The sequence below is a fragment of the Lemur catta genome, chromosome 2 (assembly GCF_020740605.2).
Source record: "Lemur catta isolate mLemCat1 chromosome 2, mLemCat1.pri, whole genome shotgun sequence".
Taxonomy (NCBI): Eukaryota; Metazoa; Chordata; class Mammalia; order Primates; family Lemuridae; genus Lemur; species Lemur catta.
This window is the reverse complement of record NC_059129.1, coordinates 131,462,424-131,534,512: the sequence shown is the minus strand read 5'-3', so window position 1 is coordinate 131,534,512 and position 72,089 is coordinate 131,462,424. Positions and strand designations below refer to the sequence as shown.

Sequence of the window (72,089 nt, the reverse complement as noted above, 5' to 3'; positions counted from 1 at the left end):
CTCAGAGGCCAGGCTAGTCCCGTAAGACACATGTAAATAAGCTTTTAAAGGAGTGATTAAAAGAAACAGCCCAGGACCGGTCTGATCAGTCTGATCTATGTGGTGGGGTCTTTAGCTTTACTGAGCAGGCAGGCAAAGCCGTGCTCGTTTTTATAAACCTCCTGTGACAAGAAACGGACCTGAAATGGGAACTGACAACGGTGCTGGTTCTCTTTGTTTCTAACTCAGGAAAGAGACATCTGAGTCGAATGCTGAGGCTTCAGAGATGGTCACAGAGAAATATTTGGACTGACTTTTTTTCCCCTAGAGTATTTCACTAGTCACAGTCTCAGGTTTAATCTGGAAAAAGAGAATTAAAACGATAAAATAATACATTTCCCCTCCAATTCTGACAAATGCTATAGCTAGATTAGATTAGAATTGATATGTTAATAATTAAAATTGAGGTCATAGATTCATTGCCATTTCTTTTTAAATTTTAGAAACCTTATTTCATCGCAAACTTTAAATTGTTGTGGCTAGCAAGTGATAAGCCGGAACTTATCACATGTCCGGTCTGCTCCTTCTGAGAATACGGCCCTCTCTTAACCCTGCGTGCCCCTCTGCTGCCTTCTTCCCTTCACGGTCGTGCTTCTTTCAGCAAGTCTGTACTTTCTCCTTCCTGTTCGCTTCTCAACCTATGGCAATTTGTCACGCTTTGCCAGCACTCCAGCAAGATCACCAAAGTCCTACCCTTGGCCAATCAAAGCGACACTTGGAACAATGGCTCCCACTGGCTCCATGGACCTCTCCCTCGTCTTCTGTGACTCCAGCCACTGTGGTTCTCTGTCCTCTCTTGGTTCTCCTCCTACTCCCCTGACCACACCTGGTCAGCATTCACTGCTGACAACTCTCCTTCCGCCCTCCCTTGAAATGTCTTTGTTCCCCAGAGGTCCATTCTCAGCCCTTGTCTTTTTAATTTGTGCACATCCATGCCAGGGAGTTCAAATGAATCCACAGCCTCAACTGCCACCCAGGGTTTTGCTTCCCTCCTGTCCTCTTTCCCACCCTTATGCACCTGGGACATACCTTCAGGACATAAATCAACACAGTGCTGAATGAAAGATACACAGAAGGTGCAGAGTGACGAATGAATGTCTGATGTACAGAAGGGGGTGTACTTAGCTCTGCAGGAGGATCCAGGGGCCCTATTCCAGAAAGAGGAGGATGAGATGCCTGGATTATGTTCAGTCTTTCCAATGCAAGCTCTCACAGCTACCCTGTAAAGTCAGTATCATTACAATCCTCTTTTTACACTATGCAGACACTGGATCAATGAATACTTCAATGAATGCTTCAAGTCAGAATGCTTTCCGACTCTAAAATCTATGTTGCTTTTTGCTACACTATTTTGTTTACGAAAAAGGCAGCGGACAGAGGGAGAACCATTCTTTTCCACTTTTAAAAACATTATCCTGTAGCTTTGTCATCTCCAGGACTGCACAGCATCAATGTTGTGGTGAGGCTATGCCTGGAGGGCCTGGCATGATCCAGCCAAAGTAGTATGGCGCCAGGAAGGAGACAGTCATGCAGCAGAAGGAGCAACTGTGCAGGGCCGGGGTGCTCTGGGTGGCATGGCCTGCAGGGGAGTGGAGAAAAAGTGGCCCTATCTGGGCAGTATTTAGGTGACCAGAGGACAGGGCAGTTCAGCCACGCCCAGCGGAGGAAGTGACCCTACAAGCCACTAGGCAATGACTCCTGGGGATTCCCAGAAATAGTCACAAAAGGACTGTTCAGGGGACCCGGAGCTCACATGAGTTGGAAGCAAAAATCAGGAGAAAGTTGGTTGCCACATGAAAGTTTTGCTTTGGAAAACAATGGCTCTCAAAGAGATCATGAAATTTATATGACTCAAAATATCGACATAATTTTCTTGCTTTATTGAAATAAATAAATCATGTTTTAGAACATGATGACTCTTCTCTTTTCAGCTGCAATGTTTAATTTTGTAAGTACACTTTCTGGTATGGTGAGAGGAAATACATCTGAAAAGCTATTAAGATTTTATCAAACGTTATCAATTCACAACACAGAAGTATGTCACATACGTGAGTGAGAAGGATAACCTGAAATAATTACAAATAGATTTTTGCTCACAGCAAACCCACAACAGGGCTCTCTTAATAAATAGTCTTCTTTTACTGTAGAGTTGAGTAAGTGAAAGGGATTAATTCATGGTCTGAAAACACATCCCAGTAGTGCTCAAGGGACAGTATCTCAACAGACATCTGGAGAAGCCACTGATTAATTAATAGATTAATTAATCAGACAGCTGTACTCTTAGGAGAGAATTTAATTGTTTGGATTAATAACCCTACTAATTAATCCTAAAAATCATCAACCTTACAGTTGAGAAAATGCTGATTTTTTTAAAGACCCATTTGTATGATAAATATCCTTCTAACATACTCACTGGCTAACTAGACCAAGGCATCCGGGATGCCCAGTGCTATCGTGCATGCAGGTGATTTCTCAGCTGGGTCACCACTCCCTGCCCCCCTGCCACCCCATCATGACCCAGACATAAACATTTATGGCATCAAGGGGAAAGTCCTCAAATGGTGTGTATCTGAAATGTGAAGCATGTGGCACCGAAAAGTAAGCCATTTCCTCTGAAATGCAAAGGCTCTGAATAAATTTAAAGAAAAATCACTATCAGTTGCTGAGATTGGTCCATACAGAGTTTTTCAAAATGAAATCAAAGCAGACATAGACCCTTCCTCCATAGCACCTATCTAATAAATGAAGTAGGTAAATAAGTACAGATGTTGGGATACAGGCATAATTGGTAAGTAAATTTTAAAAAATAATTTTAAAAGAAATGTTTCTTTATGAAATGTGACTATAGTAAATCTAAATGATGTTTCTCATTCCTATAACTTTTTAGAGTTTTGGCTAACAGCTTATTAATAATTGGGGAAAGAGAAAAACTAGAGTGTTTGATCACTCATTATTCAAATGGAATTTTGAAAATGACATTCTTAGAGCAAATGATAATCCCACTTTCTCTGGAAAACATATGTTAGAGAATGAACATTAGTGTCCATTCATTGTTCACAAATACATACAAACTAAAATTTTGCCAGAGTAGCAATTATGGCCATAACCACAAACTAGCAGGTTTAATAAATATGCAACTGGAAATATACTTTTTAATCAATTTTTAAGAATCAGACTAAGTTAAAAACTTGAGAATATTGTGTGAGAAGGTTTACAGTATCCAATGTACTGAGACAAAGACTCAGTCATGGGCCAATAAATCTGTCTACACTGTGACTTGTTGTTTGGTAAAAGTCAAAGAAGCCATTAAAAAAACCTACCGAGAAAGAAACAAACAAATACATAATCCTGGCAAAGAGGAAAAAATTAATGAGGATAAAAGAAATACTAAAATAATCTGGTTTTCCAGACAATTTTGTTTCTTTTACTTGGTCTTGAGTATCTTACTTAAGTGGAAACCTGGCAAACACAGAATAGGTTATAACTAAACTCAGAATGTAAACAGGATGTGTCTCAAACACATTTCACATTGACAGCCCTGGCCAGCAAAGTCCATGCTGCTAAAAGCCTATCCCACATTCACCTGTATCTTAAAATTAAAATAATAAGAATAATATTGGGCTGTATATAGGGTACCTGTTATCATTATTTTCCAGATAAGAAAGTTGAAGCATGAGGAATATGGATGACTTACCTACTAATTAAAATTTAGTAGTTCAGTCGCTTCTAGCCCAGAGCACAGTTATTCTAGGGGAGGCATAATAGCAAGTCACCAAAGGCTGGGTTGAAGACCTGAGTTAAAATTAAAATGTAGGCTTCACTGGCTAACTCCTGGGAAAGTTATTCTAAGCTTCAGACTATTAAATGGGAGAAATAAAGCATCTACCTTAGAGTTTGATGTGAATACTAAGTGGTATATTGCATATAAAGCTTTTTACACAGTGTTAAAAATAGCAATGCTTATTATTGTCATTATTATGAGAAACATGTCACAGTGTGTGCAAACATTCCAAATATATTGGGAATTTCTAAAGCAGCTGCTCAAGGTGAAGTGAGTGTCAGAGCCGGGTCAGTTCTCAAGATGACATAATGTGCAGCGGTCTTAACACGTAGAGCAAGTTTGTGAAAATTATTCTACCATCTAAATTAATAGCTTCAGCAGGCTTTTCATTTGTAGTTTTAGTCAAGGAGGATAATTTTTGTTCCTCAGTTAAGGTTGGAGAAGGGATGTGGTCGTTGAATAAATATTCTGGCAAAGAGAACTGTTACATTTTAAGATGCACGCATCATCAATTTCTGAGGAATGTATACACTAATACGTAACAAAACAACACTGCAGTTACTTCGCTTTTCATAGGAGGCTTCAGAGGGTGCTTCAGGCTCTTGAATTACCTGAAGACCACCAAGCTGGACCCCAATTTCCCTCATATGGCCAAAGTTCTGAGAGACACCTGTTGGTGACAATTTCTGATTAACTGATCGCTAATAAAGAGTGTCTACAGTCATCTTCCCCAGATCCGGGTGTAGTTTGGGTGGGCTCTGAACATCCCCCTGCTCCATCTTCCTGCCTCATATCTTTCCCCTTTCACTATTAAAAGGAATCTGCTGTCATAATAACTCTACTGAGTCTGTTTAATAATATACCTTCACGTGGAAACAGCTATTTACCAATACCTGCCTTTGTAACATAATGGATTAGATAAAAACTTGTAGAACAAACTCAGTCTCAATTGTCTCTGCTGCTCAGAACTTGGCATAATTAAAATCAGTGGCATTATCCATGAACTTCATTATAATCTCATTTTACCTTCAATCTTCTCTGCCACCAAAACCTTTTACAAGAGCTGTTAATAAAAAAGGAACGGCGACTATTGCATTTTCCTCTTTCTGCTCTTACCTAACCTCTGATCGAGTCTTAACAAGCAAAGAAATGAGCAAAAGATGAGTGAGGAAGGGGAAAAAAGAATCAAAGTGCTGAGATAATTCACAAACAGTCTAATTAAGGATAAGAAATGGAAGTGCTCATTGTTGCACTTTACTCTCGTGCTCCTGTTGCTTCTTATTTTACGTTCACAAGCATGCATCTGCAAAAAGACTAAGTGGACTGTCTGTCTATGATGGATGTGTCCTCTAAGCCTTCAGACGTGGAGAAGGAATGATCATAGAGAAGGGAACACAATGTAGTCAAATGCTGATGCATGCTTTTGCGGTTTTAATTCTTTTGAAATCCATGTTCAAGTTATGTCAGTCTCTGAAAAACCTTCAGATACAGGCAGTCTGAAAAGCACTGTATTCAGCCAACTGCAAATGACTAATACCTGACGCTTCTATACACACCTGGGCCATCAGTTACTATTTCAAACACATTCGCTGTAAAGAATATACCAAATTCATCGACCAAACATTTTATGGCACTTACATCAACTCTATTAAATTGGTAACTTTGTGTCAGCTCTGTTAGGTTCGGAAGCCAGGTCTGATTCATGTGGCACTATAAATCCATATATTTTCCCAGTGCATGATGCAGAATAGGATCTCAATGTTCAATAAAATGAATGAATAAGTGAGTGAATGAATGAATGAGCAAATGCATGAGTGCTGCATTCCAGTCCCAGCCACTAACTTCCGGTGTGATCTAACGAAGTCACTGCCCTCTACCACACCTTTCCCTCACCACATGAACCCAACACATACACAACCTTAATTACCTCTGCAGTATCCCAAGATTCTACTACATAGCTTTTAAAAAATCACCTCCCCAGACTACATGATACTGAAGGCTCTTCTAGCCTAGAAGTCTGGGATCTACCTCTGGTTGAAGGAGGTTCAAGGTCTCAACAGTGGCAGGATGTGATGGATCCTGAATCCAGTGTAAGGAAAGCACAGTGGTAACACCTGTGCATGACTTCTACTAATTCCCGCTCCATGCCAGACACCAGGCTGGACATTTAATACACGTTCTCTCACTTTTTCCTCATGCAACCTTTCAGTATGGGGATTATTAGTGCTGTTTTACTATGAGCAGATTGATGGACAGAAATGTTAAGCATCTTTTTGCTCAGTGCTTCACAGCTATTGTGTTCATAATCATCACCATTGTCTAGTTGCTGGGTATTATTAACACATGCACCCAGGCTTTTAGGAGCTTAGAGTCTATTTGAGAAGAGAGAACAAAGGAGATGACTTCTGTTTGGTCTATTCATTGCAAGAACGATGCAGATTGCAACCCCGGACCTAAAAGAGGGTGAGAACGATATGCATCAGAGAAGAGGGAAAGCAGACACCAAGAGGGCATGGTGATGGGTGTGGAAGGTTGGACAGGGGCAGAGCGAGAAAGAATGGAAGGGAAATGAATTGATTAAAGCTTTAAATATCTGGACGTCATTACTTAAATCATCAGGAACCAAGCTCCTGTTTGGGCTGAGCTGGCCACTTACCTTGCATGCCTCCTCTTCCTCTGGGAGCCTTCCCTGAACACCTGAGAGCACAGCAGGTGTCACTCCCCTGGCGTCCTGTGCCCACCTCCTTCCTAGCACTAGCCCAACCCCATTATAGCTGCCTCTTCTTTTGTATGGTGGGAGGGAAACCTCTTCCCTCTAAACAAGAACCAAACAGCCACCGGGGCGTGGAACAACTCATATCAGCAGAGGTGGGGCTTTGTTCAGGAAATACCTGGACTAGGGAAAGAGCAGAACTCTCTACTACGCTACTTTCCAGGGCTAACGCTGATCTGTTTTTCCCAGTGCCCCTGCAGCTGCCCTCCCACCAGGCTGGAGGAAGTGGAAAGACTTCTGTAGACAGAGAGCTGTTTGCTGAGGGGCCCAATCCCCCTGAGCCCTCCTCCGAGGGGGCCCAGGGACTCCGAGTTTCATGCTCCCGGAGCAGGTGCTGCCTTGGCAGGTGGGGGGCCTGTATGTGTGGGTGCTGCATGCTTGTTGTAGCTTAAGTCATTTTCCAAAAATGTCACAGTGATTTTTATATCCTTATTCTAAGCACAGTAAGTCAAATCGGTGAACATTTCTAAATTAATAAAATCCTCACTATAATGGAAAGCTTAGCAGCACATTATCCAGATATATGTATCAAATTTGAGCTAGAATGCCCATCTTTATGTTACAAGCTGTAAGATGTAAACAGGTAACAAAGAAATGTTCGAAACTATGCACAGAATGTCACTTACTCAGGGATGTCAAGTAGACTTATTTTTACTGAACTCTGTTCCTAGGAGACAAGTGGGAAGAAAGCAACAAGACTGGGACACCAAGCAGCGACTGCCCCTCCCATGGGACGCAACCGCCTTCAATTCGGCAAACACTCCCTGAGCCCCACCTGGGGCAGGTCCCGTGCTGGGTGCAGGAGGGACACATGGACAGCGAGGTGCCTCACTCCCTGAAGGGGCTTACGTTCCACTGCACTTACGTCTTCCTTCAGAAATGTTAAATAAATAAAATTTCTCGCAGTTCATATGTGGAGATAGATATGGGCCTTTTAAAAGATAAATACAATCTCTCTTTCTCTCCCTCCCCCCAGAAAAACCCAACAAAATATTTAATACTCTTAAACCATCTTGATTCTGGCTCTCACTTGAATTAAACGGGATAAATAAACCCTCCTTTCCCTGCATTTCTAATTTAGCAAAACCTTTATACATCCTCGAAGAGTAAGTGAATTTCATATTTGCATCTTATTCAAAATGTTCTGGCATTTTTTGCTAGGTTTTTAACAGCAGTTTGGCAGCCCTGAACAGTCTGTTCAGAGACATAAAGCAATAGCTGCTCAGAATTTCTAATTCCGGGCTTACATACACATAAAATGTATGCACATGTTTAGGATATCTACAATGAATACATTCTTGCTGGGATTAGGCAGGGATAGAAACCAGAGATGTGCCAGGTAAGTATCCAGTAATATTGATATTACTGGATCTCATTTATTGAGCGGTGACTATGTTAGGCACTCACATTTATACCATACTTAATTCTCAGAGCACTGATAACAATTGCTAACATATACCGAACACTTTCCATGTGTCAAGCTTTATTCTGAGAACTTTTATATATGCAACTCATTTAATGCTTGTCACAGCCCTAAGTTAGGGTGGAGCTGGGATTTATGCCCAAGCATTTGGGCACCACAGTGTAGGTTTGTAACTGCCTTTCCAAGAAGTGCTACCTTCACCCCAATGTACAGATGAGGACACTGGGGCTGGGAGAGGCTGGCTAGCTCACCCAAGGTCACACGACCAGCAAATGGCCATGCTGGCTTTGGAGCCAGACACTCAGGCTCCAGCTCCCAATCCTCCAGGTCTCATAATGGCCATGCCAGCTCTGTCTCTGTGGCATGCATGACAAAGACAAGCTTGGGCTGTGAGAGACAAAGGTAGAGAAAAGTGGGGAAACGTGGGTAAAGTTCAAAATATGTAAAAGATGTTCTAAAAGCCCTTTATCGATGGACTGACATATAAATTTCTGTACAAACTTTGGAAGTGAAAGGGGGTGCTGTTAATAATAATGCCAGAACGATAGGCACAAACCAGTAAGGCTCTGACATAAAACCCTGCTCATATTCCCATGACTTTCAGTATTAACAGAAATGAGTAAAAAGATGTATGGGGGAAAAACAACCCACTACCACTGTCTCTAAGGTAAATGAACCTTGTAAGTAACACAAGTATAATATTATAATATCTTGATGAGCTAACTGTTATAGTCCTCTAAAAGCTATTTCAAAGTCATATCACAGGGTAAGAAAACACAACATTTTATTAAGGGAACAGAAATGATTTATTGAAACCAGGCAATATTACCCATATTGTAGATATATCTAAAATATTTGAAACCCAATTAGATACCTATGTTTCATTTGTTAAACAGCTTAGCGTGATTCCACTTCAGAACAAATCAGGGAGATTTAAAGCAACTAAATCCTGCACTTTGTTCCTCAGGCTTCCATGGCCTCAGATTATTGCCTATTTTACCTTAATTTCTTTGCTTCCATTGTGTAAATATAGGGGTAAGTAGCTCTCATTCTAAGAAGTCTATGTACAGAGGTCTAAACTTAAAAGAGTTGAAACAGTAGATTCCCAATTTGTTTTGAAAAGTGCAAAGCTTCCAACATTGAAAGTCTCCAGGTTGGAGGACATCCCTCAGAAAAATGAATCTTCACAGTCCAGCACTATTTGCTATTATAAACTTAGACATGAAATGGAGGAAGGAGGCTAAGTTCTAGGAACTTGACAAAATGAGTAATTGTTCCAGTAGACGGGGAAAGGCAAACTGTGTCAGACCGTCAAAGGGAGACCCTAGCAGAGGGGAAGTCCTATCAAGTTTTGAAAATCCTGCAGAAGGAAAAGTAACTCTATGGTAAATCCAGTGGCCAGAAAGCATATCCGTGTTGGCATATTAATATATTCATTATAACATGAGAGTAGATATATTTAAGTAGCTCTTAACTGTATTTATTTATTTAATAAAATTTTAGATTTATTATACTAGATGATGATATTTTTCTAGAACAGCACATCATCAACAGTCATTGAAAAAATATTTTTAGCGGGAATTACAATTGTAGAAGCTGGGAGTACAGCGATGAAAAAGACAGGGTCCTTACCCTCCTGAAGCTTAGTCAAGCAGGGAAGACAAGAATAAAACAAACAAACGCACAAACAAATAAATGCTCTAAAATTCCATAACTCAATCTAATAGGAAAATGACATTCATTTTGTAGGACCTCACTTTACAATCAATTTTGCAAGGAAACAGCTATCTTTTCAAAGATTAAAATAATGTATATAAAGCTGTAGATGAGAAGCAACAGAGTTAATGTTAGTACAATTCATACTAATAATTGTTTATTAGTTCCCACAATTCTTAAAATTTTTCTTACCGAAAGGCAAGGAGCAGGGAAAATGGAAGAATGCTAATGTATTTCTTCATTTTGGCTTTTCTTTCATTAATTGGCCTTTATTTTATTTTTGATGCCATAGGCTCTTTTCCACACTCTGTATATCTTTATATTTATCTTTATATCATTTATATCTTTGTATTATTTATAATATAAACTGTAATAGCTAATATTTTAGCCCCCATGATTATCAAAGAATATGGAGAATGGAGAAAATAATGATTAAAAAACTTCAGGCAATGTGGACTTAAAGACAGACCATGGTAATGTTGATTAGCTTAAGTGTGAAGTTCAGGTAGAAATATTATACAGCCTCTTCATTCCGCGATTTCTCTGTAAACACACAAATAAATGCTCTAAATAGTCATAAAACTATTTCACACTAACATTAACACAGATATTTCCTCTTTAGTTTTTTACCTTTGTGGAAGGCACAGCAATTTTTATTAAATATATGTAAGAGTGAACTTTTATAAGATTTGGTATTTTTTTGAATATATTTGCAGTAGGGTTTCTCTCCACCCTTTTAAAATAAGTAAAATATTTCTGTTTCGCAGCTTTCCAAATACACACATCCTGACAAATTGGTTTGTGATGATATGAGAAGAGGCAGTTTGCCCGTAATTGAAGACATTTTGCCAACAAGTCACAGGCTGCCAAGAGAAGCAGCGACAGTGCTCTGAATATGAGTGTATGATCCCTATGTAAATATTGAGGCTTTCTGCCCTTTCCAAAGCAACAATTCCAGCCCAGATGACTGGCAGATACCTTAATTAATCATGGCACCATGCGATGGTCATCCTTCAGAGTGACTGTTAGCTCAGCTCCAAGCTAATACTCACTCTCCCCACCCCTTTCTTTGATGTGACCCATTTCTTTTTGTGATGACCATATTGTTCTGAACTGGGACATGAAGAAACTTTGATTTAAATTACAACCTTATTCTTTTGTTACGATCCTTTCAACAGTATTTATATCAACACTGAATTTTCACTTTTTCACTGTTTTTATCATTTTACAGCATGAACGCGTGTATATATTTTCTCTCTCAAAAGTGAGACAGCGCCGGGCGCAGTGGCTCACGCCTGTAATCCTAGCACTCTGGGAGGCCAAGGTGGGTGGATCGCTCGAGGTCAGGAGTTCGAGACCAGCCTGAGTGAGACCCCGTCTCTACTAAAAATAGAAAGAAATTATCTGGACAACTAAAAAATATATGTAGAAAAAATTAGCCGGGCGTGGTGGCGCATCCCTGTAGTCCCAGCTACTCGGGAGGCTGAGGCAGGAGGATCGCTTAAGCCCGGGAGTTTGAGGTTGCTGTGAGCTAGGCTGACGCCACAGCATTCACTGTAGCCTGGGTAACAGAGTGAGACTCTGCCTCAAAAAAAAAAAAAAAAAAAAAGTGAGACAGCATTAGGACTTATGAAAATCAAAGTTCTTTAGAAATTCATTAAATGTAATTTGTGCGCAAGCAATTAAAGACCAAAACTAATAATCCTTTTTTAAATGATGAAGAAATGGCAGGTTCTTAATGCTGTATTTGGGGCTTGTTCCTCCTGCCAGGAAGGGAGTAAATTGCTACTCTTTTGAAACACTTTTTTGAAGCCATTAAGGAGTGATTTCTTACGCTAGAGTAGCAATTTATTAAATAAATTCCTAGTGGCCTGAGAGAGTTAATACACCTACTAAACAGCACTTTGTCGCCTTCTCATTAATAGTTCTCACCCTCGTTGCACGAGGTTCATAAGAGGCAGTAGTGAGTCCATCACAGCTCTTCAGAGCCAAATCTTATCCTCTTTGGTGAGATTAATTATTGACTTTGGGGACATGTTTTCTGACTTAAGCACTAGAAAAGGGTTCATGCTGTAACTCTACCAGCCTCATCCTTTCCCACCTCCATCCCCTCTAATAATATTTACAGTGGCATTTGGAGTTATCGCTATAGCTTTTCATTTGAACCTGTCAATGTTTAAAGTCCTCCACTGGCCTCCACCCCTCTCCACAACAGATCTTCTATCTGGATGCCAGGACATGCTCCAGCTTCTTGTATCACTGTTCATGATATAATCTCAATCTTTTGTCTACCCCAACACACCCCCTATAAATAAGAGTGGCTCACTCAGCTGGCTGTGGAGGTTGGGAGCAAAGCATACAGGGTCAACATGAATGGGTACAATTTTCAGAAGCCCTTCCCATCCTCCAAATGCTTCTAACATACTCATACATTTAGACAACTTGAAGTATTAACAACCATTGACATTTTACATTTATTTTTACCAGCTATTTTTTGCAGCTACTTTCATGAAATCAGTGATTATTTTTCTCCCATGTTCCTTCTTTTCTTTCTGTCACATTTTCTAATAAAAGTTCTACAGCTGGTATCATATCTGCCAAGGATAACACACAAGTTATATTTTGCTAGACACTCATGGAGCTAATCTAATTAGGGGCCTGAAATACTCTAAAGAAAAAATACATGTCCTCATTTACTTATTCCAAGAAGGTACATATTTAACAAAATATGTATATAACTGTAATGTATCTATTAATTCATCAGCGATAAGACGTTGTATAGAATCAGGGAACAAATGCCACCCAAAGCTGGCATGGTCCCTGAGCTTCATCAGCTGGTAATAAGGAGTGTCGGCCAATGCCCTGGCAGTGAGGCCTGGCAGCCCTGGCTGGTCCCGGCCTCTAGGGACGCAGGGAGGACATGGCCTGGGCCAGCTACAGACTGAGTGGTCACAGTCCAGGACTCCAGCACTGTGGTCTTTGGCATCTTAGGATAAGGAGCGTGGATGGCGAAGAGTTACAGAACTAGCTGATAAATCACAGAGATTAAAGAATTCCCTATCAATATAATATAGTATAAAGGCAAAAAACAGTTCTTTGGGAAAGAAAATGCAAGTCCTTGGTTAACAACGTCTGAACGATGGCTACAGACTGTGTGCAATGCTCAGGGGGCTGTTTGTTCAGTGGGTTGCATTTCAGCAATCATGGAAATAATACATGCTTGGTGCTGACATTCACTAACATAGGGAAAAATACTAAAAATGCCTATAATCATACCAATCAGAGATAAAAATGGCTAACACACTGCCATTTAACTTTCTACTATTTTTCCTACATGTGAAACGACTATATATAATTTTGCTAGAATCATATACTCTTGTATGTATTTTAGAGCATTTTGAAGCCTTTTTAAAAACTTGGCAATATAAATGAACACTTTTATTTATATATATTTTAGATATGAAAGGATACACAAGAGATTTATCTGTTATTTGTCAAAGAGAATCAACTAGGCTTATGTCAATTTTTTGTATTTTTTTTTTTGAAAATTCCAGTTTTTTATTTCATTATCAGGTAACTCATTCTAGACCAGTGGAATCCTTCCATAAATTTCTTCTGCTCTTCATTTCACCTTCTATGGGACAGACGGCAAGAAGTTACAAACTAGTTGATGAGAAGGTTTTCATTTCAGTATGGGGCGGATGGTTCCTGGATAAAAATTACCTGCAACTCTCTGGATCTATCTTTCCAGTAGTTATACATATAATTTAATGTGTTGGCCCAGGAATATTAGAGTCAGCTAAATATATGGATTATGTGTGTCAGCCCTTCCTCATAAATAATAATGTTGTACTTTCTCTCTCAAAACAGTTGGCTGCCACAATGACAACTGATTGTAGAAAAAAACAAAGGGTTCCTTGTGATGGATCCTTAATAGGTTTTAAATAATAAAAATTAGAATGTGGTAGACTCAAAGCATAGCAATTACATTTCCCTTGTTTAGAATGTAATCCAAATTCTCTTATCAATTCCATGCTGTGTGTTTAAATTTTAGTTCACTGAGGCTCACTGATTAGATCAGATACATCTTGTAGTATTTCTTTCACTATCTAGCTAACTATGGTATTGGATTTAGCAACAATTCCCTTCAGAGCCCTGATGTGGCATCTGGAGAAACAGCTGCTCAGTTTCATATTGGAGAAATATTCATGGAATGAAATGTCTATGTTTAAAACTAGATATGGATTTTATACGTCCTGCTTTTATTTAATAAAAGGGTATGCTGCTTTAAGAAATCATTAAGTATTTTAATGTCTAGTTATATTTTCACTTTGCATAACGAGATTTTCTCAGAAGCTGATGCCACGCAGATCCTGACACATCCCCCGTGCCTGGAGCACATGTGTTTTCTAGCACCTGCGGAGATCGCACCTGAGTGGCACACTGTGGCAGGCACACATCATGTGCCATCGGCCCAGTTCCCTGCAAGCAGGGGCCACTGACCGTAAAACACTGGGCCTCTGAACACAAGCGCTGATCCAACCTGAAGCCTCGCTCGCTGCTTAGGGCTCTGCCCCTTAGACATTCAAGGATGTGTTTTCCTAGATTTGTAAAACTTAAAACAATGCGTTTCCAATACAAACTGCAGAGAGGAAAAGCCAACACGAGTACTGTGCTTGCTTCCTGCTTTTAGTTTAGTCAAGGGGAAATACCTAAAGCCGCTCTTTGTTTTAGAGCCTCAAAACTGACTTCTGCTAAGAAGTCCTTCTGCAGATGGTACGGACAAGTCCGGTTTCCTAAAGCTCTCTACCAACTTCAGATGAGACGACTCATTTGCACTGGGACACATTTTATGAGGATGTTTGTATTAATATTAGTTCCATTCAAATATAAAAGTCACTTGAGGAATATCCATAAAACTGGTTTTGGCAAAACCAGCATGCAGACAGGACCGCTCTTAACCACCATCTCCTAAGCCCATTAACTTACCTGTGTCACACCCCTCCTTCCACCTTAAACTCATCCCTCTCTTTGCCTAAGGTCCATGTCTCTCCTGCCACCTGCTCTCCAGACCGCAACCTTCCTCCCCTCTCAAGGGCCAGCTCCTTAAGGATCTACTCACTTCCTTCCTGCATCTTCAGCCATTTCTACAGACCTCTCCCCTCGCCATCAGCATTGAAACATATTCTACTCTAACCTACAGTCAAAACAAATCCCGCCACCCACCCTCACTGCCCCACACCTACAGCTATTGCAGCTCCCTCCCCTTGACAGCCAAAACGTTTTTGCTAAGAACGGTCTGTACTTGCTGTCTTTGTTTCCACACCTTCCACCTATTCCTCAAAGCCTCGTTATCTGTTTTCACTGAGAGCTCTGATTTCTATGTCGTGGGTCTCAATCTAATGGATGCTTTTCAGTCCTTACATTACCTTGACCTTTCCAGAGCACGTGACACTGTTGAATGTTCTTTGTCTTGGAATTGTCTTTGGTGACTGCCTTCTCCTGGTTTTGTCCTCCTGCCTGGCTCGAAGTTCCTATTTCTCCAACCATCACGTAAAGGTTGGTGCTAAGTCTATGTTTCATTGCTCATCCTTTCATCTTCTCATGCTACATGCTGTCCCTGGGCCAGACTGTGCACTCCTGTGGCTTTAATTAGCACATGACAACGACCCCCACACATTCATCTCCAGGACCGATCTTTCTCCAGAGGTGCAGACATATAGGCCACCCCCAAGGGCACATCTCACCATAAGGACCTCAAACTCAATGTGTGCAAAATGGAGCTTATTATCCCCCTTGCCCCACAAACATATTCCTTCTCTTCTGCAGCATTTTTTAGTGAATGGCGCCATCCATGGAGTTGCCTATCGAGTCATATGGGTCCGCTCCTTCCCCTTCACCCCCACACCCATTAACAGCCAAGAGCCAGAGAGGCGGAATCACATCACCATTCAAGGTACACTGGTGTCCAAACAGAGCTACCTCATCCCCCTGGCACTTCTTACCCTAGGCAGCCTGTTTGGAGAAGAGAGGGAGACAACAATAGGAAAAACTCTTTTTTTCCCCAGCTAGAGGATGTCAAGAGGTAGATTAAAATAAAAAGCCAGAGTGGGGCTTTAGCCCCAACGCAGCAGCTCTCTCAGGCTGCTGCTGCTACGACTCTAAGGTCAAGTGTAGTCAAAGAGAAAACAGCACTGCCACCTCCCTGCTCCAACAACTAGGCGAGAATTAAAAAAAAAAAAAAAAAATCATTGTTTAGCTGCAAAAAGAATTCCAGATACTTTAAAAACTAGAAAAATTGAATGTAAGAATTGTCCAGATGTATCATTGTCAAGGAAATAGAATGCTGAATTGGACATTTTTTATGAACATCTAGACCTGTGCTGTCTGACACGTGACAACTGGCCATACGTGACTAATTAATTAAAATTAAATAAAACTTTAAATTACATTCCTCAGTCACACTAACCACATTGCAAGTGCTCAGTAGCCACACATGGCTCACGGCTACCACAGTGAATGGTGCCAAATTGGACATTTCCATTATTGCAGACAGTTCTAGTCTAGACAAACACAATCACAGAAATGAGAATGGCAGATAAAAGAAAGAAAGGTAGGATATGATGAGAGAGGAAAAGGCCAAGGGTGGTTTCGCAGTGGAAAGAGCTGTGTCTTCGGCCTTTATGGTATATGAGGAGGTCTGACAGATGAGCAGGAGAAGGTCTCAGGGGACATTCAGGGAAAGGTTGCCCTTGAACTGCTGGGATGATATTGTTCAGAGGAAACTGAGTGAGACTAGCTTCATTATTAGCATCCTCTGGTTCCTTCTCAGATCATACTACCTCCCTCCTCAAAGACCTGGGCAGCAGTGGTCAGTGCTGGGGTCCAGACACTTGGAAGAGTTGGCATGGTTTTGAGTGCACTAATAATCTGCTAACAAGTATATGTAAAGCAACAGTTTGTACAAGATTTGCATTTTTATGCAGCAGGCACTTCCTATCATAACCAGATGAGTATGAACTTGCATCTGATATTCCCTTTTGAGTGGAGAGAGAGCAGTAGCCAGCATTCAATCACCCACACCTACATTTTTCTAGAAAGATAATCTCCACGATGGCTGGAGTTCTGTCTAGTTTATATCTAGTTTTTCCTAGCATTTAGAACAGTGCCTGGCACAGAGTAAGGATTCCATACATGTTTGTGACATGAAAATATGTTGGGCATCATTCATAAGCCTCAAGAAAGTTTGAAAATATCCAGCCTATAAAATAAAATGTCTTCCTAGTATAACATTTCAGAATCCGAGGCCTGCTTCCAAGCTACGCCAGACACATCTTCCCTTTTCTCCACCCCCTCATCCTTGGCAGAGCCTCTGGCCAATCTCCTTTCCTCCACAAAACCCCTGCACTCCTATCCCTTTATGACTCAGCTCATGCGGCTCCCCCATCTGGGAATCTGTCCTTCCTTCGTTCTACCCCCACCTCCCAGTAAACAAAACCCCACCCATCTTTTTAAGACTGTTCATCTCAATTACATACATCTTCTCTTTCCTTCCTCAAGAATGTATTTGACACTGGTACCATTTTGTTCTGATGGCGATTAGGTTCTCTGCATGGCTGTCTCCTCCTACACATGGTAAATTCTTTGCTCATTCCTCCTTTGTTTCCTCAGAGCCCAATTCAGTACTGCGGGACCTGCTGCTCAGTAAATTCTCAAACTGGATTGTTTAGGATTTTGTCTGGCCTTGGTTCATCACACAGTCTTAATACCATATTCCTCAAATACAAAAATGAATTATGATGATGATAGCTAACACTTATTGAGCACTTACTATATGCACAGAGCTATGTAAATAGTTTATATAATCCTGAGACAGGTGAGGTAACTTGCCCAAGGCCACATGGATTTAGGCGGTGGGAAGGAATTCAAACCTATGCCTAACTCTTCTTTTCTTTCCCCTGATGCACTGTGTTTCCTCATCTGTAATAAATGTGCACTGGGTTTTTTTTTCACTTTGCAGATATTAATTTTGATGCTCTGTATAAAATATAAATGATTATTACCCACAAATAACTTTCAACCTCTGCCATATGTTTTCCTATTATTAGGAACTCAAATTGTTTTGGAAGCATTTTAGTACCTAATATGGGCTACAATCTATTGATATTTGTCATTCTCCATGTCTACCATAACCAACTTTACCATCAAAGGGAAAATTAATGGTTTTCTACAAATAGATGATGCATCAGCATTATTTTTGAATCACACAAAGAATAAACTCCTTTATTACAAAGACATATTCTCATGGAATTTTTATAATTGATGTGACTTAAAAGTTCCCTCACTACCTACACAGGTAAACAGAGAAGGGCATCACGCAGAGCAGGTTACTGTCACAACTTAGGGCAGGCACTCCTCCTTGAGGATGTGGGAATGGAAATGTGTATTATATGTTAGTTGCTCAACATTATCTCCTGCTTATGAATCCAGGTGAAATATTGATGTTTACACACAGAACACTCTACTGACAACACAACTAAGCAGCATGGTATCAAAATAAACCTTAAGCAACTAATAATTAGAGTCAAAAAATTCAAAGGCAAGATTCAAAGATTTATAAAGTAGAGAAACCTCTCTTCTGGTAGGTAGTAAACTAAATGCAAGGCTCTTTCCTGTCCTTCTTTATTCTCCCTGCTATATGCAAGCCCACAAAGCAGGCTTTGTACATGTGTCTCAACTTCTCTCCATTGTATAGCATAGTAAGAAGCTTTGCCTTATTCCTAAAATTGCATTTAACAGATCTATTATTTTGATAGATTGGACTTTAGGAATATTGTTCTCGATGCTAGAATATAGCCCTTATCTGTTTATTTTTTCCAATTATTGGTTGAGATTACACTTTGTGTTGTGGATATATCATATACTAGATGTACATATGTATTCAGTTGCTATATGCTTTTTTTAAAACTCAATCATCAAAATCACACACAATCTGGCTATTTTCCTTACTGCAAATGGCTACTTTGGTTTATATCAATGATGTCTCCGGGGATTTTAAATGTAAGTGTAGACTTAACTTTTCATTCAAAAATCACTTTTTTGCCAACCCTGTCCTCACACCTCCAAGACCAGGAAATGTTCCAAGATTTTTAGAAAATATGTTTACTTATTCTTCAAATGTACTTGGAAGGAGATCAAAGCATGGAAAAATAAAAGCAGATGAATGGGATTTGTGGGATAAAAGAGATATATTCAATTCATTTAGTTGTCAGTTCCAAGAAAGAAAGAGAGAAAAAAGAAAGGAAGGAAGGAATGGCAGAAGGAAGGAAGGAAGGCAGGCAGGCAGACAGACTCAAAACTGTGAGGCAATAATTTTAATATTTTTCAAACTATGCCTTAATTACATCTAACAAGTTATAGAATTAGCTTTTTTAAAAAAAATGCCTATAAATATTGCTTCCTCTTTGGTGGTACAATGAAAAAAGTTTTCTAAAAGGAATATTTTTAATATGGACATTGAGATTTTATAAAGATAAGAACTACCAGAAGTTATAGTTTATGTATCCAACTGGATGGTCATTGATTCACTAAAAATACAGATGATGTTAGGTTGCTTCACCCAAAGGTCTACTGAGAGAATATTTGATCATGATAAAGTACAAATTCCTTCCATGTAGGCGTCATGGAGAATACCTGCAGGCACTAGGAAATCCTGGACATTAGTATGAAGCTGCCTACTGGTTTTCCTAATTAAAAAACAAAAATTAAGATTATCCATTACTTCAGACAAAACAGGGAGAATCAAATTGTGTAATAGAAAATTATTTTTGTTTAGGTTTAAACATTCTAAAATGTGTATTTTCCTCTCAGAATCCTTAAGGCAATTTCAAATGGCAATTAAGTACTGCTTAGGAGATGGATGAGGAGAAAAGTAAACACCAGTAAAATACAATTTGTTTCCATTTCAATCACCAAGTATGTGCAATGTGCTTCATACATGTTATGGCCAATACAGTCAGTGTGTCTTTTAGAATTCTAAGGACATCACGGATAACACAAGTGAATATTCTAAAGGAATAAAACTCTGCACCTCAGTTTTCTTACCTGTGAAATGGATCAGTAGCAGCAGTTACTTTATTGGATGGTTATAAAGACTGAATAAAATTCAATCTAGTGAAATCACTTGGCATTTTTTTTTTTTTATGAAGTTCACACAGCAGTGAAGAGTTTGGAGCCCCTTCTCCCTGGCACCAAGGCCCCGGTCCCTCTCCACTGCACCACACATATTCTGAACACAGGGAATGGAAGCCTAACAGCTCCTGAAGACATTTTAAAACTTCAAAATACTTTCACAGAGTTCTAGTACATAAAGGCCAAATAGCAAATTTTGAGCTGCCACTTAGAATTCTAATGAAAATATAGAATAGTATTTCTCACCCTAAACCTCAAGTGAGAGCAAACTCTTGCTTCCAACACTAGGCAGGTATATTGGCAGTACGACAGATAACCCTATAATCAGGCATCATTATTAAAAATTAAAATACCAAAATGAAAAATTATCATTCCATGGGGTAAGGTGCTAAATTCTATAAAACAATAATTAAATCATCATTAAAGATTTTCCATGAGCCAGGGATCTCCACAGCATACAGAACAATGGCAGGAAGCCAAACAGAACCAGTATGTGCTGTCTATGGCGGACCTCGTATCAGAGACCCACCGAAGAGTAATGTCAGCACAGATTCAACTACAAACCAAGCAAAAGAAATTCTTACTCCAAATCCAGGGCAGTTACATGCAAAATGACTAGTATATCATTATCAACAAAGTGGAGGGACAGGAGGTAAAATGAAATGGGTGGTCAAAATTTCCTTGTAACTGGACAGGTAAGCGTATCTCATTGATTCGAATGCACATATTTTCACTTTTAAATATGCCTGAAACCAGGGTGAAGAACAAGAGACGGAGAACTACAGTCAGTTTTGTCCGGCAGCCAGTGACACAGCTGCCACCCCATGCACAGGCAGGTTCGGGGCTGCCTTTCCAGGTGGCACAGTTGCAGAGCTGCAAGCCCGTGGCATTTCAGCCAGCAAACCATTTAACGGCCATCTAAGGAAAGAATGAGTTGCTGTCTTAAACTTTTTGCAGACAATTTTGGGTAAGATCAAGAAAGTTCCAGCATCTAAGCGTGTAGAGGGTTTGGATGAAATCCAGAGAGCAGACCTCACCTAGGACCTGTGAGGACAGCAGGGCACAGACTGACGGGAGTTAGAAAGTGATTCAGAGGAGGGTGCCTACAAAGATGTTGTAGGATGACCTTACCTTTCTTAGCTTTGTTTTTATTTTTTTGTGTGTGTTTGAGTGGTAAATTGTAAATATCTATGCATAAATAAGTCTAAGATAGCTCTGTCAATAAGTTGAAACTAAAAATCTTAACGGAAAAAATATTGTGAACTTTGAATGTAGTCAAACTGGTAGCATTCTCCTTTCTCAGCGGTGCTCATTGGTGGGCTTTCCCTCAGTGGCATCTTAGACTAATGCAATATATTTGATATGAAATGCTAGGGTTTGAATATGTCCCCTTGAAAATACAGGTGTTGCCAGAGGATAGCACTAAGGGGTGGGGCTTTAAAAGGAGATTAGGCCATGAGGGCTGCTCCCTCAGATATAGGATTAACGTCCTTAGAAGGGAGGCTTCAGGAAACATTCGGTCTCTTACCCTTCTGCTCCCTGCCACGTGAGGACACCGTGGACATTCCCCAAAGGGTGAAGCCCTCATCAGACAACCCAACCTGCTTGCTCCTTGATCTTGGACTTCCCAGCCTCCAGAAGGGTGAGAAAATAAATAGCTGTTCTTTATAAATGACCCAGTCTTCAGGCATTCTGTGACAGCAGCCGAGAAGCCATTTTCACCTGATCTCATCCCTCAGGCACCTCCTCGTTCTAACTCTTGCCAATCCACTCTCTCCTATTTCTTGATATACTGTTCTTGTAGTTGATTCTACATTAAGTTTGGTCCCCATAAACCACAAATAAAGGTTAAGAGGACAGGTCTACAGTCACACTATTGAGATTCAAATCCCAGCTTTCTTGGTTACTGGTTGTGTGGCCCTGGGTAAATTACCAAAACTCACCTTTACCTCAGTTTCCTCATCTGTAGAATGGGAATAATCTATAAAATGGGAACAATCTCATAGGACCGTTATGAAAATTAAATGCGATAAGACATGTAAAATGCTTTCAATTGTCCCAGACACAGATTAAATGTCCTTTTAAGTGTTGGCAACTATATTTTTTAATCTTGTCTTGTAACTGATCCATGAATGTAAGTTTTTTCTAACATATCTTGAAAACAATTTTTATTCATGAGTCACAAAACTCTTCTGTTCCCACCCCTCCACTTTCTACCTGCCAATACTGCCTAGGTGGTACTTAGTGAGGATTTGTGTTCCTCCAATACCCTCTATTGGTTGCCTTACATGATGTTTTGTTAAGTTTCCACAAGAACCGTCTGAAGGGGTATTATTAACCTCGTTTTTCAGATGATGAAACAGACTGGAAAGGATTTAGTAACTTGCGTGAGCTCACAAAGCCAGGTGTGGGGAGCTGGGGTTTGTATTCAGGTTTTTGTGACTTCAAAACCTTAATGTTCTTCCCTCCCTTCCACATACCATACATATCAGAGAAAGAAAAGAAAGACAAGGCACAGAATCACTGCAGAGTTGCAAGGTCTCTCTTAGGGCAAGCAGTCCTATTTCTCAGCTGCTCTATGAGAGTCAAACTCAGGTCTGAACAACCCTGGCCTGTTCCTAAATATTCCACGCTTTAGGGAAAAAATAATTATTTCCAGGGACAAAATCATAAGTCATAAATTTATATTAAATAGATCTAAAAGTGAGTGTGTCCAAAATGCAATCTAAGAGGGAAGTTAGGGTTTGTGTACAAGAGACTATCAAAATTTCTTTGTTTTTTGTCTAACAGCATACTGCATGCTCACATATGTAATAAGTACATTAACCACAGTTGGATTCGCTTTAATTGTAGGAATAGATTGATACTTATTAGTTTTAATTGCACATATATGATGATATTCCTCTCACCAAAAGAAAATCTTAATTCAAAGTGTGTCATTTTAGTATTTTCATGCCTTCATAAATTACAATGTTTGATACATCTCTGCAAAAGAAAACCTAATTGAGTAAATAAAATGTTCTTTTACAAATTATTTTCATTTACGGTTTTATACGAAAAAAACAGGAAAGTTGGAAGACCTGAATAACAACAAAATTATACCCCAAGGTGAGGTTCTGATACAGGGAAACTTGGTTTCCCGGGTTTGGGGGTGAAAGGCACGCATCCTTCACACAGAAGGGCCTTGGAATTCCCTGCGAATAGGAAATGCCCCAAGTAGAACCACTCACACAACCTCCGGTTTCAGTTTCTTCAGGCATGTGAGAAAGTCCATTTTGCCCTTCATTCATTCAATAATACTGCTGAGCACCTCCAACGTGCCAGATGACACACCAGGAACTGAGGAAGTACCAAGTGAGGAACAACCCCAGTGGGGACAAACCGGACGTGCGCATGGCCTGGTGGAGGTCATCAAAAAGAAGAAAACGTGAGGTTACTTACAGATATCATCTGTTTTTCAAACCTTTCACAGGGCATGTTTGGCAATGCTGCTCACTGAAAACTTTTACAGATGGGAGAGCGAAGGTGTCAAAGGAAGTGACTTAGACAGCTCTGCTCACCAGGAAAACCAGACATTGGATTCAGGACTTCTGATTTATAGGCAAGGATTTCTTTAAAAAATTGCATGGATATTCTTCACTCAAAATAGCCATTTTTGTAATGCTGCTATGTAGATTAATTAACTTCCAAAATGAAGTTGAAGCTAAATTGATTAAGCTAAGGGGATATAAAACAATGCACACTGAATATATACTGTGACATAACACAATCAGTGCTCATTATTCAACCAAGAAACAGATGAGATTCCACAGACATCCTGTTACTGTACATGAATGTACTTTAAAGTAGAGAAGGTTGGCCAAAAAAGCGTCCATAATTACATGAATGTACTCTGTCCTCAGGGTAACTCGGGGGGTGGGGGGAAGTTTTTCATTTAAAATTATTCAAGATTCCTCTTTTAAATTGAAAAAAAATCCTCAGTGGGGCAACGGACAGCCTGGAATGAGACTAGAAGGTATTCATCATCCAGCTCCAGATGAAAGACTTTTTAAAAACTGCCTCATGTGACGTGATTTCATTAATGATATAAACCACACTATTTAACAAACACTTATTTATGAGCTTTGTTGTGTGCATGGATTTCCCTACTTTTAAAAAATACATTTTAGTGCTGCCCACCAATAACAGGAACTTCCCTAAATATGCTTATCGGATCGAGGAGGACATGAAGTATAAGATTTTAAGGCTGAAAGGTCAGCTTGTCATACCGTGATGCAAGTCCCTGCAGAGACCTGGGCTGCTTGGAGCTTTAGTTTACGAACACAGTGCTAAGGCTACGTCTTGAAAACGATGGATCAAGGTTCAAACTTAGTCTCATCTAAAAAGGTCTTTTTTGAAGATGCCACAGAACCATTTAGGTATAATTTCCAAGATCTCACATCAGACAAAAGCCAGGAGTAGAGAATCTACTGGCAGAACCATCCGCCACCAACCCAGGGTGTCATCATGGGTGTGCCACGAACTCCTGGCTCCTCGGGTCCCTTTTCAGGTCTAAAATTCAAATTTTTACATGTTCCTCCTAATATTTACCCTACCTGTTTCTTACTTTAAACTTCCTTTCCTCTTATCCTATATTCAGTGGGCATAGAAAAACAGTCATTCATCATCATCAAAGCACACCACACGCTGACATTTACATAAAACTCGAAACACTATTATAAAACTTCTTCAAATTAATGTTTTGGGGCTAGTTACTGTGCTAAGAATGTACGATAATTATTGCATTTGCCCAAGGTCCCAAAGCCAGAAAGTAGTAAGGCTGGGATTCAAATCCAGTACTCTGGGTCTAATGACCACTGACCTTCTGCCTATCTGTAGCTAAATCACAACACGCTCAGTTGATAGAGATTCAGGGCTGCGGGAGCCACAGCAGGGTCATATATGGACAAATTCCACACGTGACCTGCCTACCACCTAGTACCCACCCACCGACCTGGCCACTGTGGCAAGCCACTGTCACCAGCACATATCACACAAGAGAAGGCCACAACATATTCATATATAACAACCATAAAAAATAAAAGGATCCAAGCACGTACGATGGATTTATCTGAATTTTGCATGCAGTGTGAGGAAGCCTGTTTTTTCCTTTCTTTCCAGTTAGAACTCTGATTTCCCACGCTGACCATAATGCTATAGTACCATAAACATTTACATATCATCAGTTTAAACAACCTACAATCTCTACCATATTCATCAAAATGTGAAAGATTACAAAAGAGGCCAAGGCGGAACCGCTGTGAAAGCCATAACATTTATTGAAGAGCAGACATATGTTTGCAAATCACAGTGCTGCGTGGGCATACATTACATGGTTCAAAATGCTGTTCCAATTAGGCTTTTCCTAGGGCCTTCTCATGTAGTCCCTTTTAAAAAAATAATGGAAAGGAAAAATAAAGTGTCAATTGCAATTACGTTTACAAAACCAAACTCCAGCTCTCAGTTAGAAGGAATCTGTGCTTGGCTATTTGGATATACACACGTCTCTAAAAGTTCTGTATGGACATCATCAAGTTTAGGGAACAGGGCAACAACTGCAACAAACAATAGAATTTCTAACATTTGTCCTAGTCAATATAGCACTTTGCCCAGAGATATTTAAGACAGTGTTTCATTTTCTTGGAATAATAAGGGAAAATTCATCTACTTAAGGGCATGTTAAAGTAGAGAAGGTTGTACAAAATATATACACAAAATACATTTCCCGTCTTATATATAACGTCTAGAAGTTGACTTATTTCCTTTTGGTCCAGTGGAAGAAATTTTGGCAAAATTATAAAAAAAAAAAAAAAAATTCTGCCCAGCTCTTAACATAGAATCTAACCTTTCATTTTCCTCTAAAAAGCTATCTTTTAACGGCAACAATAAAAAATAAAACTTCATTTCCAGGAATTTAAACAACTTTAAAGAAAATATTCATATCTATTTTGATAAATAACAAAGAAAAGTTATGTTGTTTATTTTTCTGAAGTACGTACTTCTTTTTCGATTTTGCCTTTTATGGAAATATATAAAATAGTGATTAATGATCATGGATTAGAAAGTTATTTGATTTTATCTCACTGGAGATTAATAATGGGAAGCTGAAGAGGATTTTTAATCAAATAATCTGATCGTGTAAAATATGCGATGTAGGAATACGTAATTGATGACTACTGAGAGCTAATAAGAGTAAAATTATAACACTCTAAAAGAGAAAGTCTAACTGATTTGCTTTGCTCTGCACAACTTATTTTACTTAATAATGCAGCTATGTGTGCATCCATACAGCTTTAATTCCAAGCAGAGGTTGTCAGCTGATCTCTTCAAAGAATTTCCCTATAGTTGGCACTTGGTCGGAACTGAGAATTGGCAATTTAGGGTCAGGCTCTCAAGTATTTCTCTTATATATCCCTGAATACAATATTCTACTCTTTATCTCTCATTGACTTCAAAATTCAGAAATCTTCTACTTGCCTGAACATATTTTGATACCTAATTAAATATGACCTGTAAGAATCTGTATAAACAAAACATTTTGTCCAAGAATTTCACTTCCATTAACTTTTCTGTTTGTTATTCTTCAACCTCCATGCAAGGGACCTATTTATAATACTCAGGCTCTTAACAGAGAAAAATTCAGACATGTTCATCTCAGTTTTCAGGCAGGTGCTTCCCAGTCCCTGGCACATCTGGTTTCTCTTCATATAGAAAAAGTTTGCCGATCCACCATCATCTGCTTCGTGTCTTGGCTGGATTCATCCCAGAAGAAGCTATCGGGGAAAGGCCCATTTGTACTCGTAATTTGTAAATCACAGTCATAAAATCAGAGGAAAATGCACATATGCCACTCACTCACACACCAAATTTATAAGTGTGAAGCTGTCATAAAAAATAAAAGAAAGGTAACAAAATACCTTTATAAGTGTCTATGTTATTATTTTCCCAGGCTTGAAAAGTTCTGGCCTTTTTGAAGTTGCTCATTGTTTTTTATTAATGAAATTACGTCCTTTTCATTCAACCAATAAATATTTACTGAACTCCCACTATGAGAGGGACTGCAGCCTTTTCCCAGCCTTTCTAAAATAAAGAAAAGGGGTTTTATTCAGTGGGTTGAAGGCAACAATCAGGGCATGTCAATTTATGCTTGAGTTTTCTAGCCAGTTTTAAAGTAATCTAAAAAAGGAACAGAGAGGGGCAGTCAGCACCTGCTACATGTCAAGCACTGGACAAAAGAACCGTGTGTGGTGTGTAAGTTGTACAACAATTAAGCCTCTTAAGAACTGTAGGAGCTATTTATTGTTCCCATTTTATGGATAAGGAAAAAGAAGCTTTAACGAGTTTCATAATTATTCAAGACCATTTCCCCAAGCTATACTACAGCGTACGTCCTTAACAGATTCACCACAGGGTAATTCTAGAAAAAACTACTAGGATAATTCTAGAATTTGAACTATATGAGTAAACCCCAAAGTCAATACTCAAACGCTTGTTGTTGTCATTGTTTATTGCACACCACCAAGATGTAAATATCTCTGACCTGAGAAACTGCTTGAGTTCTCTAGATTGAGAAACGACTATACTTTGTTGCCATAAATTTAGTTTTTTCCCCAAGATTTTTGGTTCAGCTCCCACTTTGTAAGGAAGGAGCCCTTAAAACTCTGCCTTCCTTATGCCAAGAAATATTTTATGTGAATAAGTTCTTTTTTCACTCCCAAAAGTTTGTTTTAAGATGAAATAAAGAAAATTTTGCCTCGATATTATGATGTAAAAGTCTGTAATTAATCTCTCTTGATGTTCTAGGAAACACAAATCAAGATAATCCCCTAGTTTTAATAACATATTTGTTCTTTAGTTAATTGCTATTCCTTTAAAGTCAAAAATTAAGAATATCATTACTGTTTAGATAAAAGGAAAAAACACTGAAAAATTACTTTTCATAAGAGTCATTATCACCAGATACAATTCATGGTAAGAATAATTCCTTTTTCTTATATTCTATCTTTCTCACTTCATCTCGATTTAATGCAAAGGAATTAATGAGCTTCCTTAAATACTTCTCTGTTTAAAGTTCTCTTCCTCTAGCTTTCGCTAAAAGTCTTTAAAATCCATTGGCTTTTTCACTGTTCTAGATTGTGACTCTTAATTTAGGTAGAGCATTGCTATCTTCAAATTCCAATAGTAGACATAAACAGAAAATTTAAATGTGACAAAAGAATGGAAGGTAGATATTACTCAAATAGAAAATAAAATTTGAAATGACCAAAGAACCTGTTTTTTCTTGCAATAGGTCGCATCATAATGCCCATAATGAAAATAACAGATTTTTCAGAAACGGGGTCCTTTCTAGCAACAGTTCAACAAATGCATGCAAATGTACATCTGTGAAATAAATCTGCCACAGATGTTACACCTGGAAATGAGGTCTCAAACAGGAAGCCATTTGTTATCACAATAAATCACATCTGTAATCCATATAGACTCCTCCACCCCTTAAAAAAATCTAGCTCAGAAATTTTAAAGACTCTAGTTCATTTGAAAAAATGATGAAAGGTTGATTGGAGTATAATCCTTATGAAACTACAAGCTATGTATAGGTTAAAAGACAACTTATACGTGCTTTGAGAACTTACTTTCCTTACGTTAGTATTTTAAGAGTGAGACTGATTTTACTCAGTACCTAAATTAATCTATAAAAGTAGATAAACTATTTAAACCTTAGATGTTTAAAGCAGTATTATGTTAAAATTGCCCTTGGAGACCTACTACCCTTCTTAACTATCTATTCCTAGGCACCAGCATGCACCAGAAAAAAGTGAATGTCAATTTCTTTTCCATTGAGAGTTTCCTATTTTTGTTCATGTTGCAACGCTGATGTGAACTTACATCTTCTATGGACTTCTATGTGGTGAAGGAAGATTCTCAGGGGCTCTCAAAAGTTGCCAGCCCCGAGAGCTTGTTGCATATCTAGATCTTTTTCCACGGCCTCCTTTCAACTAAGTTTTTGGTCTCATCAACATGGTTGCATTTTCTCAGCAGAAAATAAAACTACCAACATTAAAATGCAAGAACAATAAGAATTTTTAAAAAATGCCAGATTCATCTTAATTTCCTCCCTGCCCACCTCAATCACCTCAATCTACTCTCCTTTCTGGCTGCAGTTATATAGGGATCCTCACACCTGCTGCCACTGCCCACCTCTGCACCCCACCCCCCACAGGCCTGAAGTCAGAAGCCCGGGAAGGAGGTGGGATCAAGTTTTGCAACCAGAAGGCGCTGTAGGCTGGGCCATGGCAGTCTCCACGGAGTGAGCAAAACTAGCTAGCAAGTAAAACAGCTCAATACACATCAGAGCAAGGCATTCTTATCAGTTCAAACACTAAACCTCAACCAGATTCAATTTATAAAGAAAAGTTAGAAGAAATTTTCTTCCTTTGCTGATGTTCCTTAATTCATCAGCTTTATGAGTTTACCTACATATGAAGTAACTATATAAAACACCTTAAAATAAGAACTCCTTCACCAATTTATATGAAATTACATGAAATATCTCATCTTATGAAAACACGGTCCTATATGAACTGAAATAAAATGTATGCTAAAATATAAAAGTAAAGCTACTATCCTCAAGTTAAAAGCTCACTTGGAAATAACACAATTACTAGTTAATGCCAGAAACCTACTTTTTTGTTATACGAGACTTAAAATAAGTTATTGCTCGAATGCCTTAGCCAACATCATCTATTTTCAGCAAGAATGGAGGGGAGAATCCGAGATATGCATAAGACTGTGTCTCATCATGGTGTCTTCTTAGAAATGAACTCAGTACTTCTTTATGTGTGATATTTCACTGCCTCGTTTCTAGCTATTATAAATCAGTTACCCAGTTTACTAAGTTGATTATTCCAGAATTTGTCCAAGCAAAAAGTTAAGCTGATGAGTATTTCCAGGGTCATCATCCATTTCCCTTTTTGGAAGAAGGTTCTAAATATGCCCTTTTCCAGTCTTCAGGCACCTCATCAGTCCTCCACGAGTTCTCAAAAATGATATCTAGCGGTTCTGTGATGACTTCGGCCAATTCATTAAGTACTCTAGGATGCCAGCCATTGGGACCTGTGGATTTGAACATATCTGGGTTATTGAAGTTCTCCTTTACCCATTCTTCCCGATTCCGTCACAGATTCCTGCTCCTTTTTAAGTCATATTTGTCCCTTTCTAGTTACCAAATGGACTTTTGAAAAACAGCTTTAAGAGTCTCTGCTCATTATCTATCCATTTTCTCTTTCAAGTTAGTAAATGAAGAGTGTATTTTATTCTTGTCAAGCCTATATTTTGTTTAAAAAGGTCTACTTCATTTTCCTTTTATGTTCCGTGTAAGAAAAGGAAAGTTTAAAAAAAAGATTGGATAAAATTATGCCTTGTAATACTTTGCATTCCTCACTCACATTACTCCATACTACACTCTAGCAACCTGAGTACTAGAGCAACTGTCAACACACTGTGAGACGTTAAGAAGGCTACCTATCTCATGCTGGAAGGGTATGTATCTATTCAACTTACAGCTGCAAGTGCTAATTCAAAATGCGTCTTCCAAAGTAAAAAAGATTCCCAGTCATACTGAAGCATCATCATTTATATGCACAAACAGTAGTACCATTTTCACATAGGCATTTAAAAAGCATAGTTGGACATGAGCTGGAACGAGATTAATAAGGAATTCGTACAAAGCAGCAACCGAGTGGAATTCATTTGTTGCACGGTCATCAGCATCGAGGCTCTGGTTCTCTGGTTTATATGACACTAATTATCTCCAAGCTCTGATAGGTGTTGACAGTTTTAACCCCTTCATTGTCACAATGATCCCTCTGAAACTGAAAGGCGGCGGCAGCAGATGACAGTGCACTGCCCATCTGTCACTGCCATACTGTGTGCCGAGGGTCCCTTGCAGATCCAGAATGGAAAAAGGACAGGGAGAAAAGGAGAGTGAAAAGGAAGAAGAAGGATCCCTGAGTCTTTCCTGGGATTTCTGTGCTGCTTAGATTCAACTGTTTGGGTTTGTTTTTTTTTTTAATTGGGAAAAGCTTTTGGAAAAAGTTGAATCGATTTTGTTCCTTTTTGTTTTTCTAGCTTCCATCTCTCCAACCTCCACCCAGTTTTATCCGTTGAAGTTTTATAAGTGACAAAAAAATAAAAATCCTATTGCAGACATCATTAAGACTCTTAAAAAAAACAATGCTGCACATTTCTCTAGGGTACAGCAATTTGTTTTAGCACAAGCCATTTTCACCCCTGCGCAAACAGCCACCTGCTGATGGCAATATGTTAGTTAATATGTCATTATTAATTAGTTTGGGCGACACCATCAGGCAATCGCATCTAAATGGATGGAAAGTATTACTATTCATGCTCATGAAATTTCTTTCTCCAGAGAACCAAGCGAGTTTCAGGTCTCCTTTTTCTTTTGTTGTTATAGTAAGTAATAATACTGTACTACTAATTAGTATATTCAAATAGTCATCCAAATAAACCCATATCTTAGGCAATGCCTCTATGAAACATCATCTTCTATTATAAACTTTGGAGAAGTAATGTTCAATTTATCTGGACAAACTAAGTTGTTGAGTTTTGGGGGGGGCAGCGTGGAGAGGGAAGTGAAGGGAAGTTCTGTACAGAAGGGAAGTTACCTCTTAATATCAAGAAGGTAAAATTGGTTTTTAATGCTCTAACAAGTGAATAAATGAAAGGCATTAATACCAAAAATTATATTTACTATAGAGTGCAAGATAACTAGCTATTTGTATCAGAAAAAAGTCCCAAAAGAGCCTTAGGTTACAGCACTGGAATCACTAAGAGGGCAGTAAGGCCGGCACTAGGAAAACACAAAGGCCAAAAAGGGAGGAAGGTGCATCTCGAGGATGTTCTCATTAAAACAAAAGACTCTTCCATCTGCCCCATGTGAGACAGAGTTCTGCCCGATGCAGAGACATGGTCTCGCCTATCTTCAAAGGTCACTGTGCTCTAGGAACACATAAAAATAAAGCAAATGCCTTCGGACAGGTTATTATCTAGCAAGCGCAGACACCTCCACATTAAACTCATCTAAAGATGCATGCGGGCCATGGAGTCATCGCACAAATCCAGCGTCAAGCTAACAGCCTCCGCAACCTCTCGTGCCTTTGGTTCCACAAAAACAAATCACATTCATTAAGCAAGCCCAGCCTTGCAATTTGCTGGTTTTCATTCTTTAGGGGAGGGGGTGGGAGGCAGACAAACAGGATTTCCACACTGGGTCATGGAGAGTTTCAAGACGTGAGAGCAGTCGCCGAGAACGGTAATTAGCCGGGCACATGTTGCTTCATGACCACAGGAGACGTCAGCGGTTTCCGTGCCCGACGCTCCTTCTTGCTCTGCTGGCTGATCCCATGGTGACATCCCACAGCCTGGGCCTGATAGATCCCACTCTTCAAGCGGAATAGAAATGAACAGTTTTAAAATTCTGACAAGCTCCAAGGAGATAACGGCTGAAAATAACTCTTACAGGCAAACGTGCATTTCAGAGCTGCTCCCGTACCACACACTTCTCATATTCCATTTTCCCCCTAAATTATCTGGCACATTCCTACAAAGGAAAAAAGAGCTCTTTCTTCACTCCACACCGCACACGTGAACAGAAAAATCCTCCTCCTTGGTTATATACAGTACTAGATTGACTTAAAAATCATGAAAGAAATTGCCTCAGATCGGTTCCCTTCTCGGAATTCATGAAAGCCAACCTCTGGAAGAATAAATACCAACTTATATTTTTAATTCTTAATATCCAGAAGTTTTTCAATGTTTAGAGACAAGGTTCATTAAAGACAATAATGATAATTGCCAACAGTTTGTTGATAATGTGCCAAGTTATTATGCACCTATTGCTAGGAAAATATTGTTAGAAGGTCTATACCTCGGTTGGTCTATTACTCCAACTTTGAGACCACTCACAATCAGAGAGATCTTACATTGGGCCACCCTAACCTCATTCTTGGGCTGAACTATGACTTTCTCAGTTTCATCTGTTCTAGGATTTTATGTAGTTGGGGGCGCCTCTCATGTCACAGAGATTTGGCAGTCAAAGTTAGAATTTCAATCTGAGAAACGGGGGTTGGGGCAGAAAAGTTATTCAATGAATAAAGAAACTATTATCCTGTGGTTAACGATTAAGATTCATGAGATTACATTTTTTTCTCAGTTGATTACTCTGATTTTTAACTGACTTCAAGTCTGTTACCCTTCTTAGCTTGTGATTTTCCCCTAATTAAAGGCAATCAGAGTTACATGCAGCCTAAACCATTTAGAAGTTATTTCTCTATTGTGACACTGTTGTAAAGGATGTAGTTCAATTGCAGATGTAGAACCAGTTGACACAAATTGCCCACATTTGGTTCCTGGAATAAAAAAAAATACAACTGGCAACTATATACTAATAGACTGTGCAATTTCCATACAATTTGGGGGACAAGTGTCTAACAGAAAAAAACTAAGGATGATGCTATAGATGTCGCCTTCTGTCCTCCTGGATGAGCAAAGGGCACAAAGCTGAACTTCTGGGCAGCTGTGACACACATAGGGTTTTGTTTTTTTGCCTCATGACACACTCAAGCTAAGTTTTTCAACATTCAGCCATATCACCCGGGCTATTATTATGGGACTAAGAAAGGGGGAGTTTGCTTGGAGAGAGGGACTTAAATACAACCTCACTGTACTTATAAACTTCTGTAAGGGCAAAAATCCCATATTTTACTTTTCATTATATTTAATGTCAATCACTGCCAGTGCTGGTCGATTGAATCATTAGTGCTATAATTTTTACAAAATTTTCTCACTAAACTAAGATCTATTGGAAAATTTTAGTCTAGAAAGTCAGATGGAGGTCTATTTTCCTTTGCCTATACATTACAGAAAAAAATGATCAATATATGTTCACGAAGCCCACCTTTTTTTTTTGAGACAGAGTCTTGCTCTGTTGCCCAGGCTACAGCAAGAGTGCTGTGGTGTCAACCTAGCTCACAGCAACCTCAAACTCCTGGGCTCAAGTGATCCTCTTGCCTCAGCCTCCCGAGTAGCTGGGACTACAAGCATGTGCTGCCCAGCTAATTTTTTTATATTTTTAGTAGAGACAGGGTCTCACTCTTGCCAAGGCTGGTCTCAAACTCCTGACCTCAAGCGATCCTTCCACCCCGGCCTCCCAGAGTGTTAGGAGTACAGGCGTGAGCCACCACACCCTGGCCATCTGTGTCTTAATGGTCATCTTTCCTCTAAGGGTCTCCTCCTCAGCTTCTGCACTGGGGAAGGCCCAGGCCAGCTCCCAGACCCCCAAGGGCTGGAGGATGCAATGTTATGCTATACAAATAGCCGGCCTAGACCCATGTCCTGGCAGGGCCTGTTCCAACTTGGGGAGTCTTCTAGGATAGATTTCCTAGGATTCTACAGACTAGAAAAATGTTTAGCCTATTCCAGAATGATCTACATAATGATTTACACAATGATCTACACATATTTTCTTTTTTTGACTTTAGAAACACATACCCAAATGCTGTCCAATTTAAACTGCTCTGTTCAGCTATCCTATCTGTCTTGGTTGTGGTATGTCCTTGGTAAGTGCTGATGTACTATTCTAGTTTCTGGAACAAATTAAGAGGATTATCATAAACAGCACACTCCAGACCCACACGGGTTCTCAACTTCACTCAGGACTACTCTGCATCTTTTCAAGCAAATGGAAAGTGCACTGCAGAGGCTGGCTGGAAATTTTCCTACCCACTTCTTCTTCAGAAAACTCTCAGGAACAAATTCAAAGGTTAAAAAACAAAAGCCTCTTTGTTTATGCAATCCTCAGGGCATTAACCGATTTTGTAATTTTCCCAACTGAATAGCTATGCAAATCCCCCACTTTGGTAAAAGCACTTTGTTGTACTCATCACTGACTCCTGGGAACATGCTAACTTCCCACACAGTGTGGTCTACACTTGGTATCCTGTGCTCCGGGAGACGCCGGTTCAGAGGCCAGGGCCTCCTTACTGGCCGGAGTCAGAGCCATGTCTTACCTCAGTCGGGAATGTAACTGTTCAGAGTCTGTACTGTACTTTCAATAATTTTATACTTATCAGCTGGTTATAACAAGAAGTGGTGCTAGGTCACCACTCTTCCAAGAAGTTTAACAGTGCAGTTAAGAAGATAAAGTGGTAGTTGGAGGGGTCAGTGATTTTAAGAACAAAGAGGGGGCTTGGGCATATTTACAGACCAAGTAGAAGGATTCCATGGAGAGAGACTAAATGCCAGAAACAAAGGGATTATCACGGACCACAATTATTACTTGAGTCAGGAGTAAATACCCAGGGTAGGGATTAGTCCGAGAGGGAAGAGGGGCGATTCCTCATCAGCAATAGAGGGAAGGAAGACCAGATGGGTAAAGAGGCCCACACATTTGGGGGTGAAGGAGAGAGGGAGGAGGGAGCTGTATGCGATGGGCTACTACTTCTCAGTCATGACTACACCGATGCACCATGAGACGGCCAAGGCCAAAGTTTTAAGGAGAAGGGGGTAAAATCGAAAATAGCCACCAAGAGAACTGATAGGAAATCTGTTTGACAGCTGTGGGAGGGCAGGTTTAGACTGGACTGCATGGACAGGATAGGACAGTGATAGGGGCCTTTAGACTTTCTCTCTGATACAGAGAGAAAGTCTAAAGGTCCCTATCACTCCAAATACCACCCAAAATGTGATCAAGACACAGGCTTTGGGCAACACAAGCCCAGAACAGAAACAACCATGAATGCTGGAGTGTGCTGGATACCAGTGCTTTACTCTAGTGCGGCTCTTTAACACACAGGCGGTGGGTTTGGGGTTGAAACGCTTCTGTGATGTTTGGCTCTCACCACTCTCCTGGTCCCAGCTGCTCACTTGGGGTTCTCCCTCTCCCTCTCCCTCTGTCTGTCTCTCATCCACATACTCCAGTAAAATCATCTATTATTATAAACTAATGGTCTTTGAAATCACCATTAACATTAATCTGCTATTACTCTGATTAACACCAATATAATTGCCATTAACAATATGCTTATAGTGCATACTGTGATTATTATTACCTGGCTGTCCCAGCAACAGGGGCAAACAACTGCTTAATACTTACTGAGTGAACTCTGTCTGCAGCAGGCGCTGTGCTATGGATGCATACTTTTACCTAATTGCCTTTACTTCTTACCACAGTCAATCTGATGGTGACCCTGGACCCCACTTTATAAAGGAAGAATCTGAGGTTTAAAAGTGTAGACCACCTGGCAGGGTCAAACTGCTAATCAGTGGCAGAGCAGTTCTGTTGAATAGCAAAACCCACTTTATCAAAACTACTTCTGCACTCGGCAATCAGTTTGGATTGGGAACCTGTAGCGGTTGAATAGTGTGTCCTCCCCAAATTCACATCCACCTGGAACCTCAGAATGTGGTCTTATTTGGAAATAGTGTCTTTGCAGATGTAATTAGTTAAGGATCTTGAGATGAAATCATCCTTGATTTAGGGTGGGCCCTGAATCCAATCCCTGGTGTCCCCATAAGAAGAGAAAACAGAGAGACACACAGAGAAGAAAGCCATGTGAAGACGGAAGCAGAGATTGGAGAGGTGCAGCCACAAGCCAAGGAATGCCAGGAGCCACCAGAAGCTGGAAGGGACAAGGAAGGACTCTCCCCTAGAGCCTTTGGAGGGAGCATGGCCTTGCTGACACTTGATTGCAGATTTCTGGTCTTAAGAATTATGAGAAAACACATTTCTGTTGTTTTAAACCACCCACTTTGGGGTATTTTATAACCACGGCCCTAGGAAACTAAGACAGAACCTTTTCAAAAAAGTACATAATTTCTCAAATGCTCTTAGAATATTTTAATCACTTCATTGTTTTTTGGCAGTACATGCACATATGATTTTAGGCAAAAGTTTATTTTATTTTTATTAAGAATATAAAATATGCATAATGTTTGCTTAGATATTATATTTAATGTCATAATGAAAAATTTGACTTCTTCCTATTCAATAAATGATGCAAACTATTTAATTATGTATGAAAAAACACGATTTACAAAAATGTTAAAACCATATACTCTGTTTATATATGGACTCCATGTATATTAAAATACAGATTGAGATTTAACTATTTACTACAGCATCAAAAACAAAAAATAATCAACATACGGAACTATTATTTTTATTTTGCTTAGATTTATCCATTGGTATATTTATTATTTACTTGAATATTTGTGATTTGCTTTAAATTGCAAGACAAGAAAGGTTTCAGTGGGTATTTCCAAGCATTGCTCCACGAATAACACACAATAGTTGCAGATATAATTTATTTCTGATAAATTAAAATTGAATATAATTGCCAATATTTTTGTTTTGATATCTATTATTGAAGAATGAAGAGTTTAATGTGTGATGTAAGCATATTTGAGCTTTATAAGACTTTTATTTTAAGGGAGAAAATATTTAAATAATTGTCATTAATATATTTAAAGATATGTAATGAAACAGTCACTACTCCCAACCTGGAAAACCTTTTTGAATTTGCTGACAGCTCAGAAAACTCTAGTTGGGAAACACTGTGATATTCTATACCAGCAGTTCTCCAACATTTTGGTCTTAAAAACCCATTTACATTCTTCAAAAATGTCAAGGATACCAAAGAGCTTTTGTTTATATGGGGATATTTACTACATTTGAAATTATAATAAATACTTAAAATATGTATTCAATTCATTTAAAAATAACACTAGTAAATGCATTATATGTTAACATAAATAACATATTTCTATGAAAAATAAACATATATTCATTAATTATAAATTAAGAAGAGTGGCATTATTTTACATTTTTGCATATCTCTATCTGGCCTGACAGGCTACTGGACTGCTCACCTCTCTATATTTGATTTGTGGCAATATAGTTTTCAGTTAAAGTATATAAAGAAAATCTGGCCTCATACACATGTGTCATTGGAAAAGAGATGAGTATTTGAATTGTCTTCAGATAAATAATTGTAAATATTCTTTTTGATACATGCCAAAACTTGACAACAGGTGTTTTCTTAAAAGTTGCACTGTGAAATCTGAAACCGTATCAATGAACTTTTTGGACTGCCTACTACATTAAAATCATTGGTCTATCTTTTACTTTTAATGGATTTTTTCCCATACATGATTTTATAACATCATGTATTGGTCATATGGAAAACAATCAGTTCCTGGGTTATGCAGCTCTTCCAAATGTTGACACACATATTATTGTTCAGTATAAAAAAATAAATCACATTTGTTAACATCTCCACCCAAAGTAGCCTGACCAAAAAAATCTTCAGACACTAGGAAACTGTCAAGCTCACCATAGCAGATATAAGTTTTCTAAAATTCTAACTTTCATTTGAACATTCAAATTTTAACATTAACAACAAATATTGTCAATTGTTTTTCTTGAAATGTTAGGTTCACTTTAATTATTTTTAAGAAATCTGCCAAATATCCAAGTCTAAACAACCATGGTTTGTCCTTCAGTTGTTCTTCCAAGTGAAAATGGTGTTACACAGAAAAAGCAGCTAGTTCAGCCAGCAACTCAAACAAGAACCTAAGTGGTTTACAAGGAGTCAAGCTTCATACACGCTTGCATTTGCAACACAAGTGCTTTGGGAGTACCTCCCATTTTGTCACACAGAATATTCAAAATCATGTACACAAAGGTTGAGATTTAATAAACTTATGAATTTCTACTGTTCATCAAGCTATTTAAGGGAAAATTGCTTGGGTGTGTGTGGGAGTGAAGAATACAGTAAGTACTAACAGATTGGCATTAGCGTGCTAGCATTTTTATCCACCATTGTATTGTGCTACCAGTATAAATGTCCTCAAAGTGAAGAAGGCAAATAATGTCATGGTATCATTATGAAGCAATTACCCCCTCACAGGCCCCCTGAAAGAGTCTTGGGGACCCCCAGGAGTCTGTAGACCACACTTTGAAAACCACTGCTCTATACCAATTTTAAATACAAGAGTCAAGGTAGACGTCCAAAAATCAGCATCAACAAGTATCAGACCTTATGTTTACCATGGAGTACTACTCAACCATAAAAAAATGGTGAACTAATATTAATACCTGTTGTATTAACCTGGACGGAACTGGAGACCATTCTTTTAAGTGAAGTATCACAAGAATGGAAAAACAAACACCACATGTACTCACCATTAAATTGGAACTAATCGATCAGCACTTACGTGCACATATGGAAATAACATTCATTGGAAATCAAGCAGGTGGGAGGGGGAGGAGGATGGAGGGATGGGTAAATTCACACCTAACGGGTACAATGCACACTACCTGGAGGATGGGCAACTTTGACTCAAACGGTACAAAAGCAATTTATGTAACCAAAATGTTTGTAACCCCATAATATTATGAAATTTTTAAAAAAAGTATCAGACCAAGTCATTAGTCTGAAATATAATTCTGCACTTACAAATGATTGCTCCTGCCTAACAACTGCTCCACAATTTACCCTTTTGCCTCTCAACTGGCTCAGCCCCAAGGCACTACAAAGTCTGGAACCTTCTTGCCATGAAGATGAGATGACCTTTCTCTCCTGTCTGGTGAGAAAGGTTGCCAAGATGGCTGGTCTGCCTGGAAAAAGATGCTTCTCTGAGGGACCGTGCTTGCCAGCCTTGACAATAACGAGAGCTTTTGAAGCAACTGGCAGTTCTGAGCACGGCCAGCCCGCCCCCCAAAACAACCCGCAGTCTCCAGACATCCAGGCTCAGTTCCCCAAACACTGAAGCAACGGTCTCCACTGGGGCTGGACTACACCTGCCAAATTGGATGAGTAGAGAAGCAACCACCACCCCTCTCATCAGCCATTTCGTCCAAGGCACATGTGTGTGTTTCGTGGCAGCCAGAGTGAAGGGCTCTCCAGAGAGTCTGTGCTGTTTTCCATCCCTCCACCTTGTCTCCAATTTTGGCAGGAGACAAGAGGGGCACTTTCAGATGTCTCAGGAAAACAACACGCGCTGCTGTGGGCTTCAAGTTAGACCACTGGCAACTGCTTTAAAGGAACTGCATGTATAACGTCATCTGAATAACCCTTAAGATGCTGACCTTGTCCAAATGAACTTTGAGGAAGTGTAAATCGGTTACCTGAAGCAGCAAACATGGAAATAGGACTGAGCTCAGTCATGTCCTGGAGACCTTACCCATGCACACTTGCTGTTAGGGAGGAATAATTTTTAGGAGAAGATTTGGGGGCAAAGCCCAGATGGAAGGGCCTCTAGGCTATAGTCCAATGTCATTGTGTCACAGTGGGCCCAGGGTGGCTGTGTGTGTGTGTGTGTGTGTGTGTGTGTGTGTGTGAGAGAGAGAGAGAGAGAGAGAGAGAGGTGAGAATTTCTGGGCTCTGGGGTGGGGGATGGAGAACACTTGGGGCTACCTGAAACCGAAGCAGCCAGCCTCCAGGCATTCATTCCTCAGCCATCATTCTGTCCATTCCTGCAAGGAAGACATGAAATCCCCTGGAAGGAGCAGGTCTGGGCAAGTAATCTGCTAAGATTCTGGATTCAAACCCCAGCTCTGCCACATCCTGAGTGAGCAGCTCCGGGCACATTACCTAACCTAACCTAATCACTTTCTGCTTCTGTTCCGCATTCATAAAATGGGAACAATAGTAGTACCTGTATCTCAGAGGGCTGTTGTGAAGATTAAATGAGCTGATATCTGTAAGACTGTTAGGAACAATATCTGGCACACTGTACGCCTATGTAACCATCTGGATGTTTTCCCAGTACCTGTCCTATACAAAGACATGGAATTACATATCTTGGTTCCATCACAGAGTGATATAAATCCACCCCTAAGGAGGCATAGACATTTAGGCACATCTTCAGAACAAAAACATAATGGATGTGTGGCAGCATTATTAAGTTAGTCATCCACAAATGTTATTAGAATAAATCATGAATAATGTGTATGCTTTAAGCATTGTTTTGCCATTAACTTTAAAAATTTTCATTTAGCTTGGTGAACCATGCCCTATAGAACATAACTACCATAGTAGTAGTTCTCAGCTTGTTCAAGAAAAAGACCTCTTTAATTATTTTAAAAGTAGACACTCCCTCCACCACCACCACCACCATTGCCCCACTGCCAGGCATACTGGTGTGTGCATACATGTGCACAAACACACACAGACCACACACACACAGAGTAACCCTACTGTTATGCTCTTCTTCCTTTCCTACCGCCCTTTGATTGAGAAAAATTATTGCTTTGAAAGTGAGCAAGAATGCAAGAATACCTTCAAATATATTTGTACAAAACAAATTATTTATGTAGTGGCTCCCTGGCAACAGTTGGTACCGAAATAGGTTCCAGAACTCTTATATTAATTCCTCAAGGATCTGTGTGCCTTGGATTAGGAGCCACTTTCCCAGAGGAATGTAATCTTCAGAAGTTAAAATTGGATGCATAAAGAAATTCAATTACATTAAAATAAAAATTAGTTAACTGAGTAAAAGTCAAACCCCAGAATTCCAACTTTAAATACAACACAGAAAGATCGCCCCATGCTTACGTGATTAGGGTACTACAGGGGGACTTTATAGCAGTATCTCCAAAATCTAAAAGCCAAAATTTTTGTGTCTTGTATCAGAATAGCTGGATTTCCTCTCTGCATGATCTTCCACAGTTGGTCTTAAAGTATTTCATTATTTACTCCTTTGGGAATCTGACCCACTGCAGCAAAGACATTAAACAGCGAAGAACACAGAAAATTCCATGTAGTTTCTGCAGGAACCATGATTTCAGAAATAAAATAGAAAGGACCCAAATTTCCTGGAACTAATACTGAGTCATTAAAGCATCCCTGATCAAAAATGCAGAAAGGAGCTCACTGGGTTGGATATTTTTCAGAAAATTTAAACTAGGATAATGAGGATTTTAGAACCTCCCTTCTGCTGATGGGAGCTTCCTCTGCATGCACTGAGCACAATCCCCAATACTAACTTTCATCCTTTAGATACATATTTTAAATATATATGTATACATGCTTAAATCACATTTAAGAACAAGTTCTCCATTTCTTTTCTTCTGTGCTTTTCATTCCCTTTGAGATCAAATATAAAAGAACTTTTCATATTATTGCATTTTACTATCACTTTAAAGTTGTTTTTATTTTAGGATATAATGTGCAAAATCATGCTATTTAACGCGACACTATATTCACAGATCATGCAAGTTAAATAAAGACACCTTGCTGATTTCTTAATATAGATTCTGCTAAGATTAGTTATGCATCTGCCACCTTAACATTCAGATTGGGGGTTGGTAAAAAAAGGCTTAGTTAAAAATCACACTTGCATGGTAAGTGCTTAGAATTTCATGGTTCATTTAAGAGCATCACAATCAAGAATTTAATTATGTTTAAAAAGAATGGTATCTTCTTCACAGCCAAAATTACATCCCCCTTCACTTCTCTCTCCCACCGCACAAAGTGGATCATTTTCCTTCACCTCCATGGACTTGTTTTTTGACCTATGAAATAAAGAGGTCAGCTAGAAGATTTTTAAGATATCCTTCGGTTCTGTTATGCTGTGACTTCTCGATTTCTAGGGAATAGACTGACAAGGAGGCAGAGAGGGACCAGAGCCAAAGCACTGTGGAAATCCGGCCAATTCACTTCCCAAGCAAAACAGTATTTCCCATGGTACCAAACAACTGTCCCACAGGGCGCTGTCAGTGGACTGGTGACTCAGAGCTGAAGGGCGACAAGATGCTGTAGAATGACAGTTCTGCCAAAACCTCATCTAAACATTTGCCTAACAACATGCTATTCAACACATCACTGGACCTCAAAAAACACATGTGCCTCCCAACCAAGACCTGTTTCCCATGGCATCAGGATGGACTGAGAACTAATGATGGGAGATGAAAATGGGGGTGGCGGCTTATTCTGGAAGCAGCAAATCTAACAATAACTTCCAGTAGCAAAGTGTTTATGCTTTGCAAGTTACTATAAATGTGCAGTCCTCTACTATGGAATTATTTAGATAATGTTCAGACTGGTTCAATTAAATGAAAGTCTAACCGGTGATGAGTCATGTTCCCCCAGCAAACAGAGCCTGAGAAGAAGGCTCCCATGTAGGTGGTTTATTTGGGAATGCGATCCCACAGAGCAAAACGAAGGGGAGAGTGGAACAAAGGTGGGAAAGTCAACACATGACGCATGATGACCACTGGGTGATGTGCTGCTCGATTATGCAAGACCTTCCCAGGAGCCTTAGGGAATGCATCTCAGAACTGTGCGTGGAAGAGAACAAAGAGGCAAATATTTATCCAACATCTTTCATTACCCATTTCGTAAGGTTTGCCTCATGGGTGTTAATTTCCCTGCACTTCCTGTTCACTCCCACAGGAGTGCATGACAAAGTCAGAAGAGCTTCTGGATAGGAAGCAAGAAGCACAGGCCCAAACCAATGCGCTGTCCAGTTGCACCCACATGATGCTAGTTGAAGCCTGTGCAGAACTGTTTGCTCAGCAGTGTTTGGAATAAGAATTAAGGATAGTTGATATAAATCGGTACACACAAGTATCAGACCATGTGTATCAGGCAGGATGGGCCAGTTACGCTGCAGTAACAAATGACCCCACAATTTCAAGGGCTTACAACAACAAAGTTTTTTTTTTTTTTTTTTTTTCATTCATGTCACAAATCCAAAGTGGGTCAGCTATGGTTCTCTGCCATTTTCTTTACTCCAGGACCAAGTTTTACAAAACAGTCTCTATCAGGAACATTGCCCGTCACTGTGACTCAGGGAAGAGATTTAGTTTTGAACCATGCATAGTTTTATAAAGCTTCTTCCTGGACGAGATCCACCTCACTTCTACTCAACTTTCATTATCCCAAGCATGTCATAGTTCAAAGAGTTGAGACACATAATACTCCTGCAGGGAGGGGCAATGCAAGAAAGGTGATTTAGGGAGCAGAAATATAACCTGTTACACTATGCCCTCATTTTCATGGGGAGAAAGCCAACAGTAGGAGGAACAATTCGCCTTAGGGAAGCCTGTGCAGATTATTTCATATTAATAGCACCATCTTTTCTTTGAGCACATGGCAGCCCAATATTCAGAAATATTAAGTCCCAATCAAAGAAAGCGTATCATTTCTAGTAGATCTTTTTCCAATGAAAAACAAAATAAGGCACAGAGGTGAAGCATTAGAAATCATCTAATTCGTATTGTAAATTTATTCATTTGTATAAATGTTGAGATGGGGTTAGTTCTCAGAAATCACAAGTGAGGTTAAGAAATCACTACATAAGTTAATGACAGAGCTGGGACTAGGACTTCTCTGTATTTCTCATTCCAGGGTAAAGTCGATAGGAAACATTATAGTCATAATTCTCTATTCTATGCTTTATTGCCATGCAGAGAATAAACAATTAGGCATGCAAATAACACAGGTGATTTCAAATTCTGCCATGTTCTGTAAAGATCATCAGAGAGTGACATGATAGTGAGAGGTGGGGTTCCAGTTTGTAAATGACGGTCTCTCTGAACAGGCAACATGTACGGAAATTATTAAACCACTTACGTAAAATCACAACGCGGTTTTTAATAACAGTTAGCGACCTTATCCTCTAAGGGACATTGTTCCCCTGTCAGGTCTCTGAATGGATTCTACCCTTGGTGCTTTGTCTGCATGTCCCACTCCCCACTAAATCTCTCCCTTCTAATTGCCCATTACCATACTTTTTCTTGTACTTACTGAATGAAATTTTATGAATACTCTTCTTAATTTTAAAATCAAGCAAGTAAACCATTTGATATGCTCATTACCTAAATTAAGTTGCTTTTCAAGTATTTTCTGTATATCAGGAAGCCTTGGAAAGAAAATTCCTCCTCTCTCCCCACCAACTCCAGTTGCCTCCTCTTCCCCTACCCACATCTGATTCTTGTTGTAGAAAGATTTCTTATCTTTCAAATCTGTGTTTGGGCAAAAATACAGGTTCCATGAAATAAAAATGTCCTTCCTAAGCTACCCTGGGCAGAAACATGGTAAACAGAATGCTAAGAATGAGCCCCCCGCCCCCCTTCAGCGATTCTTGCCCTTATTTAATCCTCTCCATTTTGCATGTGGGTGGAACCTGTGACTACGTGATGAGATGGCACTCCCATGATTAGGTTACAACATAGGACAAAAGGGAGATTATTCGGGTGGGCATAATCTAACACCGTGAGCCCTTTAAAGGCATGGGAAATACGAAGCTTGAGAAGAATTCCACTCTCCATTGCTGGTTTGAAGAAGGAGAGAGAGAGGGATGCCACATGAAAAGGAGTGAGGGCAACCTCTGGACACAGAGAGCGGCCCATGGCTAAGTCAGCAAACGAAACAGGGACCTCACATCTGCAGATGTAAGGTCCTGGATTCTTCCAACAATCTAAATGAGTTTGGAAGTGGATTCTCCCCCAGAACCTCCAGATAAGAGCCTCAGCTGGCTGATACCTCAATTTTGGTTTATAAAACCCTGAGCAGAGAATGCAGTCAAGCTGGAGCTTGCCTGGAATTTTGACCTACAGGACTACGAGATAATAAATGGGTGTCATTTTTAGCTGCAAAGTTTGTGGTAATTTGTTATGCAGCAAGAGAAAACTAATGCAACATGTAACTAGATTTATCAACTGGGGTGTGCTGTTAAATAGCTAAATAATGACTCTTTCCCACCTTCAGAATGTGCGCCATCAATCCTCACAAAAGGAAGAGAATTCCCCAGGGGACAGAGGGAGGAGGTCAGTGATGGAAAGGCAGGACCCAACGTGAGGCAGACAAATGGGAAATGCCAACCTTGCCCAGCAGAGATGCTATGCGCAGGTGAGGCATCCACTGCCCTAAAGGAAGACGCAGAACAACGAAGCTAAACCACAAGGTACCAGCCACAAGTGTTGAGAATCTCAGTACAACCAACTGATTTTCTTTCTAATTCTCAGTACACAGGGCAGAAGGGAATGGGGAGTTCACGAAATTGTTTAAAAGATATCATGCCTTTATGATATTTTTCTGACTGTAAATTCACGTGATGACATGGAGAGAGCTCAGAAGCATTTACATACTGTGGCAGGCAAAACACTGTGTGTTCATCTAATACCATTTTATCCTCCTCTTCCTTAGTGCAAAGGCAGGCTTTAGTTCCAGGCTCCCTTACAAGTAGGTTGGGGCCATTTGATGGAGTCCTTGTCAATGGGATAGAAGCAGAAACAACACAAGTCATTTCTAGGCCTCACCCTTAAAAAACATCCTAAGCCAATCATCGCTTGTTCCTGATGAGACCATGTGTTAAGATGGAGGGAGCTTGGGTCCCTGAGTCACTGAATGGAAGAAAAAGCCTCCACAGACGCACACCAGACTTTGCAGAAGCCAGAAATAAGTATTTGTTATGTTAAAGTGTTGAGTTTGGGGGTGTAGAAGAGCAGATATTTTCTTATTAAAGCATAGCCTAACTTATCCTAAATAACACACATATATTTTTTATATATTTCTCATTTGATTTATTTAACAGCTTTACAGGCAGTCTCTTTTGCTTAGATTTTTTTCTTGATTTAGCCTAACTCCCAAGCATTGCACAGGAATTTGAATATCAAATTTAATTAATGTTACAAGATATTCCTATTATGACACACCTTGATATTTACATTGGATGATTTCTGTCTTACTTAAAACTACAGTGAGAAGCATACAAATCCTGATTTATATACATATGTGTGTGTCTGTGTTTTAAATATATATATATTTGTACTTGTGTGTGCATGTGTATAAATATATATGTAGATATGTAAATTTATACATAGTTACTAATGGGAATAACGACAAACTGTCTCCTGTAATACCAAATTAAAGTCTACCTTATCCTTAACTTTATTTCCCTCCTCTACTGCCCTATCTCAAAATTAGGTAAAAGGCCTGCCTCTCTGATCTTTTCAGCCTAATTTAAGGAACATCAACCTGGAAAAAAGACAAGTTAGAGTGAAAACTAGCATTTGTTTGCCATGGAGAAGGACTCACAGTGAGAAGTTAAAATTATTTTCATGAACATTCAGAAAAGGTGTTAACTATTTATAAACCAGGAGGCAAAAGTAAATACACTGGACTGTTTAATCCAATCACCAATTTTCCATTTACTTGAAATGAATTTCAAAAGACCTAAGAAGAGACAAAGGGCTAATACTTATTCTTTAATATACAAGATTATAATTAACCTAACGTCTGTTTCAAATTTACTATTATCTATTAAAGAATAAATAATTTTACAACCCTCTAATGTAGCTCTTAAGCTTTAAATCACTGACCGTAACTAATAAGGAGCTTAATAGCAAGAATACCCTATATAGAGCCACAAACCACACTTTCACTGAGCATAAATCATCATCATTTTTAATGCAAAGGCAACAGCAAATCTCTGTAATTACTGGGTGCATTTTGAATCATTTTTATTATTACTGCACTGGCCCCATTAAAAATCCAAAACACTGAACTGCACGGAATATAAAACTGAAATTATGATACACTACAAATTCTAATTGAAATCCATAAATTTTCTACTGGTATTCAGAATTTATTTTGTTGCCAAAGAATTTCAGCTATGCAGAATTAACTTTGAAAGTGTTCACTTTGTCTAGAGCAATAAGCAAGAGCATTTTATACTGCCAAATTAGGGAAGTCAATTCTGGCACAAAATGATGTGGATTGTTTCTTATTCACTCTGGATTTTACATTTCTAAAGCAAATCGTAATCTGCAAAAAACAGAATTAAAAAATCAAATAGAATATACCATCCATGAAAGGATATAAAGTAGGACATCGACATCGCTTCCCATGCCAATGGGAAACACCCTCACCCGTCACAGCAGACTACAACAGACCCTGCAACATCTGCATCAATCTCCTTACTAAAAATGACACAGGTATGTCATAAATTTGCAAAAGAGTAACAAGGATACTATGACAACACTCTTATTTGTGTGCATATAAGAAATGAATCCAGGATGAGCCCCCCCAAGCCAGTCTGGGGAATGGCCATACACTGAAGATAACTTTCCGTGTGAGTTTAATGATTAATAACTTCATAAGCACCTCTTAAAAATCCTTAATCTTCTTGTAATAAATACTTTAGATAACTGTGTGTCAAGTTGTTTTGCTACACATATGAATTTATATAAATGTTCTCTGGGTAAAACTGCTGATTATGTGAGAAAATCTGAGATAGTGTATCTTTCAGAATTTCAGATAAATACTGGAATTCACATGAATAAATGTAAACATATTATTTACTATTTACATCACACAGCTGATCATCCAATGTAATTCATTTTATTAAAATCAATTTTTTAATTTTGGCTCTTATTAACTTGTCTGTTGGCCACAATGGAGACTACAGCCCTACAAAACCAACAATTTTCTTATAATAATGTTGTGCCACCATAGGGAGTCTTTCATAAATTATATGCATTATAATTTTCTATTCACAGTACACTGGCATCTTAAGGGCCTTAATCTCCTTTGAGTATTTTAATTTTAAGCACACTTTTCCTATTGCCTTTCAAAGAGAGGCTCTTGCTCTCCCTTGAACATTCCTTTCCCACATTACACGTCTGCTTCTATTTCACACCCTCCTGGAATGCCTCCGCGCCCCCTCCCAACTCACATCTAGACCCGACTAAACTCCCAAATCACCTCATCCTGAAGAATTCAATCTCACTATTCTGAACTCTTGCTTCATTTATAACCACCTGGATTTCTCATCTTTGCTGCCTTCAGCTGTCACTTAACTTACTCATTTCATATTTCACAGATTCATCTTTTCTTTTCAACTACAAGAACCCAGAGAGACCATTTCTTAGTGCCATGCCAGTAAACAAAATTGTGCATAATTCTAAATACTTAACACTTGCATAATTTCAGAACAAGATACCCTTCTCAAGTTACATACACCTGCTCGTCCTGTTTCCTACCACGGTGTATCAAGGTGAAAAGGAGAACCCCACGTGGGAACTTCGCGTCCACAAGCTCTGCCTCAACATCTGTGTGGGGAGAGCGGAAACAGACTGACCCGGGGAAGCCAAGGCATCGGAGCAGCTCACAGGCCAGACCCCTGTGTTCTCCTAAGCTAGATACACTGTCACATCCTTTGGCATGAGGAGAAATGAGAAGATTGCAGTCCACTGCGCAGTCAGAGGGGCCAAGGCAGAAGAAATCCTGGAGAAAGGTCTAAAGGTGTGGGAGTATGAATTAAGAAAAAATAACTTCTTAGATACTGGAAACTTTGGTTTTGGGATCCAGGGACACATTGATCTGGGTATCAAATATGACCCAAGCATTGGTATCTACGCCTAGACGTCTATGTGGTGCTGGGTAGGCCAGGTTTCAGCATCACAGACAAGAAGCACAGGACAGGCTATGGTGGGGCCAAACACAGAATCAGCAAAGAGGGGCCACGTGCTGGGTCCAGCAGAAGAATGATGGGATCATCCTTCCTGGCAAATAAATTCCTATTTCCATCCAAAAGGCCAATAAAGAAGTTTTCAGGGAAATGTAAAAACAGAAAAAAAAAAGTTATCTATACCGAAACATTGTACATTCTGGTAATTATACCCAATTTGTTTCCAAGCAAATCAAATATACAAACACCAATATGATGATTCTGATAGTAAGTTTTTTAAAAAATTAAAATTTTCTGACTTCTATGTAAGTTCAACCAAGTTCTATAACTCTGACCTGGCTCTCATTAGAACTTTCTCCAGCAATGGGAGCTTACCTACCATGATCCCCTCATTTTAAATTGTAAAAACGTTTCTGGATATCAGAATGTGTGTGTGTTTAGGCAAATTAACATAAGCAAGGACAAAATCACTTGTCTTTCAGCAGAGAAAAAGAATTCTGCTGTTAGAAGGAACATGACTTTAAATCTTGATTTTGTCATTCTGTGATCTTGGCCCTGGCATGGGTTCAGTGGTTTAAAAAAAAATAAGATGGAGGAGTGGGGTCAGAAGAACATCCATCAGTGGTTTTCAAGCCACGCTCCTTAGAGCTGCCCAGCCAGCCCTGGGGAGCTGGGGCCTGTTCCCTGTCCCAGCCATTCATTCAGACAAGCTACTTCTAACTCTGTTTGAGGGATGGGGATTTCTCATGAGATTTTGCTTCAAAAAGGATTCTACAAGAAAAAAAGAACCTAGTCCTTCCACCTGTGACTTGGCATGTCACTAGAAATACTCTTATTTTGTACAGCACAAAACTTAGGCTGGAAAGGTAAAAGGTTCACCGTCCTCAGGCCCAAAACCAAACCAGCTAATGGCACAGCAGGGATCTGAGCTCCATATTCCTTTTGCAGTCCTGCCCCTGCATTCTAGGTGCCACAGGCCATGTCCACCCTACGGCAGGAGGTGACTTGCCCACATAGCCCTCCCTCTGCCTAGGCTAGACCGAGGATCTACACTGGGGTTTGCAATGGTTCATTTCATTGTCAACTTGGCTTGGCTGTAGTGCCTAGGTTTTTTTAAAAAAAAAAAAAACACCAGTCTGGATGTTGCTGTGAAGTATTTTTTGATGGGATTAACATTTTTTAATCAGTAGGTTTTGAGTAAAGCTGATTATCCTGCACAATGTCAGTAAGCCTCATCCAGTCTGTTGAAGGCCTAAAGACGGCCTCAGGAGGGTGACTGCAACACCATCTTTCTTGGATCCCTGGATCTGCAGCTGCCAGTCTGACCTGCAGATTTCAGACCTGCTGGCCCCTACAATCATCTGAGCCACTTCCTCAACATAAGAGAGAGGAGGAAGAGAGGTGTGGGGTGGGGGGAGAGACAGAGAGACAGAGGTACACACACATCCTACTGCTTCTGTTTCTCTAACACAGGGTCCACCTCCTGTCAGATGGGAGGTGACTCTCTTCCTGTTATCTTCTGCCACCACTGATGGTCTTGCAAACCCTGTTGTCTACCTTCCAATCTCAGCCTGAAAGCTTGTTTGGTTCTTTAAATGCTCCCTTTGCCTGATCAAAGGCTGATCTACCAAGAAGTTGAAGCCTCAGGGCCTACTGCCTGGGTTTTTCCCAGGCCCTTTATCTAATTTTGTATTCTCTTTCTTGAAAGAATCCCCTTGAATTTTATGAGCTTCATGCCCCATAAGCCCTGGATCTGCACCTGGGCCCAGTGGAGTGGTCTAGGCCCTACGTCAACTGGTGGCACCACCAGGCGCCTTCCTGCCCAAGGCCCAGCCTAATTCCTGGGCAGGCCGGGGCTGCACTGCTGTCATTCTGCCACACAAGGTGCATGACACAGGAAGTAAAACACTAACACTCCTTCAAATCGCAGCTCAAAAGAACTTTAGTTAACTACCCAAAATCCTTGAAGTAACTATAATAAAAATGCTCCCTCAATGGTGTGGTACTAAATTGTCTCACATAGACACATTCACAATGATATTATAAATGCAGTAAACAATGTACTTATATAAAGTCTAAGCAGCACACAAATTTTTAATACAAAAAGTAAACTCTATAATATCCCTTGTTGTAAATTCCCTGTATCCATTTGAGTCTCACAGAATGTTTTTTGCTAATTTTGATGAAACTCTTATATGGGAAGCCAACCTACAGGTGCAATAACGAGTAACAAGTTCTGACATGAATGTTGGTTGACATGTTTGCTTGCATTGATAAGCAAAAGGAAAATGGAAGAAAGTGTCCTTCTAGTGAGACTCCATTCAGGGCAACACTCAGTGGGTGCCGGGCCTTGGGGCTGGCGAGATGGGTAAGGCATGGGCCTGTCCTCACATCTTATAGAAATAAGAAGGCTTAAAACTGCAATTATCCTGATAATAATCTAAGATTAAAATTAAGTACTGCACTTTCAGGTAGGATATTTTAAATGCTTACCCAAGTTCAGTTCTACAATTTACTTAATCATAACTGATTATTATAACTTTAGTGTAATTTCACAAGTGGACTGGGCCTTGTTCACATAAACAAGATTAAAGCATTTTTCTAAAACATCAGAACAAAAATTAATTGAGTGTTTTAGAGCCTAAAGAACCTCTTTATCTCTAAAATAGAAAAAAAATTTAAACTATTATTTTTATTTATTCTTTAATACAATAGAACATAAGACAATTTTTATTATATGAATTATATTCTTAACTCTACAAAAGATAAAGTACAAAGATCTCTATTCAATGGTATCATGCACAAAATAACAAAACCCTAACAATTGCTTATTATTATAAAGATGAGGGAAAGATTTACCAAGCATCACTTTCTTCAAAAGAACATATTCATCTTATGCAAAATAGCACTTCTGTTCTTGTAAAAGTCTTTAAACTACTATTTTTAAATCCTCAAAAGTTTAAATGTCCTGGGATAACTGAAACACATATTCTGGTTTTGTCATATAGACTTCTCAAGCAAGAAAAGATCTACAGTAGGGGAAAAAAGGCATATGTTTTATAAACAGAACACTATTTAATGTGCTTTAGTCAAGACAGTAGTTTACAATTTTAAATAAGGCTAATTCTAGATGAAAGTAGGTCAAGTTCAGAGGTTAACTTGGATTAACTTGGATCTGTGTTTCATGATTTTGTAGTTCTCAAAATAACAGATTAAGACATCAAATAATAGAAATTGCAAAGAAGGCTGATTATGCAAAATGCCCAGGGCTCAGAACCTAGAACGTGATTTTTCTGTTTGAAAACCATTGGCCTGGCCCGCATCTCACTAATTCCTCACATTATCCTCAACTCCACCCCACGCCACTTTGCGCCCTTGCTCTCTCCCTTTCAGGTGGTGATTCTTAGCCTTTACAGGAACTCCCCTGGCTGCAAGGTTTACCTCTTACAGGTAGTTCTGCTTATTGATTACACAAACCTCAACAACAACCATAAAGACACAAAGCAAAACCACGAGCCAGTTGTGGCTGAGGGAGGAGGCAGGGATTGGGGCAGGATGGCTTGTGTCCAAGATGCCAGGGCAAGGAAGGAGTCCGTTGGCCCCAGAGGGCACCGCGGGCTGCTTCACTTTGTGCTCCTCGGCAGATAGGAAATGAGAACTGACATGCCCCATCACTGGGAAGAAAGCTGTCTGCACCTGCCTCCCTCATGCTGTGGACAGACCATGCTCCTCCAAGGGAATTCCAACAAGGAGAGGGACCGTGCACGTGTGCCTGTGCCGGAGTGGTGGTAAGTTATTACGGTACTACCAAAAGTCATTCCTCCTCTACTGTTAATGTGTTTCCTGTCCATGTCTCCTTCCATTTATACTTCAAATCTGAGGTTAATTATTACTGAACAGAAATCTCAAACACAGGCAACAAATATTTTCCTTCCTGCAGCAAAACCTCATAATATGTTTGATAGTTCCGTCTGCAGTTTTTTAAGCAGAGCCTAAATATCAGAAAAGCATCTTCACCATATATGGTTGAGATTTATCCACTTTAAAGAAAAAGACCACCATAAGAAAACGTGCTGAAGAACCCCAATTGTATATGCTATTTTAAAATGTCCCCTCAACCCATTTCTAAAACTAAGAAATCTTTCTCACTAACTTTATTCTTTCAAATACACAATACAAATCATAGGTATCTCAGTTACCATATGCATTGTATAAACTGGGAAAACCCTGAAAGTATTATTTTAATGACAATATTCAAAAATAGCCTTATAATACAAAATATTTGTAAGTGCCCAACTCATTTTTATTGGGTATTTCAAAATGTTTCTAAAATTAGTATAGCACCGGCAAAGTAAGTGGTATGAAAAGTACCAATTGTAAACTGACTGATTTGGTTTGAAGTGGAGATGAAGCAGGTACAAAGTAAAAAAAGAAAATCCAAGGAAATCACTACTGATAAGTTTATTAAGCATTTTCAACAAGTGCTATGCTTCCTTTATGCAAACCTCTGGAAAGCTTCCCTATGAGGTTGTCTATAGTGAAGCAACGATGGTATCAGATCACCCTGTATGTATCCTAACAACACAAAGATATAGCTTATTTGCATATATATCTCACAAGACAAAGTTTATACCATTAACAGAATACAGTGTTCAATTCTAGAAGATAAATATACCTAAATTACACTTAAATTGGTATTTATCAAATTGTTGTAGTAAGCCAAATGAAAGTATTCTTGAGTAATATTGGAGTATAGACAAGAATAAAAATTACACTTTATTTGATGAGGTTAGAATAATATTTATAATATTTTTAAAACATGACTGCCAACCTAAGAAATTTTTTTTGAATTATGTAAATATAACTACAAAGATGAATACTTCACTAACTGCTATTGCTAACTTGCTTGTGCATAGATCTACCATTTTCATCTTTAACAAGAGCGCACACTGATTACATGATAGATTAGCTAACTTCTTGAGTGCTTACTATGTACCAAGCACTGCACTAAGTACTTTACATACATTTTCTCATTCAATCTTCAGAACAGTCCTAGGCAGCTGGAAACATTATTTATTATCTTTGATTTATGGATAGGGAAACCATGGCAGGGAAAGCTTAAGCAATCTGTCTGAGGTCACACAGATCAAAAGTGATGAAGCCAGGTCCATCTGAATTAGAAGCCTAAGATTCCATCAGTGGTACCGTTTAGCGCTTGGTTAGTTGATTATTCTCTCATAAGTGTCATGCAAATATGCCATGGATTTATGTTCAGCCTCTGCTAGCTTACTTAAATCCATTGTAATACTGACTGCCCCTGGATTTGGTAGAAACTGAACTCTTCAAAAGAGATCACTTTCGCTAGGCAACAATCTACTTTCATCAGCTGCCGAGCAATTCACCACACTGTCTTAGAGTCCAGCTCAAATTCCAACCACACGTGATGAGGACTGACTTAACTCCTCACAAAATAACTTCCTAAATCAGGTGGTATAGCATGACTGTCACTCAGTGCTATGGGTTGAACTGTAACCACCCAAATTAATATGTTGAAGCCTTAACTCCCAGTACCCCAGAATGTGACTGTATTTGGAGACAGGGCTTTTAACAAGGTGATTACAGTAAGATGAGGTCGCATGGATGGGTCCCAATACAGTATAACCGGTAACCCTATGAAAAGAGGAGAATAGAACCCAGACAAGATACAGAGAGAGGGGCGACCACGTGAGGACACAGTGAGCAGGCAGCCATCTATGAGCCAAGGAGAGAGGCTTCAGAAGAAAACAGACCTGTCAACACTTTGACCTTGGACTCCCAGTCTCCAGAACTGTGAGAAAAGTTCTGTTGTTTAAGCTACCCAGCCTGTGGTGCCTTGACTGATGAAAATAAGAAAATGAATTGATTACCAGTGGAGCAATGTAGCAAAGTGTTTCAAACCACAGTTTCAAAATGGAGGATAAGGTAGGACACCCCAAAGCAGGTGCTTGTGGGTAACGAGATTAGGAACTCCTGAAGAGAGAATGGGAAAGAAATTTTAAAATGGTAAAAGTATGAAAGAGCTTCGTCAAGTAAATAGGGTTAGGTAACTCTCCAGGTCCAATGTATCTGACAGGTTCCCCACTCCTGGCATAAATTCTAAACTCATTAGCACCACAGGGAGGCCCCTCTGCAACCCAGCCCAAGGCTAGGCTTCCTCTTACACCACACGGCCCTGTCCCCATCCCACCAGCACCCAAAGTGGACCACTCCCAATCTTGCATTTTCTTTACTCTGAGATTTTGCTTGTGCTGTTTCACACACTCATTCACTCAACAAATATTTACAGAAAGGTGTTGAATATACAAAAGTTTCTAAAATGGACAAGATCTTTGTGGAATTTGCAGTCTAGTTCCCTCAGCTCCCAGCCCAGTCCGTCCTGTGGCTCTGCCTAGGGAAATCCTACCTATCCTTCACATTCCAGTTTCTCTGGAAAGATCCTCCAAAGCCCCGCTCAAAATGAACAGTTCCCTCCTCGGCACTCCCATGTAACTCTGTTTCTGTTTCCTTTTGGCATTCATGTCACACTGAAATGTTATGTTTACTTACTTACATATGTACTCATGGGTGTTATGGATGGATGGATTTGTGGCTGTATCTTTTTCTAGATTATAAATCCCATTAGGCCCCCTTTGAGTTCCTCCTATAACACCTAACAGTGCTTTGCACATTCTTGGTGTTCAATTAATGTTTTCTGAATGTAAATAATAATAGCAATTAATAATATGCTAAGGTGCAATATTGAACAAAAATATGAAACTCACCAAATCTAAGCCTAAAAAACTCTAGATTTACAGTCTTTTCCCTGCAAAATACCGTTCCCCTTCCCTCTGCACATGCTCATGCTTTTTAGCTGAATTGCAACGAGCAGTTCATCCCATCCTTGCTCTGCCCCAGGAAGTCATTTCTAGCAGGCCATTCGAAGAGTGTGGTGTGTAGGTGACACTGACTAAGTGTCAAAAGGCAGCCAGGTGTGGTCTCTGTGGTATATCCAAGGATAATGGCCAGAAGGTTGGACCTGTACCTGCTGCTCGTTGGAACTTAAGATGGGTTTAGAGATTGATGCCTCCACCATAAAACCAGCTTGCTTTCCAGAAGGCATGCTGGCTTTCTCAGTTGTGTTTTTCTTCCTGTATGTGAACATATCAACAAACTGATTCTACTAAAGAAGCCGAATTTGTCAAGCACATTCAGGGCCATTGGCAGTAACCAGTGCTGCCCTAACACAGGCTGGCAAAGGCTTCTGTCTTCGTCAGACTTTGAGACACACAGGTGTCTGTCGATTTTGCTCTCATAGAAATCAACCGCCATGGCTCATGCCTTAATTAGAATCTGCACGACTCTCTTTAGAAGGCTAATGGCTGTGGTTTAAGTTTGATCTTTCCATTACCTCTAACAAGGCACAAGTGGGAAAAGTTAGAGTCATAGCCTTTCTAATCTCTAGCTACCAATACTTTGGATGGCAATGAATAAGAATTTACTAAAAGATCAAATATTATTCCCACAGATATCAATCTTTTATAAGACTATTTTACCTCTTGTATTCATGTTCCACAAACTTTTAAAAACATATTCCCACTTCAGGCAGGCCAGATTCATGACATACTTGCCTCCAACACACATCTCTTCAGGGGTCAGCCCCACCAACCCCTCCTCCCTGAAAATCTGCCTCCCAGCCACGTCAGGTGCCTGTTCCACGGACCACACAGCCGGCCCCCACGCCACGCCTCGTGCTGACCACGGTCCGCGCAGACCCAGCCACAGGAAGTTCTTGAGGGCACACACTGAGTCTATTCTTTCTTAAAACAACAACAACAACAACAAAAATCTCTAGGACATATCCACTCCCTATCCCACATCTATTTTTCACCAACAGAGAAACAGTTGCTAAATCTTAGAAAGCAATGTTTTTAGGCAAAATCGCACAGTGATGAGGACCATGGACTATGGGGTCAGTACACGTGGTTTTCAAATATAATTTTCTAATTGTGTGACTTTGCGTAAGTTACTAAAGCTCTTTAAGCCTCATTTTCCTCATGCATAAAACAAGAATGGCAAAAAGAACCTCTTAGAGGTTGTCATGAGGATTGAATGAAATAGCGTGGTAAATCACTCTTCACAAATAATAATGATAAATGCAAACTTATCACAATTGTTATGATTTGGCTATTTACTTATATATCTGAAGAGATCACCAACAGCCACAGGAAGCTCTTCCTAATTTATGCACGTCACATTAAAAAAGTGAATGTAGGTGGGAATGGAAAATAATATTTTAGATTCCAAACCCCATGGGGGAAATGAGAGAGGCATTCAAGCAAGCAGAGCAGTCCCCTCCAGATGTGAAAAGGAAAACCAAACATATCCATAACTAATTAACATATGGTCGAATGAAGAAGAAGTCTAATTATCACAATTAATGAACTCAAAGCACAGTGAAAAGGTTTTCAGAATAAAGCTTCAGTTCACTCTTCCAGGAGCTCTTGCTTTTGCAATTTGCCAGCTTTCAAAAAAACACCATCACTTTTCTGCTTTCCCCACAAATCATTGTTAATATCATTTAGCATGGGCATCCAAAAACTGCGATGTTGTGGGGTGGTGTCAAAAATATCACACTTCCTATCAGAGAGCAGGTCTAATGTGGCTAAGCAGGTCAAGAGTGTGATTGCCATAATGTTTTAATAAGCAATCATTAACAGCAGAATATTCAGTTCAGCACCACTTTCAAGGTAAGTATATCAATACAAGGAATCATACTGATAGAGAAAAATACACTGGTCCAAATTACTGTGCCAAAAAGTGGCATAAAATCTCTGACTTAAAATGAGACTGCAATAAAACTCAAAGTTAATGTCACCCACCTAAGCCCACTCTCTACCACCTCTCTATAATGAAGTAGGTCTCAAAAGAGTAAATTACTTTGCATACCCTCTGGCTCAACTCTAATGTATAATGGATGCAATACTCATATCCTGAATTTTTTTCCTACTATACAAGCCTAAGCAAGCCAGAGTTACGGTGGGTTTGTGTGATCCCAGATGGCAACTAATCCCATCCTTTCTTCAGATGCCTAAAATGACAGTGACTAGAGCACCGACCTTGGATGCAATTAACGACCTATCAAATCATCATCAGTTTCTTCTTTCACATTTAGGTGGAGCTACTTTGCACTTCAACCTGAACCTGTAGGAAGGATGTCTTAAGACTTGTCTTGTGGTTTTGTTATGTAAAATATTTTCTCTTCATAAAGCTCATCTATAGCTTTATTACTTTTTGGCCATGAAAATATTGCTACTACTTAATACAGTACTATTTTTGTCAATCAAGAGCTTCCCCAAGGAGTGCTTCACACTATAGCAGCTTTCCATTCTGTGCTGATACATGGTTACTTTAAAGTGGCCATATCTTTGCTGCCTGATTGATGGCGAGCTTGGAAAGCGTTAGGTGCACCATGTCTGCCAACTCAGCGGAGTTTAGCACCTGATTGACGTACTTTATCCAGAAACATACTTTCCAGTACCCCCTTTTCTAATCCTTGCTTCAATGACTTTTTTAAAAAAACCCATCTATTTGACCTTTCAATGAACGTTTAAACGTAAATCAAGGACTTGTTATAATAACGTATCGTATAGAATTTTCCCATTTTATCTTTGTTACACATTGAGCTATTGTTTCTATGAAAAGCCAAAGATTTAAATTAAAATGAATGCTACCTCACATTTCTTTTATAAGGGTTTTCAACTTGACGTGGCATCCAGCAAGCAGCCCCTAACTATATACTGCACTAAAAGGTCTGGGGTGGGCTAGGGGCAGGAAGGGAGCAGATTACTAGGGGAGGAGGGAGGAAGAAGGAAGTAGAAGAGTGGAGGGTGAGGAAGAAGAGTAAAATACCAGAATCTGGGAGGAATTTCCTGAACTACATTGAGAAAAAAAAAGCCTGTCTTTGCTGTGAAAACAGTAAAATCGACAGGGATTCAAGAGAACCCCTTGTCCCCTCACAGTCTCTGACCCTTGGTTCAATAACAAAATGTCTGTACAAGCCAGAAAATCAAACCTTTACCCACAACTATGTGGCTGTTGGCTTTGAGGCAATGAGGGTCCCTACACCCCACTACTATTGCTGCCTCTTGTACTTGTCTAGACAGAGACTGAAACCTCCAAAAAACTATTGGCAGGAAGCCAGTTGTAATGATATCATGACAATAACTGTGGAGGTGGTTACACAACCAAAGGTAAATGTCAAATATTATTCATGAAAGATAAAAACATAATGTAAAAGAATACAATAATGATCTGGAAGGAAGATGATAATAAATTCCTCATCTCACATTTAGGTTACTTCAAAAGACATCATTTCATTTTTTGCTCCATCTCAGCTATGTAAGAATGGTGTAAGATTTGGAAATCTATTAATATAATATATCACAACATTAGTCCCAGTTTAAAAAAAGACTTGATTAAGTTGCCAAAAAGATATTTCATAGAACTAAATATTTATTCCCAATAAAATTTCCTACAAAACTAGGAAAAGAAGAATGCTTTCTTAACATCATGAAGACTATAATAAACTGACAGCCAGTGACAGAATAACAGCAAAATATTTGTAGTACTTCCCTTAAAATTTAGAATATGACAAGAACACCTAATTGTCATTATTATTTAACACTGCTATATAAATTCTAGCCAATGCAATAACACCAGAACAAAAGAAATAAGAGCTATAATTCCTATAAAGTACGAGATAAAATTGTGTGTATATAATTATGTATAATATTAGAACTTTACCTTGTATCATATACCAAAATATATTTCAGATGGATTAGAAAGTTAAATGTAAAAATCAAACCAGAAACATTAATAGGAGATACAGGTAAATAATAACTGATTTTGGACTAGAGAAGGAATTTATAAGGACAAAGGCAATCATAAAAAGATTGATGAAAGAAAGAAAAGAAAGAAGGAAGGAAGGAAGGAAGGAAGGAAGGAAGGGGAAGGGGAAGGGAAGGGAAGAGAAGGGAAAAGAAAAGAAAGACAAACCTAAAAAGCAAATGACAAACTGAACAAAGTATCTCCAATGATTACAACAGGCAGAAAAGTCGTTGTTCTTGTTATTTAAAGAACTTTTTGTTGTTGTTACATGAATACCTTTCATAATGCTTGTCAGGGCTTAACGAACTTTTTTAAATTATGAAAAGAACACATGTCTCAACATAATAGCAAGGCCATGAACATCTTTAAGATAAGGTCTTCATATTGACAATAACTTCACAATCATAAAGTTACACAAATTACTATAAATTTCAGACATGTTTTGAGTAATTGCTATGTGTCAGGTATTATCCGAGGCCTTTTATGCACTGCTTCACTGATTCCTCACAATAGCCTTAAGAAGTAATATTATATCCATTTTATAGATGAGGTGCTTCATGTTCACAAAGACTAAATAACTTGTCTAAGTAAACAGTAAAGAAATAACTCACACTCTATTCTGAGTCTATACCCTCTATATTCCTCCATTTTGAAAGAAATCACTAAAAAATTACTAAGGTAGAATATATAAAATTTTTAAATTTCTGGACATCCAAAAACCCCATAAAATTCTAAGGTAAAACACTTTCTTATGTTTGGGAAAAATCTTTGCAACCTCTCAGAAATAATGTCAATTTTCCTTAACACCTAAAGAGCTCTTGCAATACAACTGGAAGCGGTCTAAGACTAGTAGAAAAAATAAGCAAGCACCATGAACAGGCAGTACATAATTACAACATAAAAAGCCACAAACATAAAACTATATAAGCTGGCAATCTAAGAAATGTAATTCAAAGAATGATGAAATGTCATTTCTCGTATGTGACATTTTCAAATAATAAAAAAATTGTAGTAATCATTAATAACATGGGTTAGAATTCAACCCAATAAGGAAATGCTTAAATTAATTATGGTATTAATCTAAGACAAAATATATCTTAGTATTAAAATTATTTTTCCCAGGGAGGGAGAATAGGGAACGTTGGTTAAAGGTTATGAAGTTGCACTTAGACAGCATGACTAAGTTCTGGGAATCTATTATACAGCATGGTGACTACACTTAATAATATATTGTAACTTGAAAATTGCTAAGAGATTAAATCCTAAATGTTCTCATCACAAAAACATAAATATGTGAGGTGACAGATAAGTTAATTAGCTCAATTTAATCATTTCACAATATGTGTGTATATATATATCAAAATACCACATTGTACATTGTAAATATATGTACTTTTTATTTGTCAATTATATCTTAATAAAGCTAGGGAAAATAATTTTTCAAATGATACACGCTAACATAAAATAGCACTACCCTTATCCATACAGAGTATGATACCAGTTTTGTGCGTCTGTGCCAAATAGGTATTATTACACACAAATGATTTTTAAAGTAGTATAATGTTAGAAATTGTAATACAGGCCATTTTAAATTACTTATTAATCTGCCTCACTGTTCTCCAAATTTTCTCAATTCAGTGTGTTTGCTTTTCAACAGAAGTATATATTTTAAATTTTGTTATAAACATAATGATTTATTCTTTATCCTTAAGAATACTTTAAATCTGTAAAGTTCTTTTAGAATTTACAAAGCAACCTCATATGTATTATACCATTTAATTCATACAAAAACTCTGTGAGATAGATATTGGTGCCACTTTATAGAAGAAAATACTTTTCAAACTAAAATTATCACATTTCTTTGTATTTTGCAAGCACAAGTCAAGAGGGAAAGTTTTGCCCCAGTTGTAAGTACTAAGGGAGTCCTTAAAAACAAAACTTTTCCTTATGAACATGTCCTACCCACAATTTTAAACAATGCCAGTGATAAAACACTTTTCCCTGAAAAATCTTTTGTTGGCCTAATTTCTAATTGCTGCAGCTACTGTTGAGTTTTAACAGCCTGTATATAAGCTACAAATTAGCATCTTTCATTATTTGTCCCTTAATAAACATTGTATTTTACATGGGAGTTAATTCAGAGGCTCCTAATCTGCAGCAGACTTGTTTATAAGAGTCCTTTTCGAGAATAAGTTTGTAAAGCTGCCATGTCTACCTCATGGTACTACATATTCCTGAGTTAAACAGGCAATTTGAAAAAAACCATGCTAGCACCATGATTTGTAAAAACAAATAAACAAAATTTGAATTACTTCAATTCTTTCATTGCTATGTGACCACTTGGAGTTTTCGTTGTGTTGAAAACTTAAAACCATGCAATAGGGTATGAACTGCAAGGTATACTTTAGTAAGTGCAAATTCTATTTCATAGATGAAATATTTTTACTAAATTTGAATACTTCAAAATCAAAATGTATTCTTTCATTTAAATTGCTTTAAAACTAGAGAAGTAATCAAGAAAATAATAATTACTGTGTATTATTATATGACTTACTTAAAATAATTTTGTTATATAGAGGTGGGGTGTTAAAAATGATATATTCCAGATATCAAATATGATAGGTACCCTTCTAGTCTTATTATGAAGTTATATATTATATTGTAGGGGGAAAGATCTTAAAATTTGTCAAATCTGCTCATTATGATTTTCATAAATAAAGAATATATACCAATCGTTTTTTGTATCTCACTGACATGTTCCAAATGAAGTAGGTCTCATTTTATTTGTATTTATAACTTCGTGGAAATGTAACAGTAAGATTTTAGAGAGCATCAGACCATTTATTTCAATTAGAAGCAGTAATGAAATCTCTTTAAACTATTAGATGTCACTTAGTCTTTATGTAAGACAGATTGTATGCCTAATGCTTTTGGTGTGATCCACAGCTATGGACCCCTTTTAATAGTTATTGTATTGACTGAAAATGAGGATTCCTTTCCTCCTCCTCCCAAGGCCTCCCCAAGTCCAAGTCAGTGGTTGATCTGAAATAGCATTTTTTCATAAAACTTAGAAAATAACTAATAAAAACCTTTCAACTCAATACTAGTAGTAGTCATTATAAGCCTTTGCTATAGCCAGGGACTCAATGTTGTTTCCAGCTCTTCACAAACTATGACCCTGAGAAGCTACGTGCTATCATGGTTCCTGGGGTACTTTCCATCACCATGGACAACATTTTTCCAAAGCCCTCAGGATATCCCTTGTTTATTTCAAGCACCAACCCTGATCAACTCCATGTCATCCTACTCACCTCACTTCAGGAAAATTCATTTCAGAACATATTTCTGGTGCACCAGAACCTGGGCACTTGAAGATAATCTGAAAAGAACTGCATTTTTGTCCATGTATATTTTTTATTTCTATCTTACTGTTCACAGTATGCCTTTGACGATTACCTAGGCGCAGACAAGGTACATGAGGGCAGCCTTGATATTGCTACCTCTGCCTTTAGCATCTTTCTTTTTTTTTTTCACTCAGGAGTGTGCAGGAAAGAATGAGTACAACTCTGATTCCTTCAAGACTTGCTACAGCAGTGCAGAGGGGAAAGCTTTCTAGGACTGGCAAATGAAAAGCCCTAAGAGCACCATTACACTATCCAAACCCTGATTCACCCATTGAGTGCTGTACAGTTTACTGGTATTCGTGCATGGTTTACCTCATTCCTCCACTTTCAGGCCACAGGTAACTTTACACTAATACTTACCTGTTGGGAGAGACCACAAGGGGTGCCTTGCTCTTTGCAAATACATGGGAAATTGACTTTTGTATTTTGAAAAGCCTTTGGGGGGAATTTCCATATTTATAAATACAAATACCCACTAAGAGCATATTTTTCAGGGTTTAAAAGTAGGGAAAGGAGTATAAATATCATAAAATGTAAAAACCAGTTTATAAGTCATACCAAAAAATAAAACCCTCATTATTCTATCAGACTCCATTTTCAATTTCACATTTTACTGAATGTCATTACTCTTAATTGCCTGATTTGATTTCAAATTGCGTTGGGTGTTTACCCCAAACCAGATCCACCTGGTAAGAATGCAGGCTTGCCACCACTGAAGACGCTCCAAAGAATGTTCTGCAGGCATCAGAGTTTTTGGAAATGTTTTGAATAATAGCAACACTGTAATATTCCAAGTGACTATTTTCAAGATTACAATCTAACTTCAAATATCTAAATTCTGAAACGTTTATTTTTTAAAATCATTTCCATTATTGTATCCTCTGCTACATAGAAATGCCTGGGCATTATTTGTTTAATACTAAAAATCTACCACTGATTTATTACCAAACACCCCTACGGTTAGGAATGAGATCTGGGCCAGCAGGATCGTCTATACGTGACCACTATGATGGAGGCTGAGATGGTCAAGCCATAGGAGCTAACATAAGTGAGTACTTATCATGAGCCAGGCTATTCATCTGGCAAATGGTTTTTTTCTCAACACCTGTTAGTAAAGACCTCCAAAAGCAGTTTGCTCTCAACTAGCGAGGCTAGCAATACACCTTCACTGTCCTGCCTTAGGGGTAATCAGCTCTCCAGCCCTAGGTCATAATTGATTCAGCAGGAGGAGCCTTGATCACTTTTCCCTTCTACAAGACCTAACCGTTTTCCACTACATTGATGACATTACGCTGCTTGGACCTAGTGATCAAGATGAAGCAACTAGTCCAGACTTATTAATGAGACATTTGTACATCAGAAAGTGGGAAATAGATCCAACAAAAGGCAGGGGCTTTCTACCTCAGTGAAATTTTCAGGGGTCCAGTGTTTGCTCTTGCTTCTTGCTTGCAGAGCTGGACTTGAATAATCTGGTTCTGAGCCTTTGCTCTTAACCACTGCACTATCGTGCCAGCAGGAAGGAGCACTATGAATGCACGGTACTATTCTTCCCTGGATGAATTCCACAGGCTGCCACAACTCCCGGAAACCACACTTTCTTAGTTTGGGAGATGGGTGCTGACTTGGCTCTCAGCACCTTGCTATTGAGGGCAGGTATCGAACATAGGAAGAGTAGGTGACTGCTTAGTGTATGATTTGAGGAATGCCTGCGATACCTACCAATATCTGACATTTCACAAAGAGCAATTTATTTTGTTCATGGGGCCAGCCTTCAAGCCCGGCCTGGACTTGCACGACCTTAAGGAGCACCTCCTTAAATTCTGTACCCTGGATGCCTCACTTGCCTCACCCCAGTCTTCCTTTTACATGTTCTGCAAGAGTTGCATTTTAATTCCCAGTTCTTTTTCGAGAACACTTAAGGAATAAACATATTTTGATTTTAAATTTCATCATTAATTACCTTCCCTCAAGTTTTAACCAGAGTTGATCTTTTTTTAAAAAAAAAACAAATTTGAAATAAACACAACTGCAACATTCTCCAACCCTTGACGTTTGTATAAATAACATTCCACTTTGACATAGTTGCAACTATTTCCGTCAGGCACTGGGTTAGGCCCTCCACATAAAAGGAGGGACCATGTCTGTTTCATTCCCTGCAATCCCAATCCTGGGGCCTCGCACATGGCAGGTGCTCAGCATTTGTTAAATGGAGGGATGGTTGATTGGGTGGACGAGAGAGGGACAGAAGGATGGATGGGCAGGTGGCTCAGGGTCCACTTATATGGAAACCCCACAGGGAGTAACCTGCAAGGAGCGTAAAAAAGCAGCAGCCCGGCCACCAGCCCAGCCCTCGTCTCCTCCCTCACCCTCCTCTTTCCACCGTGTTCCAATCAGGGACCGAAAACAGAAGCCTAGAAAGATCTAGGCTGAGGATCCTTGAGGACATTGATTGAGCTGGAGCAAAGTGAAGTTTGCCAGCTTCCAATCTGTCCCTGGTAATGTCACAAAGGCAGGAGTTCTTGAAAGGAGGACTATTTATTATCACTTTAGCTTTTGCCAAGACCCAAGGCAAAACTCCAAAAGACACAAACACATCTTTGCCAACCTCTCTCTTTCCTTTCTAAATACTTCACCCCGGCCCCAGACACAGAAGCCTTCCTGCGACCTCTGCCTTTCCAAATTCCTTCATCTCAGGCCATCTCTCCAGAAGAGCCACAAATAGCCTCATTACCATGAGAGTCTTGTTACTTAATTAAACTCACACTAAGGTGTGAATGAAGATTATCACTCCTGCAGCAATATTAAATACTATTATACTAACTCAAAAATTTTTAATTGGTAGATGTGGCAAGGAGCAACTTTTCGGTGAAAAAGTCTAGAAGCCTCCCTAGCCCCCAATACTGACTGTAGGTCCTGCTTTTTTCTTTGGCAAGTCTGCTAGAAACTAAAATACCTTTGCAGTCCCATACACTTCACACCTGCTACAAGCCCCAAAGCATTGTCAGACTTCATGGGACTCAACAAAACACCACGCATAACCCTTAACCTGCAGCACAAATAGATGAATGGTACCTTCTGCATGTGTGTAGTCACATGTAACCCTGGGCATTCTATTATGTGATGCTTAGACTGAGGCATAGTCATAAACACCAGATCATAATAGCTACCATTTGTATATTAACACAACATTCTCCTTAAACCTCTAATCCTTCCACCTCCCCCATCACTGGTACCACCTGGTATTTGGTGTGACCCCTGGAAATTTCCTGATCTCCTGATCCCACCTCCTCCACCCTCTACCATGGGGCAAGCGCTGGCCCTTCCCTCCCAGCACCCTGGGCACTGTCCCCTCCCACTTCCTGGAGGACCTTGATCTCTTGGGTTGTCCCTTTCCCCCTCCCTTTCTCTAGCTCCAACCGACAACACAGACACACTCCAGTTTCTCTCATCCTTCAACACAAATAAACACAAATAAACCCACAAAACCCTTCCATTGACTCGGTCTCCCCTCTTTCTCTAGCTGCAGCCTGAGTCCTATCTTCTTAAACTTCCTTTAAAAGTTGGGCACGCTCTCTCTGGACCCACTCTCACTGCTCCCCTCGCCCAAACCTGCTATGGCAAAGGTCCTGCACGGCGTGGTTGCCACCCCCATGGGTGTGACTCTGCTCTTGTCCTGCCTGGCTATTATCTGGGCTCCCTCCTCCTTGAAACATCTCAGCTTCCAGTGGCTTCCAGAGCACCACTCATCCCTCTCTGCTCACCCTTTTCACCTCCTCGGAGCTTCGTCTCTGAAACTGGTGTGTCCCCCAGGGTTCTCCCCTTAGTCCCTTCTCTCTTCTCCCTCTACGGCTCATTCACACTCACAGCTGATGCCCCTCGAATCCGTATCTTTCACCCCAGGACCTCTCCCCTGCTCCACAGCCCTGCTTCCCACTGCCAGCCAGGCAGTGACGTCTGGCAATTCCACAGGCATCTGACACTATGTTTAAACCTGAAGGCAACAGCTTTATCCCCCAAACTTGTTGTTCTCCTGGGTCTCCGATCTCAGGTGACAGCATCGCAATCCTAAACATGCAGAAGTCTGAATGTCATCTCCATCTCTCTCCCCTCCTACCCTGTCACCCAAACAACCATCAAGTTCAACTCCATCTCCTTGCTCCTTTCCCAGTGTCATGCACAGTCCAGGCCACCAGCATTTCTTTCCTGACACTGCAACAACCTCCTAAGTGTTTGCCCTGCCTCTGCTCAGGATCCATCAATAGCTCCCTTCTGCTCTTGAGCTACACTCCAAACTCCTTAACACGATTTCAAGGCCACCCAGAACCAGCCACTGCCTGTCTCTCCATCTCCTGCCACTTCCTCCAAGCACTGAGTGCTTCAGCCAGACAGAATTCCTTTGCATCCCTGTTGCCCGCTAAACTTCCTTTTCTGGCCCTTGCACACTCTGTTCTCTCTGCCTCGAACACTCTTCCCCTTAAGACTCTGCTCCTCTTCGGGATAAATCCGCTCAACCTTCAGTTCTCAGATCTCATGCCAGCTCTGGAAAGCGTGCCATGGTTCCAGTTCCCTGCAAACTAGGGTGAATATACCATTATTGTTCATTCCATTTGATGTCTTCCCTGCTAGACTCTAAGTTCCCTGAGGACAGAGCTTCTGCATCTTGCCAACCACAGTAACCTGGACCCCTGCAGAAAGCATGGCATGGAGAATCTTGATAAGAAATTATATTATCCCTATTTCACAAAGGTGGAAATCCCAGCAGTTAGAGAAGCTACACACAGGGCAGAAGACGGACTCTTCCAGCATCATCTGATTTCATGCTGTTTCCATGCTCCTAGTTTCCCAAAGCTATAGACCTTTTTTTGAAAACAAAGAGGAACTCATTTTTGACTTACATTTTAATTCACTTATCTCTCTAAACCAGAAAACCTTAACTGTTATTAGAATAAATCCTACAATCCTTTCAGGTGATTCTTGGGAAAATGTCTCAACTTACTTTCCTCTGTAAAAGACTCACTATTCCCGCCTTGATCACCTTTGGCATAATCCACTTTTAAGCCATGTAATATCCTCCCCAAAGTACAAAATCACAGGCATCAATGATGCAAATGACTGCAGAGGAGCTTGAAGCCTGCTCCACCCAGCAAAATTCCAAATGCACATAATGAATACTGCACATTCTGATTATGACAGAGCCAGGAATCTGGAGAAATCAGAGTGTGCATCACAGTTTAAAGAAAAAGTCCTAGCACTGTTCATGAAGAAATAAGCTGCATCAGAAAACAAATTCTTACATTATTTAAAATCCAAAACTTAAGAGGCAATGCACATATAAGCAGGAAATTGAGAATGAACAACGTGATCTGGTACTACACACTTGTATGTTCAGTTTCATGCACATTAATTGTATTTTTCACTCTTACTTTAGTGTGTGTTATTCCTTTTCACCACAAAGTTTGTTTTTTTGGTCCCCAGCTGGAGCAACCATGAAGGAGGTCATGAAAACACTTCTGCTCCCATTTTATTCTTCCATCAGTTCAAAGAGAATTAAATATGTATAGCAAGTAAGTAGGATCATGTCTTTATAATCAAATATTATTATTATGGGATTTATATAAAAGTAAAATTGACTAAAATAATTCTTCACATGGAGAGTAAGTAGTATTGCAATCCAAGTTGATATTTTCTCATATAAATTGTACTTATGCAAAGGCACTACCATAATCACTCATTGATCTAGGCAGGAGCACACAGTTCAAAGCCTACACTCAGATAGTTCATGTCCTTAAAATCCTTTTCCAGCTTCTATGTTTAATATTCAGCCTTGTACTTTTTGCTTTCTAAGAATCAGAAACAAAATCTCTCACTTCATGCACACCCCTCTTACCTCCAGTGCAGCGTCTCCGCCCACCCAGCCCCTAACACAGCACTTTTCCTGAAGACCAAGGAAGCCCTAGTAAATTACTCTGCTCTCTGCATCCGTTTCTGGCCGGACTTAAACTGTGCCTTCACCATGTGCGCGGGTACTCACATTCTCTCACCCTAAGCCCACCTCACTTCCTGGGATGTTGATAACAAACATCTAACTGGCTTTGATCTCCTTTGACCTGCTGTGTCCAGGACCAAGTCTTTATGCTGACAGCCCAGCGCCTCTATCCACAGGAGACAGACCTGCGATTCTAACTGCCTGGGAAGGTGGTGTTCTCCTCTCCTTTCCGGTTTTGGGCACACATCAGTAGCACAGTCAGAGTGGGTAACCAGAATAGGAATTTAATTTGAGGCAAACTGTCTTTCTAACCTGCCCTCTTTATATCCTCTTTATAAAACAAATTTATGTGCTCAGGCAGGTTATCCGAATTGCCTATCTTACCTGCAAGATGACAGATGAATAATAGTAACCCCCTTATTTCCATCAACCCTAGATATTGTCATCTACTTTTTACAAAGCTTTCCCTTGAACTTCCTTAAATCCAAGCATTATGATCATTACCTAAGACTATAAAACAATACTATGAGGGCCCAAGATGCCTATACAACATTTAGATTATCCATGTTTCTGGTTCGGGTATTGTGTTTACTGCCAGCTGAGTAGCTTTGCCATCATCATCTTCCTGGGCTTCTCTAAGTCTTGATTTTCAAACTGAGATGCTCATAGTCCTGTGTAGCTCCAGCCGTCCTGAGGGTCACCTGTGCTGTCTACTTCTCTGTCATGTCAGGACCCTCTACTCCACAGCTGCAGACACCTACACTGAACAGACTCAGAGCTAGAGGCAGAGCTCTGGTGGGAAGTAACACCTGCTGCTACTTAATTAAGCAAAGCCCACTCCACATTTCAGAACTTCCAGGTCCCTCCCTGAGGCTCCCTCTGCAGAGAAGTCCCACCTAGGTCACTTCCATGGGCTCTGTCCTCCTCTCCCAAATGCAGGTCCACTCAGACTTTCTAGAAGTCACAGCTGTACCTACTTCATCTCATCTGGATTATTAATAAACCAAACTGGTGACAGCACAGACTTCCGAAGCACACCAAGGTGGCCCTATTATTTCCAATGTCCCTGGCACCTTATCACCTCCAGTATACTTAAGTTTGGGGACTTGTCTCAAGTGCACAGACCCGTGTTTCCTTAACTTTCTCCCCAAGAATGTCCACGTTAATGGTACAGGATTCAATTTCATTGAATTGAGAGCGAGAGGGCATGAATTCCCACTCTTTAAAGAGAGTCCCCTTGCGAGTTTCTCAAAACTCAAAAAGGAAAAGAAAGAGAAAAAGAAGGTAAAAAAAAATGTAGGCATTAACCAATTTTCCGGTACCCTGCAGACCAAACACTACTACAGAGGGCATCAGGAACTTTCCTTTGCTAGCAGGAGAAGCACCGCGAGTTCAGTTCCTAACAGGTGAGCACGGAGACTATGCAGAGGGTTGGTCCTAGTTTAGACTTAACGGCTGGGTGTGGGATCTTGTCTTAACAAGCACCAGGAAGAAAGGAAGAAAGACCTAATAAAGAAAGAAAATAGAAAAGCGTCCCAGACACCCAAAGCATCCTGGCCTCCCAGTCGTCACCTGGAACGGGCTAACAAGCCTTGGCAGAAGCGGCTGAGCCGCGTCCCCTCCCGCCGCGCGCCCCTTACCTTGCGGGAGTACGGGGGCTTGCTCAGGTGGATGCCGTCCCGGACGAGCTTATCCCTTATCATGATCTTCAGCTTCAGTTTGGGGTAGCTCACCAGCTCTCTGCTGCGGGGGGCGGTGGTCTGGCCGCGGGGGTCCCCACGGGTGCCCTGGGCCGGGCCGGCGCACGGCTCCCCCCGGCGGCCAGTGGGGACGGCGTCCGCGGGCGGCCCGGGGGGCGCTGGCTGCGGCTGCGGCTCCAGCGTGAAGTAGAGGCCGGCGGCGGCGGCGTCCTGCTCCCGCAGCCGGCGCACGGCTTCCAGGATGCGGCGGCGGTGCGCGGGCGCCAGCACCCCGATGGCGTCCAGGTCCGGGTCCCCGATCTGCTTGCACACCTCCAGGTCATCGTAGCCGTTATCCACGAAGGACTCCGCGTACTGCGGGAGCTGCAGCGCTTTGAGCCACTCGTAAACTATGTTGGTGCACATGGTGGGACTGGGCACCCCGCCGGCGCACACCCTCCCGGCGCCCAAACGGCACGGCCGGCACCAGTTCCTGGAACTTTTAATCCTCTCCTCCAAGGGGAAAGAGAAATCGCAGCAAAGTTTTCCTTTCAAAGGAAAGGCCCGGGCCGGAGACCGAGAGCCATCCAGAGCAGGCAGAGGAAGGGAGAAGCAAGCAAGCAGCAGAGTGAAGTCCCCAAGCAGCCGCGCAGCTCG

The 72,089-nt window shown here is 39.8% G+C and overlaps 1 protein-coding gene and 1 pseudogene across 1 annotated transcript; one reads left to right on the top strand and one right to left on the bottom strand.

The window, feature by feature from the left end:
* Nucleotides 1-30,012: 30,012 nt before the first annotated feature.
* Nucleotides 30,013-71,889, bottom strand: SAMD5 (sterile alpha motif domain containing 5). Its single transcript, XM_045542322.1, has 2 exons — nt 71,394-71,889; nt 30,013-30,075 (listed from the first exon to the last, which is right to left on the bottom strand). The coding sequence occupies exons 1-2, from the start codon at nt 71,856-71,858 to the stop codon at nt 30,013-30,015; spliced, it is 528 nt and encodes a 175-aa protein (XP_045398278.1). The 5' UTR covers nt 71,859-71,889.
* On the top strand, nt 47,975-49,563 carry LOC123633496 (annotated as a pseudogene).
* Nucleotides 71,890-72,089: the final 200 nt, after the last annotated feature.

What these genes read in the sequence shown, in the direction of transcription:
- SAMD5 (XM_045542322.1), bottom strand. Translation starts at nt 71,858, where the DNA reads ATGTGCACCAACATAGTTTACGAGTGGCTCAAAGCGCTGCAGCTCCCG. An exon ending in AGCCCCCGTACTCCCGCAAG is followed by an intron (nt 30,076 to 71,393) that starts GTAAGGGGCGCG and finishes TCAAATCCACAG; the next exon opens with GTCCCAATGGCTGGCATCCT.